This window comes from Chiloscyllium plagiosum, unplaced genomic scaffold (genome assembly GCF_037043375.1).
Source record: "Chiloscyllium plagiosum isolate Xiang-an unplaced genomic scaffold, Cpla_swu_hap1 HiC_scaffold_47, whole genome shotgun sequence".
Lineage (NCBI taxonomy): Eukaryota > Metazoa > Chordata > Chondrichthyes > Orectolobiformes > Hemiscylliidae > Chiloscyllium > Chiloscyllium plagiosum.
In genome coordinates, this window is record NW_028270185.1 from 26,188,345 (window position 1) to 26,260,433 (window position 72,089).

The following is a 72,089-nucleotide window of genomic DNA, read 5'->3' on the forward strand; positions in this document are numbered from 1 at the left end:
TATCTGTTGTTCATTATAATGATCACAATATCGTGAATTTATTTGCTTCAGGTCGCTGATTAAAGTGTGAATGTTATTAAGGTGAGGGGGAAAGTTTTAAAAGGGATCTGAGGGGCAACTCTTTTCACAACGCGTGTTTGGCATATTGAGATGAGCTGTGAGAGGAAAGGCAGCTGCTGATACAATTACAACATCTAAAAGACATTTGGACAGTTACAGAGCGATATGGGACAAACACAGGAAAATGGGACTAGTTTACTTTCAGAAACCTGGCCGGAATGCCAAGTTGTGCTGAATGGCCTGTTTCCGTGCTGTATCAGTCTAACTTTTTACAATTCAAACTTGACTGTGATCGGTAAAGGAAAGCAAAAACGGGTGTTCATTCTATTTTGTGTCCATGAAAAAGTGACATAAATTTTAAATAATTGTGTCACATGAAATAGTTCACTCTTATTGTGATTAGAAATACAATGAATGCGAATATTAAAGTGAAATATAATTGAATTAATTCAACTGTGTTTCCATGGTTAAAATAAAAATTGATATTCACAATGATTGAGAGTTTGTACACTGCAATATATTCACATCAATTGACGTACTGAGCTATTATTGCACATTTATACCCCTTACTGAACTGAACAATAATTACATATTACCCACATAGGTTAGCAACACATAGATTTTTGAAAATATATCAGTGCACTTCAAAAAAGGAGATATTTAATGTTGCTCTGTGACTGTGCAATGTGTAGACATGAACAGCAATCATTGCAGTGAAAAGTAATTACAGTTCTCTGAATGTATAAGGCTGAGATAGCTGTGATTATTCAAATGAACAAAAGCCAGTTTTCAAAGCGTGTCGGATGCAAAATCATTGGTTCCACTGTGGGATAGTTGACCTGAAAACAATAGCATTGTTACAATGGATTAAATGAAACAATGGATTAAATTAAAATATGGATCTGACTATACACGTTAGAAAGACAAACAAATTATTCTGTAATTATTATAAGGATAATGAATTCAGAATAAATGTTGTAATCTGAACAAATAAGTTGACTCAATATTTTAAAAGCACTTTGCTCTGATGTTGATGAGATATCATTAAGATCGGTAAACTGAAGACTAAAATATAACAGCTAGATTGATGGATTGAGGACAATAAATGAGCCATTCAGTAATTATTGAAAATAAATGACTTTTGCTCAAAATGCCGACAATACAGAAGTAATGTATTTCATTCAATTAGCTTACATGTAGAAACGTATTTAATTTAGTTAATTTTATCCTGATCGATGTTCAAACATTTGTGTCTGAATTAGGAAGAAAATAAGGAGATAATGAAAGTGAATATCAGAGTGACCACAAGATACAGTCCATGACATTTGATAGAAAAAGGAATTTGCATAATTTTGTAATTATTGAACGTTGATAAATAATTAACTCCTCAGGTACTGAAGCAGTCCAACAGCAAGAACTACAAAATCTGGACAATATCCAGGTTTGGGCTGACAAGGGGCAAGTAACATACATGCCACACAAATGCAGGCTGTGACCGTCACGTATAAGAAATGACCTAACCACCATCACTTGACATTCAATACTGTTACAATCACTGAACACCCACTATCAACACTATCCTGGGGATAATCATTGATCAGAAACTGAATTGGTCTCACCACATAAACACAGTGGCTACAAGAGTAATTCAACTCCTGGCTCCTGAAAGCCTGCCCAACAGCAATCAGGCACAAGTCAGGAGTGTGATGGAATACTCCCCACTTGCCTGGATGAGCGCAGCCCTAACAACACTCAAGGAACCCATGGCCACTTCCATCTCGAAGGACAAAGGCAACAGCTATATGGAAAGACAACACCTTCAAGTTCTCCTCCAAGGTATTAACCCACCCTGACTTGGGAATATATCGCCATTCCTTCACTGTCGGTGGGTGAATATCCTGGAAATCCCCACGCCAATGGCATCATGGGTCAACCCACAGCAGGTAGACTGCAGCAGTTCAAGAACACAGCTCACCACCAATTTCTCAAGGGTAACTAGGGATGGGCAATAAATGCTGGGCCCAGCCAGTGACAACCAAATCACATCAAATAAATATTAAAATAATGTCTGCAAGATCAAAACAGCTCCAACTCTGTCCTAGCTGCAATCTCTGCCTCTTCTTATGGACAAAGATAAAAGGTTACCCTGCTCAACTTTCTCATCAGAACAGTATTCACCCCAGCCTTCTCTTATACCAACCAGCAGCATTTCCATCACCAGCAGCAACTCCACTTAAAATATTTTGTCAGTAACTTTTCATTAATTGGTTACTTCAATTACAATGCAATCTCTACAAACAGACCAAGTACCTTTTAGGCAACTACAAATTTTCTAACAACTTTTCTTGATCTCTCTCTGCCATTCTTTTTGGTTATATGAGGTAGGGAGGGATGGGATCACCGCAGTGATGTAAGATATATGTAACACAGTGAGACAGGAAAGTTAGTATGGCTCACGTTGACTCTTAGACCCCACACAGTGGAACAATACATTCACTGCATAATAAACACACCATTTTAACCCGGCGTGACAGTAATAAAATGTGGATCGGTTGGACAGGCTGGATTTGTTTCAGCCGGAGTTTGTGAGAGTGAGGGGTGACATGACTGAAGTGTCTAAGATCCTGAATGGTTTGTTAAGGAGGACGTGGAAAGGATGTTTCCTCTTGTGGGTCATACGTGAACTCGAGAAAAGTGCTTTAAAATTAAATTCACCCTTTCAGGACAGAGATGAGGAGATTTATTTCCTCACAGGGGGCTGTGCAACTTTGGAACTCTCTGCCCCAGAAGGTGGGCTCAATGAATATTTTTAAGACACAGGTTGATAGATTCTTGTTAAGGGAAGATGGAACACAAATCACTAACAGATCAGGCCTGGCCTTATTGAATGATGGAGTGGACTTGAGGGGCTGAATGGTCACCTCCTGCTTCTTTCTCACATAACCCAGGACTAAGAGCTTTGTTGAAAATGCATTCACTGGATGTAGGAGCCACTGGCTATGGGCAGCATTTATTACCCAGAGGGCAGGTAAGAGTCAACCACATTGCTGTGGGTCAGGGATCACATGTAGACTAGATCAGGTAAGGATGACAGCTTCCTTCCCTAAAGGACATCAGTGACCGAGATGGGTTTTTCCTGACAATCGAGAATAATTTCATCAATAGACTCATAATTCTAGATTATTATTGAATTCAAACTCCTGAAACTGACTGACCATGTGGCTGTCAGTAAATCCAACACAAGTGAATGGAAACATTGCTCAGAGTCTGGTTCTGGAACATTCAACACAACCAGGAAATGGAAAGTGAATAATGAGCTGAAAACAAGGCCACTGCTCTGTTAGAGTCTAAACCATTCAATGTTCAGTTATTGACTATTATTGACTCACAGAATATTCTAACCAGCAGAATCACAGTAAAAGGGAAAAGTAAACAACATTCTTGGCAAAGACATAATGAACCAACTGCTTGTATAAAACAGCTCTGAACAAAGGGGCTGAATCCTCCACAAACTGACAAATCAGATTTGTAGATAGAGATTGGAAATCTTTAGAAAAAAACCCTTCCCTGCTGATGGTGTGTGCTAGAAACCATTCTCAGAGTGATCTGCCACTTATTTCCTTTGAAGAGAATCTGTTTCCCCTCACAAAAGGAGGTGTGTTGCTCACTTACAGACTGACTTACAGACAAAGGAAACCTGATCAGGGACTCGCAAGTTAATTAAGCTATTAGTGACAGTCCACTGCACACAATAAGAGCTCAGACCACAACAGATTCTAGTGAAACCAACAATGCAATGAAAATGGCGAATTGGTCTTTATGATCATGCAGCCTCTCTCAATCAAATAATCCCAGTCAACTTCAAAACATTTTAAAACTATTAATATCAATGAATATATATTTATTTCAATTCCTAATTTCCTCCAAAAAATGCATCTGATTATTCTCTTCAAAATATATTTTAAATGGTGAATTCCAAATCACAATTCATTTCCAATTATTCTTAGAGCAAAACAACTTGCAAACTAAAATAGTTTTCATGTCAATAATGACACTGGAAACTTTGTTATGTAGTTTAACCGTATGGCCAAATATTGTTTTGGTTCATTATTGCAGTGAAGCTAAAATTAATGTCTATTTATTTTCTCTGATATCCTTCCATTACTTTATTCCCTAATAACAATGCATGACGTAATGGGTGACAAGTATTAAAATAAAATCGAATTTTCAATGCAAGAACTGGTACAAATAATCACATATTATTCAGTTCATTCATTCTCATTGATTATCAGTGTTATTTTCATTGTATGATCATGTTAAATTCACTTAAATAATCACAGTACAATTTTCACCTCTATAGATAAGTAAAGTGAATGTCAAATTATTAATATTTCAAGTCAAACCAAATTTACATTTTGTTCTGTTTTATTCAAGGAATGATGGAATGTGTTACATTATTATGGGAAACAGGAACAAGTGAAGGTGGTGGCTCTCAGATGTGAGGCCTGAAAGCCAAAGGGCCAGGTCATAGTTACAGTGGGGGAGGTACCTAGTTACAGTGGGGGAGGTACCTTGTGCCCCGCTCTCCTCAGAAGGCAGTGAGGATGGTGACACTGGCAGGAACGGGTTAGATGACAAAGCGCCTACGTATGGACAGAGAGACGGCAATGGGTGGGATGACCCACCGCCCTATAAGGCCCAGAAGGCTGTGTCTATGGCATCGCTGGGCATCAAAGCTCAAACTTGGACAGACAGGAGGGGGCAACAAAGGGAACTGACAGAAACTAAACCTGAACCGTTCACCCACTGAACGACAGATGTTGGTGAATGAACACACAGCCTGATAGAGAAATGGTAATAATGGGCCTTATTGGGACAATATGGATGAATTAGTAGAGGTACACAGTCTTACCGAAGATGATGTATGGACCCTCCCTCGGGCCAAGATGCCCTGAAGTGTACAACAGAAACTGTCCCTGCAATGAGAGGATGGGGTGTGAGCCGGTTCCCCCCAGAGTACAGCTGACCAGTGGCTCCAGGCATTTACAGATATTATAGGGACACACTGGGGATGGGACAGGCTGAATGGGCTAAAATAACCTTGGTGACTCAGGGGCCCAAGGGTAATATCGAGGATTATACAGAGAGGAAGCCTGAGGTGTGTAAGGACTATGGGAGATTACCAAACCCCAACCTGTGATGATGAAATAGGTTTGATGTATTTAAAAGATGACATGGGACCCTATTTAACTATAATTATAAACATGGGACTCCCAGTGGGAGATAATTCTAACCACATTTTGAATTGGGCCATGAGAGCTGAGGCAAACTCAGAAACACAGGGGAATAGCTGCAGTACAGGGAGGGTAATCAGACCCACAATGTTACAAGGGAAGCAGGAAAGGGCACATAGACAAGGAACGTTGGCAGAGAGAGGGAGATAGGTGTTCATATTGTGAGTGGTCTGTGTTCACCTAAGTATATGCATAGCCCATGAATATTCATTGACGCGCTGTTGAGGGGCCAACACTGCATGATTCTAACACCGGAGCATCTTTGTCAGTTACCGATAAGCATTTACCCCTCACTCCCTCAATTACTAAAATGAGAGCAGTCGGAGAGGGAACCTAGGAAGCTGGATGAAGCAAACCTGCCCTGGTGTAGATCAGGAGTATGACAAAATGTATTCAGACATGGAGGTGTGAAACTCAAGAAAGGACCATTCTGGGAGTTGCTCCTATTTATTCTAAAATGGCAACTATTGACATCAACACCCGAATTTAAAAATGGGGATGCTCTGGCCAGGACTGGGACAGAAAGAAAAGGAGAGGCAACCTCTCTGGAGTAGCTACATTGCAGGGAGACTGGGACAGTCAAAGAATCTGGTGGGTTATAGCTCGGACCCTCTCAGCGGTGTGCGTAACTCAAACAGGAAAGTGGGTTGTTATCTATTGACCCTGTAGACATCGAGGGCCCTCTCACTCCCCACACAAACAGGATATCATCAAAGCTGGGGCTGAGGAGGCAGTAATTGTGAGAGTGACAGATTGACAGAAGCTGGAAATAGTCTGGGTCCATACCTGTGGACATTGAATGGCAGATGAAAGTGGTGTTTACTGACTGAGGAGAACAGGCCACCAGGATACTATTACCTCAGGGATCCTGCAATATTCCAGTATATCCCACCGATGTGTGTTTGATGGATTTAGTCATACTGATCTTACCAACACCTCATCACCTCAAACAGTGAGAAAGAACATATCCAGATATTATACAGAGTATTGAATCAGGTTAACCAGGCCAGGCTTAAAATTAATGCACAGCGAGTGCAACTGGGAAGGTAGGGAGAGACGTAACTAGGACATCATATTGGGGAGATCAAATCAGGAAGGGAGAGGGAACAGTCCCAGCGGGAACAAAAACTATGATTATAAAACTATCCACCCACACACCGTAAAGGGATCAGGCAAACTTTAGGATTGTTTAATTATTGTGGGAATTTTGTGAGGAATTATCCAGAAATAGAGAACCATCACGAGCCCTGGCAGAAGCGTGGACATTAACCAGGGGTGAGGGAGGCAAAATGCACACAGTCAGCATGCCTTTGGTATAGTTCATGACTGGGCTCGGTGAAGGTGTATCACCCTGCCTGGGGGCCACATTGAGCATGAAGGACAGGTCAGAGAGTTAGTGGAAGCAGCTAACTTTCTCAGTGAAGCAGCACTAATGAAGATTAGAGCTCACAGGAAAGTAGAAACCCCACTACCTACGGGGTAGTTGGTGAGCATGGGTGAGCATACTTACTGAAACAGTGCAGACATTTGAGGAGGATGCAGTGGCAGCAGCTACAGAAGCGAGAAAGGAAAGTTTAAAGACATTTCCAGAAACAGTCCTACAGCAGGAGAAACAGGAATGGGAAAGGGGTGGGACAGTAATAGGACATAGGATGATCCAGCAGTGCCACTGTATAAGACAAACATTATGAAAAATATATCATGGGCTGGCCCATATTGAGCAGGATAAAATGCAATATCGGATGATCAACTACAGGGGTGTTCTGGAACAAGAAGGTTTTGTCGAAGGGGTATAGTCTGTACACAGTGTGAGCCAGGGAAAACAATCAGGATAAAATGGAGGAAGCCACAGGGACCCAGGGGCCCACGGGAACAATTACAGATGGATTTTACGTACTCCCCATCCCAATCCCAGGGAAGGAAATCCTGCTGGGTCTTAATAAACAGGTTTACTCAGTGGGCGGGAGTATTCCCCTGCAGATTCTGACCAACGGACACACGTTCCAGGAAACTAAGTTTAGCAGCTCTGTGGCCTGTTTGGTACTGAGCAGAAATCCCATCTCCCATACCACCCCCAGAGCTCAGGGACAGGAGAAGGAATGAAGCAGACACTGAAAGCTAGTCTGACTAAGGCCCTGACAGAGACAGGCAGGGATGGGTTAGTGTACTCCCCACAATCCTAATGAAACTGACGTCAACCACAGCAAAGGGAACCGAGCAATCCCCCTTTGAATTAGTGACCGGATGGACTATGCAGCTGACAGAGGGTATGGTAGTGGGAGGGCAGGAGATGTACAATGGCAAGGATAGGGTGAAACAATTTGTGAAAGAACTGACAAAGCAACTGCATGAGCTGAGAGGGGAAGTTGCAGACGGACAGAGAATCAGAGACTCGGAAAGGGAGCTCACAAACATCCGAGCTGACATCCCGAACCCAGGAGATCGGGTCAGGGGGGCAATATTAGTGGAACGTATGAAAGAAACACATCAAAATGCTGGACTTGGCTGGGGGAGCCACAGAATTCCAGAGAGGGAACTCTTCCATCATGCATTAGTACGGAGCTCTGAAAAAACATTGGTTGTGGTGCTCAGCACAGAACTCAAGGCTCCTCTTTGATATTTCTCCCAGCAACAGTTGTACTGGGGTATGTTACCGGCTGGAGGTCTGTGACCAGTGCCTCTGTTCTACAAGGGTCAGAGCTGGGACATCTGTTGTTTGTAATACATATAAATGATTAGCCTGAAAATGTAAACAATTTAATTAGCAAGTTTGTAGATGGCACAAAGTGAAGAAGTTGTGAATCGTGAAGAATGTTGTCAAAGAAAACATCAAGGACGCGATCAGTTGGAAGGTTATGCGGAGAAATTGCAGATAGGTTTGAATTCAGAAAAGTGTGACGTGATGCGTTTTGGGCGGCTCATTGTAAGAGGAATGTATACACTAAAAGGAAGTGCCCTGAGCAGCATTGATATACAGAGGTACAAGTTCACAGCTCCCTGAATGTAGTGAAGGAGGTGGATGGCAGGCTTGCCTTCTTCTGTCAGGGGACTGAATATAAAACTGCCATTAGGCCACCTTTGAAGTACTGTGTGCTATTTTGAGAGGGTGGAAATGGGTTTACCAGGATGTTGCCTGGATTGGGAGAGGTTTGGAAAATCTTGGATTGTTGTCTTTGGAAAGTCAGTGGCTATGGAGTGATCGGAGAGGCACAGACAGAGTGAGTAATCTGAATCTTTTTCCAAGTGGAAATGACCAATTCCACAGGCCACAGATTTAAGGGGAGAGGGGGCAAGTTTAAAGGAAATGAAAACCGAAAGAACAGCAGATGTTGTAAACCAGAAAGAAAAACAGAAGTTTCTGGAAAAGCTCAGCAGTTCTAGCAGCATCTGTGAAGAGACATTAGTTAACATTTCTGAGGAAGGGGGACCGGACCTGAAACATTAACTGATTATTCTTCACAGATGCTGCATGACCTACTGAGCATTTTCAACAACATCTGTGCAAGTTAAAAGGGAGTTGTGTCAGACAAGTTTCTTATGCAGGAGGTGGTCAGTGACTAGAATGTACTTGCCTGACAGATGGTAAAAGCAGAAACAATCACAATGTTTAATAGGCATTTGGACAGACAGATAAGCAGGCCTGGGTTGGCAGGGATATGGATCATATACAGGCAGATGAAATCAGTTTGGAATAGCATCATGGTCAGCACAGACATGATGGGCCGATTATTCCGGTGCTGTACTGTTCTGTTTTCCAGGGGGGAGAATGTGTGGAGCGAGAGAGAATATTTTGAGTATAATATGTCTCTTCTTTAGAACACACAGTAAGTTGATGCATTTTGAGAGAAGCAATGTAGAAAGACAATATATATTTGAAAGGCACAGACATAGAGAGCAGGACAGCAGGAATGCAGGACAATGTGTACAAATCCTTGAAGGAGAGAGAACGTAAAGTGTTTTGAGTAAACGTATAGGATGCTGGGCTTCATTAATAGAGGGAATGATAACATACTCATGGAAAGGATGCTGACCGTTGACAAAGTTCTAGTTAGGTCACAATCAATCATTGCATCCAATTGTGGTCAACAGATTCCTGGTCAGGATGAGGAAGTTAAAATACCACAGAGGGGCCTGTTCCATACTTTGCTTCTCTTTCAGGATGCATTGGTGACTCAAGGGTTAAACATTATCCTGCCAAAGGTCTTACTGCCGTATTGTAAGAGTACAAGGCCTGTACTCTTCCAATACAGACTGAACACCTCAGTAGGGGTGAGGCAGACCGTATCTTCGAAATAGAACCTCTTGGAGCCACACATATGGATTCCACCATAACCCCAGACAGAGCAATTTGCCCTTTCCAGACAAAACTGAGAGCCCTGGGCACAACCCTGTTAAACTGCCTCCTGCTCCCATTGTCTCACTTCCCCTCCACATTAGCATAGGTAAGTGAATCCCCCATTTACTGAAAGAAGAATCCTTCTGCCTTAATCTCTTCCTGTCAACACATAATCATGGACAATACGATACTCAGTTTCTGTAATCCATCACACATTATCAGAGGACATTGGCATTCATCAAGCTTTGTAAATTCATAATTACCAGCTTTAAACTATGTAATGGCAATCGCCCATGTGACTGATATGCCTTTCTGGATTAGTGGTGCTGGAAGAGCACAGCAGTTCAGGCAGCATCCAAGGAGCTTCGAAATCGACGTTTCGGGCAAAAGCCCTTCATCAGGAATAAAGGCAGTGAGCCTGAAGCGTGAAGAGATCAGCGAGGGGAAGGCGGGGGTGGGGAGAGAGTCGCATAGAGTACAATGGGTGAGTGGGGGAGGAGATGAAGCTGATAGGTCAGGGAGGACAGGGTGGAGTGGATAGGTGGAAAAGAAGCTAGGCAGGTCGGACAAGTCCGGACAAGTCATGGGGACAGTGCTAAGCTGGAAGTTTGAAACTAGGATGAGGTGGGGGAAGAGGAAATGAGGAAGCTGTTGAAGTCCACATTGATGCTCTGGGGTTGAAGTGTTCCAAGGCGGAAGATGAGGCGTTCTTCCTCCAGGCGTCTGGTGGTGAGGGAGCGGCGGTGAAGGAGGCCCAGGACCTCCATGTCCTCGGCAGTGTGGGAGGGGGAGTTGAAATGTTGGGCCACGAGGCGGTGTGGTTGATTGGTGCGGGTGTCCCAGAGATGTTCCCTAAAGCGGTCTGCTAGGAGGCGCCCAGTCTCCCCAATGTAGAGGAGACCACATCGGGAGCAAAGTATACAATAAATGATATTAGAAAGATGTGCAAGTAAAACTTTGATGATGTGGAAGGCTCCTTTAGGGCCTTGGATAGAGGTGAGGGAAGAGGTGTGGGCGCAGGTTTTACAGTTCCTGCGGTGGCAGGGGAAAGTGCCAGGATGGGAGAGTGGGTTGTAGGGGGGCGTGGACCTGACCAGGTAGTCACGGAGGGAACGATCTTTGCGGAAGGCGGAAAGGGTTGGGGAGGGAAATATATCCCTGGTGGGGGGGTCTGTTTGGATGTGGCGGAAATGTCGGCGGATGATTTGGTTTATGCGAAGGTTGGTGCAGTGGAAGGTGAGCAACAGGGGCATTCTGTCCTTGTTATGGTTGGAGGCGTGGGGTCTGAGGGCGGAGGTGCGGGATGTTGACGAGATGCGTTGGGGGGCATCTTTAACCACGTGGGAGGGAAATTACGGTCTCTAAAGAAGGAGGCCATCTGGTGTGTTCTGTGGTGGAACTGGTCCTCCTGGGAGCAGATCCGGCGGAGGCAGAGGAATTGGGAATACGGGATGGCATTTTTGCAAGAGGTAGGGTGGGAAGAGGTGTCATCCAGGTAGCTGTGGGAGTCGGTGGGTTTGTTAAAAATGTCAGTGTCAAGTCGGTCGTCACTAATGGAGATGGAGAGGTCCAGGAAGGGGAGGGAGGTGTCAGAGATGGTCCAGGTAAATTTAAGGTCAGGGTGAAATGTGTTGGTGAAGTTGATGAATTGCTCAACCTCCTCGCAGGAGCACGAGGTGGCAGTCATCAATGTAGCGGAGGAAGAAGTGGGGAGTGGTGCCGGTGAAATTACGGAAGATCAACTGTTCTACGAAGCCAACAAAGAGACAGGCATAGCTGGGGTCCATACGTGTTCCCAGGACTACCCCTTTGGTCTGGAGGAAGTGAGAGGATTCGAAGGAGAAATTATTAAGGGTGAGGACCAGTTCGGCCAAATGAATGAGAGTGTCGGTGGAACGATACTATTGGGGACGTCGGGAGAGGAAAAAATGGAGGGCTCGGAGGCCCTGGTCATGCTGGATCGGGGTGTAGAGGGATTGGATATCCATGGTGAAGATGAGGCGTTGGGGGCCGGGGAAACTGAAGTCTTGGTGGAGGTGGAGGGCGTGGGTGGTGTCTCAAATGTATGTGGGGAGTTCCTGGACTAGGGGGGATAGGACAGTGTCGAGGTAGGTAGAGATGAGTTCAGTGGGGCAGGAGCATGCTGAGACAATCGGTCGGCCAGGGTGGTCAGGCTTGTGGATCTTGGGAAGGAGGTAGAACCGGGCAGAGCGGGGTTCCCGGACTATGAGGTTGGAAGCTGTGGGTGGGAGATCTCCTGAGGTTATGAGGTTCTTTATGGTCTGGGAGATGATGGTTTGGTGATGTGGTGGTGGGGTCATGGTCGGGGGGGCGGTAGGAAGAGGTGTTTGGCGTTTGGCTTCAGCGGTGTAGTGGTCAGTGCGCCAGATTACTACTGCGCCCCCTTTATCTCCTGACTTGATGGTGAGGTCAGGATTGGAGCAGAGGGATTGGAGGGCTGCGCGTTGTGAGGGTGAGAGGTTGGAGTGGGGGAGGGGGGTAGACAGGTTGAGGCGGTTAATGTCCTGGCGGCAGTTGGAAATGAAGAGGTCGAGGGCAGGTAATAGGCCAGCGCGGGTTGTTCAGGTGGATGCAGTGTGTTGGAGGTGGGCGAAGGGGTCCTCGGAAGGTGGGTGGGAGTCGTGATTGTGAAAGTAAACTTGGAGGAGGCGGAAGAAGTGTTCGACGTCACAGCGTGCATTAAAATCATTGACGTGTGGACGGAGGGGGATGAAGGTGAGGCCTTTGCTGAGAACTGATCGTTCGTCCTCAGTGAGGGGAAGGTCTGGAGGGATGGTAAAAACTCGGCAGGGCTGGGAGCTGGGATCTGGTGTGGGTGTGGAGCTGGGAGTGGGGCGGAGCCTGTAACTGGAGTGGGGGGAATGGATGTTGAGTCATGAGCAGGGTTCCACCCCCATTCCCCCACGCTGACGTCATCATCCTTGGAAAAATACTTCCATTGTCTACCTTTCTTATCCTCTGATCATCTTGTATGTCTCTATCAAATCCCTTTTAGTCTTATTCTTGCCAATGAGAAGAGTTTCAAGTCTCTCAGCCTTTCCTCACAAGACCTTCTCTCCAGACCAGGCAACGTACTGGTAAATCTCCTCTGCACCTTTTCCAATGTTTTGAGATCCTTCCGGAAATATGGGCACCAGAACTGAACACAATATTCCAAGTATGGCAGCACCAATGTTTAGGATAGTTGCAGTATGGTATTTCAACTTCGGAACTCAATTCCTCCACTAACACACCGTTTTCCTTCTTAACAGGACTATCAACCTGGGTGGCAACTTTCAGGGATCTATGTACATGGACTCAAAGATCCCTCTGCACACACACTACCAAGAATATTTCCATTGACCCAGTATTCAGCCTTCCTGTTATTCTTCTCAAAGTGCATCACTTCACATTTAGTTGCATTGAACTCTATTTGCCACTCCTCAGCCCAATTTTGCAGTTTATCCAAGTCCCCTTGCAACCTGTAACATTCTTCTACACTGACTTTAGTGTCGTCTGCAAATTTCCTAATCCATTCACCTATACTTACAGTAGTCTCAAAACAGATCCTGGTGGCACATGACTAGTAACTGGACTCCAGGCTGAATATTTTCCATCAACCACCACTCGCTGCCTTCTTTCAGAAAGCAAGTTTCTAATCCAAACTGCGTAATCACCCTCATTCTATGCCTCTGCAACAGCCTACCATGATGAACCTTGTTAAAGACTTTACTTTTGTCCATGTATACCACATCAAATGCCCTACCCTCATCTACAAGCTTGGTGACCTTCTCAAAAGACTCACTGAGGTTTGTGAGACATGACCTGCCCTTGACAAAACCAAGTTGACTATCTGAAATCAAATCGATGTTTGCCAGATGATTATAAATCTTATTTCTCATAATCCTTTCCTAAACCTTTGCTACAATAGAAGTAAGGCTCACTGGTCTATCATGACCTGGGTCATCTCTACTGCTCTTCTTGAACAACGGCACAACATTTACAATCTTCCAGTGCTCTGGTACCAAATCTGCAGACAATGACAACTCAAATATCCAAGCCAAAGGCTATGCTACCTTCTCCCTAGCTTCCCAGAGAATCCTTGGATAAATCCCATACAGCCCATGGGACTTGTCTATTTTCACTCCTTCCAGCATTGATAACACCTGTTCGTAACTAACCTTGATAATTTCTAGTCTAATATCTCATACCTCATTGTCCTCCTCTACAATATTCTCCTTTTCCTGAGTGAAAACCGATGAGAAATGTTCATTTACCATCTCTCCGATCTCCACAGGGTCAACACTCATCTTCCCATTCTGTCTGTGATTGGCCCTATTCCTACCATAATCATGTTTTTATTCCTCACATACCTATAGAAAGCTTTAGGGTTCTCCTTTATTCTATTTGTTAAAGACTGCTCGTGTCCTCTCTTTGCTCTTTTTAACTCTCTTTTTAAATCCTTCTTAGCTGATCTGTAATTCTCCATCGCCTCATCTGAACAAGCTTGCCTCAACAACACCTAAGCCTCCTTCTTCTTCGTAACAAGAGATGCAGTTTCCGCAGTAAACCAAGGTTCCCTTACCTTATCACTTCCTCCTGCCTGACAGGGACATACCTATCAAGGACACGCAATATCTGTTCCTTAAACCAGCTGCACATTTCCATTGTCTGCATCCCCTGCATTTTGCTACCCCATTCTGTGCATCTAATTCTTTCCTAATAGCACTATAATTGCCCTTGCCCCATCAATAACTCTTGACCTGTGGCATGTACTTTTTCCTTTCCATCGCTAAACTAAACTAAACTGAATTATGGTCACTCTCTCCAAAGTGCTCACCTACAACTAAATCAAACACCTAGTATGGTTCATTACCAAGGACCAGATCCAATATGACCTCCCCTCTTGTCGGTCCTTCATCATACTGTGTCAGGAAACCCTCCTGTACACATTGGACAAAAACTGATTCATCCGACGTATTTGAGTTATAGCATTTCCAGTCAATGTTGTGGGCGGCATGGTGGCACAGTGGTTAGCACTGCTGCCTCGCAGCGCCAGAGACCCGGGTTCAATTCCCGACTCAGGCGACTGACTGTGTGGAGTTTGCACGTTCTCCCCGTGTCTGCGTGGGTTTCCTCCGGGTGCTCCGGTTTCCTCCCACAGTCCAAAGATGTCCAGGTTAGGTGAATTGGCCATACTAAATTGCCCGTAGTGTTAGGTAAGGGGTAAATGTAGGGGTATGGGTGGGTTTCGCTTCGGCGGGTCGGTGTGGACTTGTTGGGCCGAAGGGCCTGTTTCCACACTGTAATCTAATCTAATCTAATCTAATCTAATCTAAAAGTTAAAGACCCCATAATGACCACCCTGTTACTTTCACTCCTATCCAGAATAATTTTGCTAATCCTCTCTTCCACCTCCCTGGAACTCTGCGGAGACCTATAAAAATAAAACTTCAAGCAGCGTGATCTCTCCTCTCCTGTTTCTAACCTCAGCCCACACTACCTCAGGAGACTAGTTCTCATCAAAAGTTCTCTCAGCCACCGTTATACTCTCCTCGACTAACATGACATGCATAGACCCATTGCAGAGCTTCAAACTCCATGAGGCAGCCATACTCTCTGACAGACAGACGCAGTCTGGAACCTCCTCTGTCCTTAAGACCTTATGCACTGCCTGCGCTCCTCCATTTTTCCTTTGCACGTTCCCTTTCCATCCCACTCCAGCTGCATCACTCCACGAATGGTGCTGTCAAGGGCAGAAGTCTGTGGAAAACCCTCCCTAACCTTCTCTATCCTCTTTTAAGATGTATTTTAAAATTATTCTCTTTAATCAAAGTTTTGATCATCCATGAAGCACCTTCGGAGATTTGCCATTGTGAAAGATTCCATACAAAGCAAGTAGTTGTTGTTATTGCTGTACATTAGGAGAAACAGGAATGATGCTTTCAAAATTCTAACAAGAAAGTCATTGACATGTGTAGTGTGCAGGCCACCAAATAATAACATCACATTGGGATGGGCAATAAACAAAGAAATAACTATTGCCTGTAAAAATGGTACAGCTATTACCATGGGTGATTTTAATCTACATGTAGATTGGTCGAACCGCTCAGTCAAAGTAGCCTTGAGTTTATTAAGTATATCCATGATAGTTTTCTTGAACAGTACGAAATGGAACTGACAAGAGAGCAATCTATCCAGGATCTGGCCCTGTGCAACGAGACAGGAATAATTAATGACTCAGAGTTAGGGATCCTCTTGAAAGAAGTGATCACTGTATGGTTGAATTTAGAATACATATGGAGAGTGTGAAGATAAAATCTAATACCTGGGTCCTGTGCTTCAACACAGGGAACTACAATAGAATGAGGGAGAACCTGGATAAAGTAGACTGGAAGCAAAGATTTTCTGGTGGGACAGTTGATGAGCAGTGAAAGATTTTCAAATGCACTTTACAAAGTGCTCAGCAAGGGTATATTCCAGTGAAAAGGAAGGACTGTAAGAAAAGACATACTCTGCGATGGGTATCTAAGGAAAGCGATCAAATTGAAAGAGAAGGCATGCAAAGTGGCCAAAACCAGCCTGACTCTAGAACTGGGAAAACTTTAAAGGTCAACAGAAAGCCACAGAAGAGCTATAAAGAAACGTAAGATAGAACATGAGAAAAATAAACTAGCACAGACTATAAAGACAGATAGCAAAATTTTATATTGAATGAGAAAAGAGTGGCTAAAGTAAATGTTGGTCCTTTGGAAAATGAGAAGAAACATTTAATTATGGGGTATCACAGTGGAGGAAACTAATATCTTGCCAATAATTAGCAAAGATAGGCGAGGATTTGGAAACTATCATTATTACGGAACAGCTAGTGTTGGACTGTTGGAGGTAATTGAGCTAATGACAGAAAAGTCTTCTGACCCTGATGGAATGCATCCCAGGGTACTAGTGGGCGGCACGGTGGCCCAGTGGTTAGCACTGCTGCCTCGCAGCGCCAGAGACCCGGGTTCAATTCCCGCCTCAGGCGACTGACTGTGTGGAGTTTGCACATTCTCCCCGTGTCTGTGTGGGTTTCCTCCGGGTGCTCCGGTTTCCTCCCACAGTCCAAAGATGTGCAGGTTAGGTGAATTGGCCATGTTAAATTGTCCGTAGTGTTAGGTAAGGGGTAAATGTAGGGGTATGGGTGGTTTGCGCTTCGGCGGGTCGGTGTGGACTTGTTGGGCCGAAGGGCCTGTTTCCACACTGTAAAGTAATCTAATCTAAAGGAGATGCCAGGAGAAATAGCAAATGCACTGGTAGTAGTTTTCCAAAATTCACTGGACTCTGTGGCAGTCCCAGCAGATTGGAAAGCAGCAAAAGTGATGCCATGTTTTTAAAAAGGAGGTGGACAAAAGTGGGGAATTATACACAAGTTAGCTTATTCTCTGTAGTGGGAAAGCTGCTTTGGTCTATTATCAAGGAAGAAATAGCAGGGAATCTCGATAGAAATTGTCCCATTGGACAGACAGAGCATGGGTTCATGTAGGGCAGGTCATGCTTCACAAATCTTTTGGAATTCTATGAAGACATTTCGAGCAAGGTGGACAACGGGGACCCAGTGGATGCGGTGTACCCGGATTTCCAAAAGGCCTTCAACAAGGTGCTGTGCAAGAGGCCGTTGCATAATATAAAGGTGCATGGCGTTAGGAGTAGAGTATTAGCATGGATAGAAGATTGGTTGACTAACAGGAAGCAAAGTGTGGGGATAAATGAGTACTATTCTGGCTGGCAATCAGTGACTAATAGTGTGCCTCAGGGTTGGGACTGTGATTATTTAGAATTGATACAGATGATTTGGAGTTGGCAACTACATGTAGGGTGTCAAAGTTTGCATATGACACTAAGATGAGTAGCAGAACAAAGTGTGTGGAGGACTGTGAAACTTTGCAGAGGAACATAAATTCATTGAGTGAGTGGGCAATGGTCTGACATTTGGAATAGAATGTTCATAAATGTAAAGTCCTACTGTTTGGTTGGAGTAACATTAAAAAAGAGATTATTACTTGAATTTTTAAGAATTGCAACATTTGCTATGCAGGGGCACCTGAGTAACCTTCTGCATGAAGGTTGGTCACCATTAACAACAATCAATTCAGAAAGCAAATGGAATTTTGGCCTTCATTGCAGAGGTTGTATTCCAGCTATATTGGGTGCTGGTGAGGCCACACCTGGAGTACTGCATGTCATTTCTGTCTCCTTGCTTGCTCAAGGATGTATCGGCACTAGAGAGGGTGCAGAAGAGGTTAACTAGGTTGATTCCGGAGTTGAGGGGGTTGGCTTAACAGAGACTGAGTAGATCGGGATTATATTCATTGGAAATCAGAAGAATGGGAAACATATAAAACAATGAATGGAATGGATAAAATAGAAGAAGAGAGAATGTTTCCACTGGCAGATGAAGCCAGGACAACAAGGGCATCACCTCAAGATTAGAGGCAGCAAATTTAGGACTGAATTGAGAAGGAACTTCTTGATGTCTATGGAATTCATTGCCCAGGGAAGTAGTTGATGCTAGTTCAGTCAACGTTTTTAAAGCTAAGGTAACTTTTTTTAAAGAAATAACTAATTAATTAAGAGATATGGTGAGAACATTGGTAAATGGTTCTGCGTCCATGATCTTAATGAATGGCAGGGTGGGACAGCCTTCTGCTGTTCCTAGTTCTTTTGTTGTTATATTTTGTTGTTGACTTGCAGGTGCTGGTGTTGGATAGGATGGACAAAATTAAAATTCACAGAACACCAGGTTATAGTCCAACAGGTTTATTTGGAAGAACTCACTTTGCAGCTTCTACATCAGGTGGTTGTGCGATTTTTAACTTTGTGTCTCACTCTTGTAACTGATAAACAGCAACAAAAGCCACGAAGCAGTGCGCATGCTCCAAGCAACAATGGGCCCCGGTGATTGATGTCAGCGGAAGACCAATGGAAAGGCAGGGGCAGAGCTGGAGGACCTGGCGGGGCAATTGGTCCTCCGACCAATCAGAGTAAATGAGGGACGGGACTAGACTATACCACGTGATTATCCTCACGGTGGGCGCGGATGTGCGGGACGTGTGGATGTAGAACTGTTGGTAAGGAAAGAAATAAACAGCAGGGAAATGGTGTTGGTATGAGCTGAGAGATTTTATAAATATTTGGTTCACATCGGAAAATACAAATTTGAAACTTACAGTCCCGTTTTTGCAGTAAACGGGAAAATAGCCTCATCGTGTGATTGCCGCCCCCTTTATTCGGGATAAAGATTCACTGGACACGAGCGCGGCCGCCAGCTTTGTCGGGGGCAAAGTTCAGAGGTATGTATGTGCAGCCCTCCCTGGTAGAGAGACATAGGGCAGGATTTACACAGAGCACATTCAATCCCAGAGAAATGGATGTTTTTTTTTTCTGGATTTGTTTCTTCATCCATTTAAATGATTTGGATGTGAATAGAGCCGGTACGGTTCGTAAGTTTGCAGATGACACCAAAATTGGAGGTATTGTGGACAGTGATAAAGGTTGTCTCGGAATACAATGGGATAATGATCAGATGGGCCAATGGGCTGCGGAGTGGCAGATAGGGTTTAATTTAGATAAATGTGAGGTGCTGCATTTTAGCAAAGTAAATCAGAGCAGGACTCACACTGAATTGTAAGGTCTTGGAGAGTCTTGCTGAACAAAGAGACCTTGTAGTGCATGTTCATAGTTCCCTGAAAGTAGAGTCACAGGTAGATAGAACAATGAAGAAATTGATTGGGATTCTTCCCTTCTTTGGTGAGAGCATTGAGTAAAGGAGCTGTACAGGACATTGGTTAGGCCACTTTTGGAATATTGTGTGCAATTTTGGTCTCCCTCTTATCAGAAAGAGGCACTGAAACATGGAAGGTTTGAGAATTGATTTTTTTTTTAAGGATGTTGCCAGGGTTCGAGGATTTGAGTTACAGGGAGAGGCATAATAGGCTGGGGCCATTTTCCCTGGAGTGTCATAGGCTGAGTGTGATGTTGAAGAGGTTTATAAAATCGTGAGGGGCATGGATAGCGTAAATAGACAAGGTGTTTACCCTGGGATGGTGGAGCCCTGAACTAGAGGATATAGGTTTAGGGTGAGAGGGGAAACTTCAAAAGGAGCCTAAAGGGCAACGAAAATTGTAACATTTAAAAGGCATTTGAATAGGAAGGGTTCAGAGGAATGTCGGTCAAGTGCTGGCAAATAGGAATAGTTTAGGTTAGAATATCTGGTTTGCAAAGATGGGTTGAAGAGTCTGTTTTTGTGCTAGACATCTCTGACTGTGGGATCATAAAAGTGAACACTGCTCTGATTCACCTCTGGGCTCCTTGATGTCCACTTGGTCGTTATCTAGCTTCCTCAGTCTCACATGTATTTTTGCCATGTTTAGATTTTACTACTACGTTCACAGACCTTTTTGTAAATGGATTGTCCACTGCTGCCCGACTCCTGACCGTATGCTGCTCCATTATCAGGTTATTTTTCCACAATATCGTTGACAGTCAAGAATTCTTTTTTCCAAAAGTGAGTGAATTTTTCTTCCATTTCTGACAGTCAAATTCTGCACCATTTTCATTCCCTTTCATTCCTATTGCACTCCCTGAAACATCATGTGTATTTGTCCTTCCACAGATACCAGTGATCATTGCCAAAGTCCTGTTGCCTGTGGAGAGGGTGATGTTTGACTTCCTTGTACAGCTGCAGTTTGAATGGTGAAGGCGCTCCCACAACGTGGTTGGGTAAGAGTCATTACAGATTATTCACTCAGCGATAGTGCAAAGTAGAAGATATCTGTACAAATCAACATGTTTTTAATTTCACAAAAATATTGAGAACTTTTGACATAAGGGCACAGCTCGAGAATATTATGTCCAGTGACCAAAACCATTGCCAAATAAGCAATTTTTCAGGAATGCCTTAAAGGAAGAAAGCAGATCTTAGAGGGTGGGAATTCCAGACCATGCTGCCTTGGAATCGATAGAAACAGTCACACAGCTGAACTCAAAAATAAACATATCATTGGGAGTCTAAACTAAAATGAGTTATTGAGATGTGAAAGGGTATCTGGTGCATGGAGATAGGAATGATTACAGCCAGGAATTAAGTCAAGGGTGTGAAAGTAAATTGTTGTTGCTTATAAATGGGAGCCTTTTGATGGATCAGCATGTTCTGGTACAAGTGAGCACTTGGGCGTTAGAGTTTTCAATATTCTGAAGACTATAGGGAGGGTGCTTGTGGGATTCTGGCCAGGGGTGGGTTTAGATAATGAAATCTAGAGTTAACAAAATGAATGAATGAGAGTTTCAGTAAATGAGTTGCGACTGTGGTGAGGTCAGGTGAGATCACTGAAGTCGAAATAGTGGTCATGGAGTGGGACTGGGCTATCACCCTCACCTCACCTCTGGAATTCAGCTGTTTGTCAGCTTGTGAATTGAGTCTGTAATAAGATCAGGAACTGAGTGGCCCTGGCAGAACCCAAACTGGGTATCACAGAAGGTTATTGCTGAGCAGCTGCGTTACAGCACTGTTGATGACACCTTCCATCAGTTCACTGCTGAGCGAGTGTCAACTGATGGAGGGAAATTAGCTGGGTTGGCTCTGTCCTGCGTTTTTGTGTTGAACATCCCTGGGAAATGTTCCACAATGTCAGTAGGTGCTAGTGATGGACTTGTTTTGGTGGGCAGCAATTTCTGGAGCACAGCCATCAGTATTATTGCCACAATGTTGGTAGGGCCGACAGCCTTTACACTACTTCTCCATTTCTTGATCTGATTTGAAATAAGTTTTCAACCAAGTTGATTCACATCTGTGATGTCAGGGACCAATATAGAAGGCTCATCCACTTGGCACTGCTGGCTGAAGATTGCTGCAAATGCTGTTGTCTTGTCTGTTGCATGGATGTGTGAGACCCCTCCATCAGTAAGGGTGGGGATATCTGTGATGCTTCCTGCAGTGAGTTGTTGAATTGCCCATCATCATTCCTGACTAGTTGCGGCAGAACTGCAGAGCTCAGATCTGATCCATTGGTTGTTGGATCACATAGTTCTATTTGGTGTTGCTTGCGCAGTTTGGCATGTAGGTTGGGTAGCTTCACCAGGTTGGCACCACATTTTTAGGTATGCCTGGTATTGCTCCTGGCATGCCCTGCGGAACTCTGCATTGAATCAGGGTTGATCCCCTGGCTTGAGGTTAATAGTTGAATGGGGGATATACCAGGCCATGAGATTTCAGATTGGGCTGGAGTACAGTTCTGCTGTTGTTGGCACACAGTGAGACAGAAGTTGCAGTGTCAAGAGGGCTGATTGTGTTGTTGTATTTTCCAGTGCATTGGTAGATGTAATGTGGTCCATCCAGTTTCATTCTTTTGTTGAGACTGTATTAATCACTGCACAATGAGTAATTTGATGGGCCACTGACAGGAATACAATTTTTCAAAAAAGGTTTTGTGATTTACACATGAAAGAAGTGAAACTACCATGGTATTTGAACAGATGAAAGACTCAAAAGACAATCAAGGTATTTTTCAATGGGATAATTTCAGTTACATCACACTAAATTTTTGCTATAAATTCTGTGCCTTAGAATTGTGCCCTCCACAATCACCTGATGAAGGAGCGGCGCTCCGAAAGCCAGTGTGCTTTCAATTAAACCTGTTGGACTATAACCTGATGTTGTGTGATTATTAACTGAGAATATTACAGCACTACTAACAGGGCTGCATGTAAACAGGATCAGTCCAGTTAATCAATACATTCGGAAGGATTTCCTCCAAGTTTGATGACGCAATATTCGTCAAAACCGTCAACTTCAACCTGCAATGTTGTTATTAACAAAAACTTCAGGTTGACACAAAGCTCCCCACCCCACTGCAATGTGGTAACTGGGCCCGGCCCACGAATTGGAACTGGGCCATTTGTGGACTGTGATCTCAAAGGAAGCGAGCAAACGCAATTCTGACAGATTAGTCCTCAAAGGTGAGTAGCAGGTTTGAGACAAGGCAGGTGGTATATCATCTTGCACTTAGCTTAATTGCATTTCTTATTTACAGTCATGTTTTGCAAAGTATAAAGAACTATGTGTCTTTTTTTCATGGTTGGGGAGTTTTATTCTAGTTGATCACAGTTGCTGCCTCTCACTCCCCAAGTCAAATCATAGGATCGATAACAAAACAATAAACTGCAGGTGCTGGAGATCTGAACCCCAGAAACAAAGTGCTGGAGAAACTCAGAAGTTCTGAGGGCATCGGTGAAGAGAAAAATAATGTCATATTTCAATTTTGGTGACTCTTCGTCTGAACGGACAAATAGTCATGAGACTTGGAACTTACAATGCTTTATTCCCCTCAGAGATGCTGCAGGACCTGTGGTTCTCCAGCATTGTGCTTTCTATATTGAACTTTATTTACAAACAGATCGGAAAAATACTGATCTCCAAAAGTGAAAGGTTCATTGCAAACATGAGCATAGTTTCCACACTTGAGTTACACAAACACGTCTCAGTTTAAAAACAAGATTTAACTCCAAAAAGTATTCCATCTCAAAATTAGCTAAGTTACACCAGTAATAAAGCTCATCCACCCAATGAGGCACTTCAGCACAACATCCTGCAGTGTTGCACACAGCCACCTTTAGCAAAGAATGATCACATGTCATAAAATTGAAAGCCAAGAGCATGTCTCTTTAAAGCAGCTGAAGTGAAACTCAATTTTTGGAAGGATTGGATTAAACCTGATTGAACATTTAAATCTCAGAGCATAATCTTTGCTTTTTTAAACAAAGTGTGTGGGAAACATCCCACATCTTGCTAAAGGTTCAGTTCAGTCTGATACCTAGAGCCAAAGGTCAAGCAAACATCACACTTTCCATTCACTTCTCCAAAGGGCTGACATCACATTTCTTCAGGATTTAAAGTATTTTATAAATTGTTTGTAAAATCATTTGTCACATCAAAGAACTGGACAATAAATGTCATTGTATGCAATAAGAGTGAAGCCTGTGACAGCAGATTTAGCTTTGGAGGGCAGTTTATGTGCTTTCTAAATTCTGGGAGCACTTTGGGAGACTGCTCCCAGATGGTGATAGTAAGCATATCTGAAATGCACTGTTTATATTTGGGAATCCATGGAAAATAATCTGTGGTTTCACTAATACTTGGCTTGTGTTGTTGGTGTACAGTAAACAATTCATAAAGTTACTTATGTATTGTTGTTGACTACCTGAATGGTATTCAAATCTGCCAGGTTGCCTTCAATAGTGTGAATGCATCTATTGTAAATATTTGGAATATTCCAGAACTGCCCAGTGCTTGGCAAATTCAGGGGGGACAAAAAAATCACTGAGTAATTTGAAATTATGAATCCAAGAGGATGTAACCACTGAAGTATACAATTCAAATAGTTAAATGGAGTGCACACATCTAAAATACCTGTTATCCATGGGAATGGATGGACTGACAGAATTGGGATCACATTCCTGGCTGCGGAGTGTGAAATGCGCTTTGATAAAGTCACCTGCATTTACCAAGAATAATTTGGCAAGCTCGGAAATTAAAAAAAAACAATACGAGCTTCATTACTGCTCCAGTCGGGTCCCAAGCTCTGTGGAAAAAAATAACAATGTTCAGGTTTATTGCATACACTCTGAAACACGTGTTCCTTCTACAGAACCTGCAAGTTTCCCCAATGAGCACAGTCCATCCACATGATTTTGCTAACTTTGGCCAACTCATTTCTTTCCGAGCCTCTATAACCTGAAGAGTGACCAGAAGCAATTACTCCACATATGTGGGAACATTACCGACGAGGATTTTTTCCTTCAGAATTGACTTCCATATATTCAGTGCCCAGAACAGATAAAAAGATTGTTACCTTTTATAGAGCAATGATTCAGTGGGAGAAAAACGCCAACATTTTCTTGCTTAATAATCACACTGCCTAAATTTTAAACATGAACACTTCTTAATAGTTCACTAGATCCTAACGAAATATTTTGTGCGAAACAAATCACATGATACATAGTTATTCAGATAATAAAACAAGTTTGTTCATTGAAGAACCCAGAGGAAAAGGTCATGAAACAATGTGAGTTTGATAAACCTCAATCATCGTTTCAAGTGCACTCTCTGCATAAATTCTCCTTTTCCTCCTCGAAGTATTCAACTTCTTGAATAATTGAGAGAATGAAGTCACAGTTGTACAACACAAAATCAGACCCTTCAGTCCAACTTGCCCATGCTGACCAGATATCCAAAATCAATCTAATCCCATTTGCCAGCATTTGTTCCATATCCATCTTAAACCCTTTCTACTGATTATCAGTTTATTTTACTTTTTCAGCACTTGAAATACTGACATTTTTTTCTCCCAACATTGGTTAAAGAAATCATAAGTTCATTCATCCAGGTTAGTTTTGTAAACTTTCACAAAGAAACAAGTGAGAACAACATATAGCTGAGTGCAAAACAAAATACTGCAGCTGCGCGATATCTGGGAACACTCTAAACGTGAGGCACTGATACTGCACAAGTTTGTCAGCACGGTTTCAATTACTGACAATAATTTAGTAATGTCTTAGCCTTCGCATCGTTAAGGTAAATGTGAGATATCTGAATTTCATGAATTGGTTCCTATTGCACTTTGAGAAGATTAAACCAAGAATATTTTTTGTTGATCAAAGGAGAAAGTGATGACCAAAGAAGCTGGACATCAGAGTCGAAAAGTGTCATGCTGGAAAAGCACAGCAAGTCAGGCAGCATCCGAGAAGCAGGAGAGTTGATGTTTCGGGCATAAGCCCTTTATCAGGAATCTTAGGCTTCAGAAAAATAACTGGCATAGACTGATGCCAATGCATTTGTAGAAGGGTCAGAACAAGTTACTATCAGATTAGAGATTAATTTCAGATTTGGTACCATTCAGTGCAACATTTCAGTATGATATTTACATATGTACCTAACTGGGAAGTTGTCTAAAATTATAAGCTCTAGAATGATTATACGATTAAACCTGGAAATAATGCTGGTGAACAAGAATCGCAAAGTGAAGTCCCATCAGTATCGCCTTGGGCAGTGTCAAGTAAGAATTTGAGAGCAGAGTTGCCACTTTGGTGTAACCTGCAGTCTGGCCAAATTGCAGCAAACATCTGTTCAATTTTATCGGCAAACTATTGAATGCAAAATCCTCCTTGCACAATAATGAGGCAGCATTTTGGGATATCATTTTTAAAATATATTATTTTCAAAGTTACTCACAATTAAGAGTGATCACTTGGTGCTGTCTGCATAACACAGTACGAAAAGGAATTAACAAAAAAAAAATTATAACCCAAATTCAGAGTCACTAATCCATTGATATTGCATGTGTCCAGCATTTATAAGTAATCAATTTTTAAAAATAAACACAGATACATTTAATAAATATACTGAAGTACAGTGAAGTTTCTTACTGAACAGTGACGGGATTGGACAGAGTCCGCATGGATTTAAGAGAGATGAATCATACTTAGCAAATCTACTGAAAGAACCTACAGAGTCGAATATTAAAGAAAGAAATTGCAGGACATTTAGAAAAGCTTATCATTAAACATGGTAGACTGGGTTTTGTGAAAGAGAAACTATATTTGACAAATTTACGACAGTTCATCGAGGAGATAACAATCAGGGCTGATAAAGGGCAATCCAATGATGTTCTGTATTTGGATTTTAAAAATGTAAATGATAAGGCGCTACATAAAAGGTAATTGAACAATTTAGGAGCTCATGATATCGGGGTAATGTATTAGCATGGACTGAGGATTGGTTAACCACACTGGCTGTTGCTGAGTCCTCACTTGGAGTACTGTATACAATGTTAGCTCCCATATTTAATAAAGGATAAAGTAACATCGGAGACCATTCAAAAAAGATTACTTAGCTGCTTTGAGGACAAAAGGGTTGACCTATCAAGAACAGATAAGCAGGGTTGATCTTATGGAAACAGGATTCTGAGGAGCTTGACAGAGTAGCTGTTGACTAGATCTTCTAGCACCAGTGAAGTCTCAAACCAGGGGACATTACATAAGGGAACATTCATTTGAGAAAAAGTAAATAATGTTTTCTCTCAGTGAATGGCTAGAATTTTCCCGCCCAAACAATTGTGAAAGTTAAATGTGGGAGGGAAATGGTTGGGTTACTCTTCGGAGGGTTGTTCTGGCTTGTTGGGCTGAAGGGCCTGTTTCCACATAGTAGGGAATCTGGGATTCTATCTCAAATTATTTTAAAAGAGGGCAGATAGATTTTTGAAATATTGAGCAGTTGAGTGCTATGTGGATCAAGCATAAAAGAGGTGTTGAGGTCTGGGTTGATCAAGCCATGATCTGATAGAATGGGGGAACAAGCTGAAGGCGATGAATGCCCTCCTCCTGCTCCAATTCCTTGAGGCTCCATTTCATGCTTTTTTGTCTCCAAAGAAGAGAGTGATACAATGTGCTAAAGATCTCAGATGTTGTGAAAAGGAGTGAAAAAGTGGTGTTATGTACTGGTTCAGATGGCACTGATTAAGACCATGCTGCTTCAGCAACTGTAGAAACAGCCACACAGGTGAAGTAATGCATTAACAAATGGTTGGGAGTCTCGAAGAAAATGGGTTGTCGAGGTCTCAAAGTGTGTGTGGTGCAGGGAGCTAGGGATGATCACAGCCAGGAATTAAATCAAGTGTGAGAATTTTAAATTGAGGGATATTGGCCAGGTGCTGGCAGGTGAGACTAGATTGGGTTGGGGTATCTGGTCGGCATGGACGGGTTGGACCGAAGGGTCTGTTTATTTGCTGTACATCTCTATGGCTGCATGCTGTTCATTTTAGTTAGGAGCCTTTTGATGAATCAACAAGCAGAGATTTAGACTTTCTTGAGATTACAGGGAGGTTGAACGTGGGAAGCTGGCCCTGAGTGAGTTTGGAAAATGAAAGTATGAGCTGAGACAAGGGTGGAATCAGCTAGAAATAGTGGTCTTGGCGTGGGACTGAGTTATCACACTCACCTCACCTCTGGGAATCAGCTGGTTGCCAGATTGTGAATCAGGGCGGTAACACAATCGAGAGCTGAGTGGCCCTGATGGAGCCTAAAATGAGTGTTGCTGAGCTGGCTGTTGCTGAACAGCTGCTGCTTGGTAGCCCTGTTGATGACATCTTCCATCACTTTACTGCTGATCGAGTGTGGACTGATCGAGGGAAATTGCCTGGGTTGGATTGCCTTGTGTTGAACATCCCTGGGCAATGTTCCACATTGTCAGTAGATGCCAGTGCTGGACCGGTACGTGGCTTGGTGAGTGGCAAGTTCTGGAGCACAAGCCATCAGTATTATTGCCAGAATGTTGGCAGGGCCCGTAGCCTTTGCACTACTTAACCATTTCTTGATGTTGTTCAAACTGAATCGATCTGGCTTAAAACTCACATCTATGATGTTAGAAACCACTGGAGAAGGCTGAGATGGAGCATCCCACTTTCCACTTCTGGCTGAAGATTGCTGCAAATGCTGTCATCTTATCTGGTGCATGAGTATGTGAGGCCCCTCCATCAGTAAGGGTGGGGATTTCTGTGATACTTCCTCCAGTGAGTTGTTTAATTGTCCATCACCGTTCACAACTGGGTGTGGCAAAACTGCAGAGCTCCGATCTGTTCCATTGGATGTAGGATCACTTAGCTGTGTTGCTTGCTGCTGATGCTGTTTGATATGCAGGGAGTTCTGTTTGATAGCTTCACCAGGTTTGTACTTCATTTTAAGGTATGTCTGGTGCTGCTCATGGCATGCCCTCCTTTCCTGTCCATTGTGATGGGTGAGAGCAGGATTTACAAACCCATGAGATTACAGATTGTGCTGGAGTACAGTTCTGCTGCTGTTGATGTCCCACAGTGCCTCAGAGATACCCAGTTTGAGATCCTACATCTCTTCGAAGTCTGTCCCATTTAGAACTGTGATAATGCCACTCAACACTGTGGAGGTTTTTCTCAACTTTGAGGCAAGATTTTGTCTCCGAAAGGAATGTGTGATGATCGCTCTTACTGATACTGTCATGGCCAGATGTATCTCCGCTGCTCAATTCATAACAATGAGATCAAGTATGTTTTACACTCTTGTTGGTTCCCTCACCACCTGCTGCAGACTCAGTTGAGCAGCTATGTCCTTTAGGACCTGGCCAGCTCAGTCAGTAATTCTGTTGCAGAACTGGTCTCGATTGTGGACCTTGAAATCCTGTACCCAGAGTACGTTTGACACCATTTTACTTCCTCAGTGCTTCCTCCAAATGTTATTCAACATGAAGGAGAACTGATCCATCAGCCAAGGGAGGACGGTACGTGGTCATCAGCAGGAGCCATGAGACTTCCTGGTCTCCGGAGCCAATGCTGTATACTCCCAGGGCAAATCCTCCCTGTCTGTACGCCACTGTGCCACCACCTCTGCCTGGTCTGTCCTGCTGGTGGGGCAGGACATATCCAGAGATTTCAGGAGAAAGTGAAGACTGCAGATGCTGGAGATCAGAGTCAAGAGTCTGGTGCAGGAAAAGCACAGCAGGTCAGGCTGATGAAGGGCTTAGGCTCGAAACGACGATTCTCCTGCTGCTCGGATACTGCCTGACTGTTTTGCTTTTCCAGCATCACACTCTCGATATATAGGGATGGTGATGGTGGTGTCTGGTCATTGTTTGTAAGGGATGATTCTGTGAGTATGAGTATGTCAGGCTCTTCCTTGATTGGTCTGTGAGACAGCTCTCCACATTTTGGCACCAAAAACCATATGTTTGTGAGTGGGACGTTGCACCATTGAGAGGGCTGATTCTGTGGTTGTAATTTCTGGTGCCTTGTTACTTGCCAACTGGTCCATCCAGTTTCATTCCTTTGTTGAGACTTTGGAGTGATTAATACAGTGAGTAGCTGGCTGGGCCGCTGTCAGGTTGGCAGGATTTGTCTCGCCATTGACAATGGTTTCATGGAGATCAGGAGATTCCTAATACTTTTTTTTCTTGAATTCAGATTCCACCATCTGCCAAGATGGGATTCGAACCAGGACTTCAGTCTTTTTTTTTAATATTCTGGATAAAAACTAAATACATCAGGTTTGTTCACCCTTTTTAAATATCACTAACCATGGTTTTGTTTCTTTGTGAAACACTGTCCACCATCCTGTCTCCTCCATCCTCCCCTCCAACAACGAGTGAGGAGCACATGGAGTTTCTCTGTCACGAAGACTGAGATAATCCGATCTGCTGCTTCCCTCCCTCCCACTAGCCCACTGAGCCAAACTGTCTCACATGGTGTTCCTGGTTTTTGTCCTAAACCTACATCTTTCTCCAGTCTCTTGTCAAGCCTTATCAGAGCTCACCTTGACCCTTTACCCTAATCTCGCTAAACTCACTTTCCAACTCTCTCTCCTCCGCTGCCGCCTCATCACTCCCCCTCGCCAATTCATAGATATTGTTCCTTGTTCTGTCTGTTGGTCTTTTCTAGTTATGTCCTTCTCTCCCATTCTGTGAAAAATTAATATTTGACCTCACCGTTGTTGGAAAATCCTGCTCCATCTCCACTCTCCCTTTCCTTTCTGAATTCTTTGCATTTGGTGTCCCTCAACGATCTATCCTTGGTCTCTCCTGTATCTCACGTACATAGTGCCAGGAGGTGATATCATCCAAAAACACTGTGTTAGGTTTGACATGTACACTAACGATGCCCAGCTCTCCCTCCCCATCATCCCTCTCCATTACTCCACTGTTACTCAGTTATCAAACTGCTTCTCACATTCCCACTACTCGATTAGCTGCAGTTTCCTCCAATGAAACATTGTCATGGTTAAACCCATTGCCTTACCTTTACCTTTCTGCTGAGCCCCTCCCTCCAACTGGGAACTCTCTGAGGCAGAACAACACTCTTCACAATATTGCTGTTATATCTGACCCCAAGGTGACCTTCTGATCAGACATCCACACAATCACAACACCAGGAATTCCAATCTCTTAAATGTTGCTTTTCTCCACCTCACCCCAGCTCCATTGCCACTGAAACCCCTTACCCGCGTCTGTGTCGCCTTAAACTTGAATCCAAAACAGATCCCTTGATTCCGTGACTCAGAATCTGGTTTCATACTCTCCTCTCAGTATTTATTCTCAGACACATCCTCTCTGTATTTATCCTGTCAAACCCCTTAAGAATCCCATCTGTCTCAATGAGATCACCTCTCTTTCTCCAAAATCCAGTGAGTAGAGTCCCAACCTTTTCAGCCTTTATTTAAAAGATAATCCCTCCAAACCAGGGATCATCTCATTGAATCTTCCCTGAAATGCCTCCAATAAAGTGACACATTTCCTTATCTAAAGGACCAAAACTGCTCTCATTACTGCAGATATGGTGGTCTTACCAGTACTTCCACATGTTACTCTCAGGTATTTACTCCAAACTCTCATACTGAAAACCTTTGAAACAAAACATTCCATTCCCCTTCCTGATTCCCTGTTGTAACTGTGTGGTAGCTTTCTGTGTTTCTTGAACAATTACGCCTGGACCCTTTGTTGTGCAGCTTTTTACAGTTTCCACCATTTAGATAGTACTTTGTTCTTTTATTATCTCCTCCAAAATGAGCAACTTCCCGTTTTCCCACGTTACACTCCGTCTGACAACTTGTTGCCCCCTTCTCCTGAGCATCTCTCTCTTTTCATAATCCTCTTAGACCTTTACAGTTAAGCCTTTTCTAGGAGATATCCCCCCTTCCCATTCTTCCAAACATTTACTGGGAGCACTAAACAGTGGGAAGCAGACAGAGTTGCTATCTTTTTAGGGATACGCTTTGGAGTGATTGACAGGATCTTCCTACCCATTGGTCAGGATGGAGACAACTTGCCCATCGTTAGGCATTAGTCTTTCACACCCATGTCTTATTGATGAGGCAGAGCGGCGGCACGGAATGAAAGAAAAGAAAGTAATTCTTGTTCCCCATATCTCACTGACGCTTGGATCATTTTCTCCAAAGTGTCAAAGAACTGCTTTGTTCAGTCACATGAGATCTCCAGTTGGAATCTCCTAGAAACCCTCAGATTTCCCCCTGAGTTGACTGCTGATGTCCTCAAGGGTAATATGTACAGTAATCCTGCGCCAGGAGGAGGGGATGGTGTGAGTTTCTAACTTGAACTGATAGTGACAGATTTTATAAACTTGTATTACAGGTTGACATTCAGATGGTAATCTCAGTAAATATTCTGCTAAACTCTGAATTACTCAGTCTTTCAGGATCTGGATATTCGCATTGTGTGTGTGAATATTGTGTTTCAGATCAATCCCATTTGCTGCTTAAGAATTCTCCTTTGAATCATCGCATTCTCTCAAAAGGTCTCCCCAAACCTTCAAAGTGTCATGTAATCCTTTTATGATGACCTGATGAGTGTAAGGTTTATTATTCGAATGTGTAATTTTTGTATAAGGATGTCTCAGAGAGGGAGCAGAATATTCTTAAAGGGGAGAATAATCATTTTGAGGAGAGGCTGTTTTTCAATGGTATCAATGACATAGGAATAAAAGATTTCACATTATTGGATCATTTGAATCTCTTGTGGGGTAGAATTGACCTTCATCAGAAGGATGGATTGTACCTGCACTGGAAAGGAAGAGATGCTAGTGCTATTCATGAGGCATTAAACCAGTGAAGGAATGTGGGGAAACCGAAAGAGAAAGTGAGGAAAGAGCTAAGTCTGAGGCTGGTACAGTTCAGATGTCAAACAGTCAAGGCAGGCAAAGGCATGGCAGAGAACGAGATAGGACTGAGCAGTTACACTGCATTTATTTCAATGCAGGAGGCCCGATAGGTCAGGCAGATGAGCTCAGGGCATAGTTTTGAACATGGCACTGGGATATAATAGCAATTACAGAGGCATGACTTAATGGTGGATAGGACTAGCAGCTTAATGTTCCAGTGTATAGATGCTATAGCAAAGATAGAAAGGGGGCAACAGAGCAGGGGGAGTGGTATTTTTGATTAGGGATAACATTACAGCTGGGCTTCAAGAGGGTATTCCTGGGAGTACATCGAGGCAAGTTACACAGGTGGAACTGAGAAATAAGAAAGGGATGATCTCCTTACTGGGATTGTACTATTGACCCCTCCTCACCCCTTCCCCAATAGTCAGCAGGGAATTGAGAAGCAAATTTACGAAGACATCACTTATCTGTAAGAATAGTATGGTTGTATACAAGACTTGACCTTTTTTTTTCATTCACAGGATGAGGGTGTCACTGGCTGGGCCCAAAGGGCAGTAAAGAGTCAGCCACATTGCCGTGGGTCTGGAGTCGCATGTAGGTCAGACCTGGTAAGGATGGCAGATTCCTTCCCTGAAGGATATTAGTGAATCTGATGGGGGTTTTTTTCGCAACAATCGACAATGGATTCATAGTCTTTCATCGATTCCTAATTCCAAATTTTTATCGAATTCACATTCCACCATCTGCCGTGGTAGGATTCACACCCAGGGCCCCAGAACGTTATCTGGGTATCTGGATTATCCGATTAGCGAAAATATCACTAGGCCATTTGGCAGTGTGAGTGACTGAGGTATCCGTAGGACAGCACATCAGCACCAAAATTCCCATGGTCTCTGCGGAACATAGAAAGGGCTGGGGAGGGAAATGTATTCCTGGTGGTGGGGTCTGACTGTAGGTAGCGGATAAGTCGCTTTATCTGGTGATATGTGGGGTGGCAAGTGAGGACCGGTGGATTATATTCTTCTTGTGGTTGGAGGGCTGATGTAAAGGCGAAGGTGCAGGAAGTGGAGGATATGCATTGAAGGGCATTGTTGATCACGTGGAAGGGAGATGTGGTGCTTGAAGTAGGAAACTTTTCTGCGATGCCCTGGAGTGGAATTGCTTCTCTTGGGAGCAGATATGGCAGAAGCAGAGGAATTGAGAGTACAGGATCACGTTTTTACTGAATATACTCGAGGGTAATCAGGAGAGCAAAAAGGGGACATGACATATCTCTAGGAAATAGTTTAAGGAGAATCCAAAGAGATTTTTCAAATACATTAAGGATAAAATAATAACCAGGCAGAGAATAGGACACCTTAAAGATCAACAAGGCCATCTATGGAACAACAGGAGGTGGGAGATATACTATGCTATTCTGTTCTAGAGAGTTTGGAGAAATAAATAGTGATAACTTGAAAAGTGTCCATATTACAGAGGAGGTGGTACTGGATGTCTTAAATCGTAGCAAGGTGTATCCCACAAACTTGTGGAAAGCTAGGAAAGTGATAGCAGTGCCCCTCCCTGAGATATTTATATCATCGTTTATGACAGGTGAGGTGTTGGAAGATGTGTGCCATTATTTAAAAAAGTAGTAAGGAAAGGCCAGGGAGCAAGAGAACAGTCATCCTGACGTCTGTGGCAGGCAAGTTGTTGGAAGGGATTCTGAGGGATAGGATTTACATGTATTTGCATGTAAAGACGAGGAATGATTAGTGAAGTCAACGTGGCTTTGTGTGTGGGAAATTCTCTCTCTCTAACTTGATTGAGCTTTTTTGAAGGCAGACTGTGGACGTTGTCTATATGGACACTGAGCAGACTGGTTAGCAAGGTTAGATAACATTGAATGTTGGGAGAACCAGACATTTGGATACAAAACTGGCTTGAAGGGAGGGTGGTGATGGAGGGTTGATTTGTGGACTGGAGGCCTGTGAGCAGCAGTGTGCTGCAGGAATGGATATGGGTCCTTAAATAAATGACTTGGATGTGAATATGAGGTATGGTCAGTAGGTTTACAGAAGACACCAAAATTGGAGGTGTAGTGGACAGTGAAGAAGGTTAGTTCAGAATACAACAGGATCTTGATCAGATGGGCCAATGGAGCAAGGAATGGCAGATGGAATTCAATTTAGATAAATGTGAGCTGTTGTATTTTGGAAATGCAAATCAGGGCAGGACGTATGCACTTAATGGTAAAATCCTGGGGAGTGTTGCTGAACAAAGAAACCATGATGTGCAGTTTCATTGTTCCTTGAAAGTGGTGTTGCAGGTAGGAAGGCTAGTGAAGGTGGCGTTTGGTACACTTACATTTTTTGGTCAATGCATTGAATACAGAAGCTGGGACGTCATATTGTGGCTGGACAGGACATTGATTAAGCCATTCAGGAATTCTGTTTTAAGTTCAAAATTCCCTGTTTTGGGAAGGGTGTTGTGAATCTTGAAAGAGTTCAGACAAGATTTACAACAATTTTGCCAGGGTTGGAGGATTTGAGCTAAAGGGAGAGGCTGAATAGGGTGGGATTAATTTCCCTGGAGAGTCAAAGACTGAGAGGTGATTTTACGGAGATTTATAAAATCACGAGGGGCATGGATATGGTGAACAGCCAGAGTCTTTTCCCCCCAGGTTAGATGGGTCCAAAACAAGAGCACATGGGCTTAAGTTGAGAGGGCAAAAAATTAAAAGGGGTCGAAGGGGCCACGTGTTCAAGCTGAGCTGTGTGGAATGAGCTGCCAGATGAAGTAGTGGAGGCTGATAGAATTACAGCATTTAAAAGGCATCCGATTGGGTACATGAATAGGAAGGGTTTCGAATGATACGGACCAATAGCTGGCAAACGGGACTCCCATTAGTTTAGGATTCCTAGTTGGCATGGACCAATTGGACCAAAGGTCTGTTTCTGTGCTGTACATCTGACACTAATAAATGAAAATAAGATGTGTTCCTCTTTTGTGGAGAGCTAGCAGAAGCACAGATAATTGTCCTTGGAGCTGAGAATGTGAAGCAATGATTTCGACCAGGTGCAGATTTGTTTCCAAGGTATTTAATTTGCAGAGAGAGAGAGGAATTGTTAACAACGTCACAACTTTAGTAACTATTTTCAAGTAATTGGCAACTAATGCAGGGTGAATATGTGAACATTATTTAATTCAGTAAATTCTGAGCAGCTGGAACAGTCTGGCAGCTGGACACAGATTCAGCAGTTATTCATAAACAGATTTGGAACTTTACTTTTTAAGCAAAGGTTTGAGGGCTATGGGCAAATGGGAGGGGAGTTGGGACAGATTTGCAGCATCTCCTGAGGGAGAGAGTATAGCCCCAATGGGCTGAATAGCCCCCAGCCCCATGCTCTGTGATACTGCCCCATTCACTGTGAATGATGAAGCTCATCCCAGGGCAGAGAGGGAGGATACCACCACTCACCTCACAATGGGCCTCAGGTGATTGATGTCAGCGCAGGCCAATAGGAGGCAGAGGGTTGGACTTGTACACGAGGCAGTACCAGTTTATCTTCCAACCAATCGGAGTGAACGAGAGTATCCTTAAGGCGGGAATTAAAGAAAGGCACATGTAGCAGAGATTTGAGAAACTGGAGGAGATTAGAGATAGGGAGCGTTCTGTGGCTGGAGAGGAATTATATAAATAAGGAAGAGTTGTGAGGCTGGATGAGGGGACAGTGATCGGGAGAGTTGTGAGGATCGAGGAATTTGGAGACAGTGATAATTAGAGTCCTAATGTTATACAGCAAGGAAACAGGCCCTGTGGTCTAACCAGTCCATGCCAACCATAATTCCAAACTGAACTAATTGTACCTGCCTCCGTTTAGTCCACATCCATCAAATGTTTCCTATTTATGCACTTATCTGAATGTCTTTTAAATATTGTAATTGTATTGACAACTATCACTTCCTCTGGAAGTTCATTCCACACGTGTATTTTTTTTTAAAAAAACCCTAATGTCTTTTCTCAAATCTTTCTCATCTCTTCTCAAAATGAATGCACCCGAATTTTGAATTCCCCTCTCTCCCGGCCATTCACCTTTATCTACACTCTTCACGATTGCATAAACCTTTTAATAAGGTCACCCCTCAACCTCCTAAACTCTAGTGAAAAAAGTCCCACCCTTTCCTGATAACACAATCCCTCCATTCCCATTAACATTCCAGTAAATCTCTTCTGAACCTGCTCCGATTTAATGATATCCTTCCTATAACAGCACAACCAGAACTGGGTTTAGAATTTCAGAAGAGGCCTCTCCAACATCCTGTACAACCTCAACATAACATCCCAATTCCTATACTCAAAGGTGTGAACAATGAAGGTAAGTGTGCTTGAACACCTTCTTAACCACCCTGTCTACATGTAACACGAACTTCAAAGACATGAAGCCCTCGGTCTCTTTGTTCCATATCACTACTTAACGCCTTACTTGTATTGAGTGTAAGTCCTGCCTTCGTTTGTTTTATCAAGATGTAATATTTTGCATTTATTCCAATCCAAAACTACTTTGAGTATAAAGGCAGTAGGAGTATAATTAAGAGGGAAATCAGGAGGCAAAAAAGGGGACGCGAGATAGCTTTGGAAGATAGGGTTAAGGATAATCCAAATGGCTTTTATAAATACATGAAGAACAAAAGGCTAACTAGGGAGAAAATAGAGACCCTCAAAGATCAGCAAGGCAGCCATTATGTGGAGCTGCAGGTGATGGGCGAGATAGGAAACAAGTATTTTGCATCAGGTTTTACTGTGAAGAAGTACATGGGAGATATAGAATATGGGGATATAAATGGTGACATCTTGAAAAAAAGTCCATATTACAGAGGAGGAGGAGGTGTTGGATGAGTGGCTAAGGAGCTGGTGCAGGGGAAAAGTATTCACATTTTTGGATCATTGTGATCAACTCTGGAGTAGAGTTGACCTGCGTAAGAAGGATGGATTGTACCTGAATTGGAAGGTGTCTAATATCGAGGCAGGGAGATTTGTTAATGCTACTCTGGAGGCAGTAAACCAGCGAGGAGTAGGTGTGATCGCAAATAGATAGTGAGAAAAGAGGTATCTCTGAGGCTGGTACAGTTCAGAAGGCAAATAGTCATTGCAGACAAGGGCAAGGCACAGAACAAGGTGGGATTTAGCAGTTACACTGCACTTATTTCAATGCAAGAGGCCTGACAGGGAAGGCAAATGAGCTCAGGGTATGGTTTTGAACATGGCACTGGGATATCATGGGTGTTATAGAAAGGACTGGCAGCTTAATGTTTCCGGGTATAGATGCTATAGGAAGAATAGAAAGGAGGACAAGAGGAGGGGGAGTGGCATTTTTGATTAGGGACAGCATTATGGTTGTGCTTAGGGAGGACATTCCTGGGAGTACGTCCAGTGAAGTTATTTGGGTGGAACTGGGAAATAAGGAATGGATGATCTCCTTATTGGGGTTGTCTGCGTGGGTTTCATCTGGGTGCTCTGGTTTCCTCCCACAGTGCAAAGATATGCTGGGTAGGTTCGATTATCCTGGCTGAATTGCCACAGTGTTCAGGGATGTGCAGGTTGGGTGAATTATCCAGGCTGAATTGCCCATAGTGTTCAGGGATGTGCAGGTTGGGTGGATTATCCAGGCTGAATTGCCCACAGTTTTCAGGGATGTGCAGGGTGGCCCTGGGAAATGCAACTTTGCGGGGGGAGGTTAGGCGGCTCTGAGGGTCAGTGTCGATGTGATGAGATGAATGGTCTTATTCCACACTGTCGGGATTCTCTGATAATTCTACTAGTTTTAAAATAGTTACAGAAAATAATAGACCAGATCTAAAAGTTAAGGTTCTAAATTAGACAAAGGGCAATTTTGACAGCACAAGGCAAGCACTTTCAAAATTTGTTTGCGGGAGGTTATTCCCAGGGAAAGGGATGGCTGGAAAGTGGGAACATATGAACATAAGGAATAAGAGCAGGAGTAAGCCATCTGGCCCCTCAAGCCTGCTCTGCCATCCACAAGATCAGGGCTGATCTTTTCATGGCCTCAGCTCCACATTCCTGCTCTCTCACCATAACCCTTAATTCTTTTCCTGTTCACAAATCTACATTTTGCCTTCAAGGCGTTCAAGTTGATAACATCAAGTGCTGCACTCGGCAGGGAATTCCACAGATTCACAACCCTTTACCTGAAGAAGCTCCGCCTGAACTCAGTCCTAAATCTGCTCCCCTTATTTTGAGGTTATGCTCTAGTTTCACCCGTCCCCAGTGGAAATAACCTCCCTGCTTCTATCTTATCTACTTCCTTCAAAGTTTTATTTTTTCCTCTCCAACCTCCCATTCTTCTAAATTACAATGACTACAGAACCAGTTTTCTCAATCTCTCCACATACGCCAACCCACTCAACTCCCAACCCAAGCTAGTGAACCTCCTGTGCCAGTACATCCTTGCTAATGTAAGGGGACCAAACCTGTACACAGTACTCCAGGTGTGGCCTCACCAGCACCCTGTACAGCTGCAGCATAACCATCCCTCTAGCAATGAAGGACAATATTCCCTTCACTGTCTTAATTACCTGCTGCACCTGCAAACCAACTTCCTGTGATTCATGCACAAGGACACCCAGCTCCCTCTGCACAGCAGCATGCTGCAAGTTTTCACCATTTCGTCATCAGTTTGCTGTTAGTCCAACCAAAATGGATATCCTCACATTTCCCAACATTGTCCTCCATCCACCAGATCTTTACCCACTCACTTAACCGATTTGTATCCCTGTGTAGACTGACAGTGGCCTCTGCAGACATTGCTCTCCCTTATCTTTGTATCAAATGTGAACTCTGACACCGTACACTTGGTCCTCAACTCCAAAATACATGTGTAAATTATAAACAGTTGTAGTGCCAACACTAATCCAAACACCTATTTATCCCCATTCTTTATTTTTTGTTGGTTAACCGATCCTGTATCAATGATATTTACCCACAATGCCATGCATCTTTACCTTATTCAGCAGCCTTTTGTGTGGCAACTTATCGAATACCTACTGGAAATCCAGATACACCACATCCACCGAGTCCGCCTTGTCCAACGCGCTCGTCGTATCTTCAAATAATTTCAGTAAATGCGTTATACATGACCTGCCTTTCATGAATCCATGCTGTGTCTGCTCAATGAGACAATTTCTACCCAGATATCTCACCACTACTTCCTTGAGAGATTCAAGCATTTTCTCCACTAAAGAAGTTACGCTAACGGGTCCTTTTTGAAAAATAATGGCACCACATTGGCAGCTTCCATTCTGTCAAAACCAGCCCAGAATCCAACAAATTTTAGTGAATTATCATGAGTTGTATTAGCTATTCCACCACCCCTCCCCCGCCCCCGCCATTTCTTTTTTTTTCCCTGGGATGCATTCCATCAGGGCCAGGAGATCCATCTACCTTTAGGCTGTTATCTTTCCCAACATAAACTCTTTACTGAGAATGATTGCTTCTCTGTCCTCATCTGCCATTGCCTCCATAGGCCTGCGACGATGAGAGTACATAGACAGTATGTTCCTGTTAAAGCCAAGGCTAGTAGGTGTAGAGAATGCTGCCTGTCGAGAGAAGTTGAAGGCCTGGTCAAGAAAATGAAGGAGGGATATGGCAGATACAGACAGCTGGGTTTGTGTGACTCCCTAGAGGAGTGTAGGGACAGTTGGAGTATACTCGAGGTAAACCACGAGGGCAAAAATGGGACATGAGATAGCTTTTAGGAATAAGGTTTAAGGAGAATCCAAAGTGATTGTACAAATACACTAAGGACAAACGAGTAACCAGACAGAGAATAGGTACCCGCAAAAATCATCAAGGCTGTCTGTGGAACCGCAGGAGGTGGGAGAGATTCTATATGAGATTCTTTTACTGAAAGAGGATGTGGCAGCTAGAGTGTTTGGAGAAATAAATAGTGATAACGTGATAAGTGTCCATATTACAGAGGAGGGGGTACTGGATGTCTTAAACGGTAGCAAGGTGGATAAATCCCTGGGACCGGCTCAGGTGTAACCCAGAACTTTGTGGGAATCTAGGGAAGTATTTGCTGGACCCCTCGCTGAAATATTTGTCATTGATAGTCACAGGTGAGGTGCTGGAAGATGGGCGCAATTATTTGAGAAAGATGGGAAGGAAAGGCCAGGGAACAATAGACCAGTGAGTCTAAAATCAGTGGCAGAGAAGTTGTTGGATGTGATTCTCAGGGACATGATTTACATGTAATTGGAAAGGCAAGAAGTGATGAGGGAGAGGCAGCATGGCTTTGTATATGGAAGTCACTAACTTGGACTCCAGGAAGACACAAGGTTCTAGCAAGTTTGCGACTGTAGAATACAGGGAGGACTAGCTATTTAGATACAGAATTGTCTAGAAGGTCATAGAGATGTATAACATGGAAACAGACCCTTCAGTCCGTACCGTCCATGCCAACAACTTACCCAACCCAACAACTGTGTGAGAAATATGCTGTCAGGGTGGGTGCTGGGTCCACTGCTTTTTGTCATTTATATCAATGATTTCTATGTGAATATATGAGGTATGGTTAGTAGGTTTACACTAGACACCAAAATTGGAGGTGTAATGGACAGTGAAGAAGTTTACCTCAGTACATTGGGACTTCAATCAAATGGGCTAAGGGGTGGCAGATGGGTTTAATTTAGATAAATATGAGGTTCTGCATTTTGGAAAAGCAAATCAGAGCAGGGCTTGTACACTTAATGAGGAGGTCTTGGGGTGTGTTGCTGAACAAAGAGACCTTGGAATGCAGGTTCACACTGCCTTGAAAGTGGAATCTTAGGTAGGCTAGTGAAGAAGGTGTTTTGTATTGAGTATAGGAGTTGCGACATTATTTTGGGGCTGTACAGGGCATTGATTCAGCTACTTCTCGAATTATGCTTTCAGTCCTGGTCTCCCCGCTACAGGAATGATGTTGTGAAACATGAAAGGATTCAGAAAAGATGCACAAAGATGTTGCCAGGGTTGAGAGTTTGAATATAGGGAGAGGCTGAATTGGCTGGGGCTGTTTTCCCTGGGGCATCGCATGCTGAGAGGTGACCTCAGTGGTTGATACACTCGTGAGGGACATGGTGAGGGTGAACAGCCAGGGTATTTTTCCCACGTTAGGTGGGTCCAAAACCAGAGAGCACAGGCTTACGTTGTGAGGGAAAAGATTTAAAAGGGATGTGAGGGGCAATGTTTTCAAGCTGAACATGGTATATGTACGGAATGAGCTGCCAGAGAAAGTGTGGAGGCTGGTACAATTGCAACATTTAAAAGGCATCTGATTGGATATGTGATCAGGCAAGTTTGAGAAGGATATGAGCCAAGTCCTGGCAAATGGGATGAGATTAATTTAGGATATCTGGTGGGCATGGACAAGTTGGATCAAGGGGTCAGTTTCTGTGCTGTACATTTCTATGACATTAATAAATTAAAATTAAGATCGGTTTCTCTTTTATGGAGAGTTAGCAGAAGGTCAGAAAATTCTCCTTGGAGCTGAGAAGGTTAAGCAGTGATTTCAACGAGGAGCAGAATTGTTTCCAGGAAATTTAATTTACAGAGAGACAGGATGAGAAATTATTAACATTGTCACAATTTTTATGAACTACTTTCAGGTAACTGGCAAATAATGCAGGGTAAAAACGTGAAGATTATTTTACTCAGTAAGTTCTGAGCATCTGGAACAGTTTGATCGACAGCTGGATGCAGATTCAGTAGTTATTGTCAAAACAAATTTGCAATTTTCCTTTTTAAAGGAAAGATTTGGGGGGCTATGTCCAAATGGAAGGTGAGTTGGGACTGACTGGCACCATCTCCAGAGGGAGAGTGTACAGCCCCATTGGGCTGAATAGCCCCCAGCCCCTGTTCTCTGAGATACTGTCCCATTCACTGTGAATGATGAAGCTCATCACAGGGCAGAGCCATAGACATGTACAGCATGAAAACACACTCTTTGGTTAAACTGGTCTATGCCGAACAGATATCCCAACCTAATCTAGTCCCATTTGCCAACACTTGGCACATATCCCTTTACTCCCTTACTATTCATATACCCATCCAGATGCCAAATAGTATAATTGTACCAACCTCCTCCACTTCCCGAGAGAAGATTCCATCCACGCACCAACTCCACTGTTAAAGAAATTGCCCCTCAGATCCATTTTAAGTCTTTCCCTTCTCATCTTAAACCTATGCCCTCTCGCTCTGGACTCCTCCACCCCAGGGAAGAGACCTTGTCTATTTATCCTATCCATGCCCCTCATGATTTAATAAACCTTAGAGGTCACCCCTCAGCCTCTGATACACCTGGGAGGATCCCACCACTTCTGTCACAATGGAGCCTGGCTGATTGACACAGCTTCAGACGATTAGGACAGTTGGCGTGATCCTCCAGCCAATAGAAGTGAATGAGGGGTGGGTCCAGCGGGCCAACACCTGACCATGAGCTTTGCAGGCGCAGTGTCACTGTGAGGGGGGAGGGGTCTCAGTGAGTGTAAAGGGACTAGGAGAGAGATGGAGTTAGTGTGGACTGGGAGGGTTGATAAACACGATTTCAGTCTGCTAGACCTGAAAAAAATACTCGGGGTAAATTAAAACCAAAAGAACTGCAGATGCTGTAAATCACGCACAACAACCAGAAGTTACTGGAAAAGCTCTGCAAATCTGACAGCATCTGTGAAGAGAAATCAGTTTGCATTTGGATCCGGTGACTCTTCCTCAGGTACTGATATTACTGAGAAAAAAACTATTGGTTTATATGCAGAAGGTAGGGATTAAGGAGTAAATGATAGGTGGGGTTAGAGTCCAAAGAGAGAGAGAGAGAGAGAGGAGCAGTTGGACAAAGGAGTGGATGTCAACCTGGCTGGGGGAGGGTAAATAGCTGTTTATGGGGACTGTTAGTGGTTACCCATAGGTAGTGTGTAATAGCAGGCTAGGTAATAACAAGGCCTGGTATGTGAGGTAGGGGGCAAAGAAAGTAGAACGTGGGAGAGTTCAGGACCTAAAATTATTGAATTCGATGTTGAAGTCAGAGGACTGCAGGGTCCCCGAGTGGGAGATGAAGTGTTGTTCTTCCAGCTTGCTTTAAAGTGTGGCGCTGGGAAAGCACAGCAATTCAGGCAGCATCCAAGGAACAGGAGAATCGACATATTTGGCATATATGCACTTAATCAGAAATGTGGGAGTGGGGGAAGCGGGCTGAGAGATAAATAGGGAGGGGTGTGTGGAGTTGGGGGGGAAGGGAGCTAGGAAGAGACTAGGTAGATGTAGATGGGGTAGTGGTGAGAGAGTGGAATGGATAATTGGGAAGGAAGATGGACAGGTGGGACAGTTCAAGAGGCCAGTGCCGAGTTGGAGGGTTGAATCTGTGATAAGATGGGGGAGAGGAAATGAGGAAACCTTGATGCCATGTGGCTGAAAGGTCCCAAGGTGGAAGATGAGGTGTTCTTCCACCAGGCGTCGGGTGGCTCGGATTTTAGATTAGATTAGATTACATTACAGTGTGGAAACAGGCCCTTCGGCCCAACAAGTCCACACCGACCCGCCGAAGCGAACCCACCCATACCCCTACATTTACCCCTTACCTAACACTACGGGCAATTTAGTATGGCCAATTCACCTGACCCTGCACATCTTTGGACTGTGGGAGGAAACCGGAGCACCCGGAGGAAACCCACGCAGACACGGGGAGAACGTGCAAACTCCACACAGTCAGTCGCCTGAGGCGGGAATTGAACCCGGGTCTCAGGCGCTGCGAGGCAACAGTGCTAACCACTGTGCCACCGTGCCGCCCACCCGCATTTGGGGGTGGCTGACACCCAGGAATTGCATGTCCTTGGCAGCGTGGTGGCGGAGGGGGGTAGCTGAAGTGGTTGGCCACAGGGCGGTGGGCTTGGTTGGTGCATGTTCCCTGAAATATTCCAAAAGTTGGCATCCTGACTCCCCACTGTGGAGGAGACCACATCGAGAGCAAAGGACACAAAAGGTGAGGTGTTTGGATGTGCAGGAAAATCTCTGCTGGATATGAGAGGATCCTGTGGTGCCTTGGATGGAGGTGAGGGAGGAGGTGTGGGCACAGGTGGCAAGTGAAGATGCTGGGAGTGGAGAATACTTTGGTGGGGAGCATGGATCTAATGAGGAAGTGACAGAGGGAATGGTCTCTGGAATGCTGAAAGGGGTGGGGAGGGAAATATATCTCTGGTGGTGAGGTCTGATTGTAGGTGGTGGAAATGGCAGACGATGATGCATTGTATGTGGGTGGAAGGTGAGGACTAGGGGGATTCCATCCTTTTTGCAGTTGGAGGTGTGGGTGCCAAGGGCAGTTGTGTGGAAAGTGGAGGAGATACACGGGAGGGGAAATTGCAGTCCTTGAAATCGGAGGCCATTTCGTATGTTCTGAAGTGTTCTGCCAGCTTGCATCAAGCTTCACTGGAACACTGCAGTAAGCATGAGACAGAGATGTTGGCCTGGGAACAGCCTTGTGTGTTAAAGTGGGGGGCAAGTGGATGCTCCGGGTCTTTTTTGCAACAGAACGTAGATCATCAGCCGCCATTTCCACCACCGTTACTGAGATGCTACCAGGTTCCTGTCTCCTCCATTAACAGCTTTCCGCCCTCCCAGCCGGATCGTTATCCACTCTTTTGTCTTTCCAAATGTTCCAGTCTCTCTTTGGGCTCTGTCCCCACCTATTATTTACTCTTTCACCCCTATCTCCTGTAGTCCAAAGATGTGCAGGTTAGGAGAATTGGCCCAGCTAAATTTCCCGTCTTGTTCAGGGATGTGCATTAGTCCAGGGAAATGGTGAGTAATAGGGTAGGGGTATGGGTCTGGGTGGGTGTGGAATTGTTGGGCCGAAGGGCCTGTTTCCTATGGGGATCCTAATTTTCCCAGCTGCCGTCGGTTCTGAGGAAGGGTCACTGGACTCGTGATGACCCTTGGTGTGTGCAGGAGGAGGAAACGGGAAAGGGGAGAGTGGCAGCAGAAACTGGATGAAATGTATCAGTGTAGACTGGACTCTGTGCAGGTCGTTAATCTGAATTAGAAACTCTTGGTCGCACATTTGCAGCAAAGTGGAAGATGGCTTGGGCCTCAGGCAGTGAGAGGTGCTGGGTTATGGCTGCCATCTTTATCTGGGGCCAAGGTACAGCAAGGAGCATGCACGTGTCCTCTTCCTGGGTGGTGGCGGTGTGATTTGAAGAGGAGCATCCAACGCATACCATAAGAAGTGTTTGCCTTCACTATTCATCTTGCACTGACTATGAGCTTTGTTTTGTGAATTCATTTTGTGGATATTAATTGAGACTGGGATCTCAAAAGTAAGTTTCTACAGTCCACAGAGTCATCACGATCTGAATATCATTGGCATTTAACTGTGAAAGGAGAAAGGTTTGTCTGTTCTGTCTGTGGGAAAATATTTTCAATATTTTTGTCAAGCAAAAAGCAGAAAGATGTTCAAGTTCATGTTTGGATCACCCTTTGGGTATGTGTTTAATTCTTGGCCCTGTAGCTGTGGAAGGAGGTAATGGCCTGAGAGAGAGCACAGATTTATCCAAATTACACCTCGTCTCTTTGCAGGAACTGTCAGATTTAGTCTCAATCATCCACTTTACGATGTTAACCTGTAAACTCCCTACTTCCAATTCCCTGCAAATTTCTCACTGAAATTCCTTTCGGACTCAAATTCCAGCACCATTTCAGATGGAATGTTCCAGATTCTGACAACTGTCTGTTCATTCAGAAACTGCTGAAGTCCATTTTGACTCTGGGGTTACAAAGGGCTGAACTGAGAGATGAGATGCTGTTCCTGAGCTCCCATTGAGATGCATTGGAACAGTACAGGAGGCTGAGGGCAGTGTAGGTAAGAGCAGACAATGACAATGACAGGGCTGCACTGTGAGGGCTGCTTGAATCAATGGGGGTGTTTTGGAGTTGGGTGTGAACTGAGTGAGGTGAGACAGGGAGAAGGTGAAGCTGAAACTCCGTTTTACTTCAGGCCTTTCAGAAATTGACAGTCCCAATGGGAATAGTCAATTTCTCAGTGATACCTGCAGAGTATTTAAGTTTTTAAAAGTACAACATATCAGCTTAAGTAAAGATTTTTTTAAATTATAATGAGCATGTTTGAAGTGAAGGAAGGTTGCTCACTCATTTAAATTCTCTTAATGGGAGTAACTCGATGAATGTAGTGAGATGTTGTTACAGGAGCCTTCAGACCTGTGGTGTGCTCCTCTTGCACAATGTGGGACATAAGGGATGCTTCCAGTGTCCGTGACGACTGTGTGCAGGCAGTGTGCCCATCTGTAGCTACTGAGAAACTGTTTTTCAGACCTGGAGCTGAGAGTGGACTCACTGTGGAGGAGTGAGAGAATGTTATGGACAGCACGGTTAGTGAGTTAGTCACACTGCAGGTGAGGGTTACACAGGCAGAAAGGGAATGGGTGACCATCAGATCAAGTAAAAGGCTCAGGGGGGAGTGCAGGACTCCCCAGCGGTTATTCCCTTCTCATACAGATCCATTGTGCACCGCTTGGGATTCTATAAGGGGGGAACAGGTGGGGTGGCCTCTCAGGGGAAATCAGCAATAGCCAGATTCATGACAACACAGATAGCTCCGCTGCACAGAACGGGAGGAGGGAGAATGGCAGAGCTATAGCGACAGGGGATCCACTAGTCAGGGTCCGAGACAGGCGCGTCTGTGACCACAGACATGAATCTGGGACAGTAGAATTGAACCCAGGTCCATTTATTGATAAGTGCACAGACCAATAAAGGGCAGCGTCCCAAATGCAACCTTCAGCACTTGATCACCCTGAAGCTCTACTTTCCAGGGACTGTGCACTTGTTCTGAGCCCTTCAGAGGGATTGAAGGGGATGTGGAGAAAACAGGAACAGGGTTGTGTTGCAGATCTATAAAATAACTGTCTCCCTCCTGTCTCGGTCTCCCCCCTCTGTCTCCCACCTTCCATCGTACCACCTCCCCACTGCAGGGAAAAGACCTTATGTATTTACCCTATCCATGCCCCTACTGATTTTATAAACCTCTATAAGGTCACCCATCAGCCTCTGACGCTCCAGGGGAAACAGTGTATTCAGCCTCTACCTGTAGCTCAAATCCTCCAACCCTGGCAACATTCTTGTAATTCTTTTCTGAACCCTTTCAAGTTTCACAATGTTGTTTTGATAGGAAGGAGACCAGAATTGCACACACTATTCCAAGAGTGACCTAACCAATGTCCTGTACAGCTGCAATATGACATCCCAACTCCTATACTCAATATTCTGACCAATAAAGGAAAGCATACTAAACACCTTCTTCACTGTCCTATCTACCTGCGATTGCTTTCAAGGAGCTATGAATCTGCACTCCAAGGTCTCTTTGTTCAGGAGCACTCCCAAGGACCTTACCATTAAGTGTAAACATCCTGCTAATATTTGCTTTTCCAAAATGCAGCACCACACATTTATCTAAATTAAATTCCATCTGCCAGTCCTCAGCACATTCAACCATCTGATCAAGATCCCGTTATAATGTGAGGTAATCCTCTTTACTGTCCACTACACCTCCAATTTTGGTGTCCTCTTACTAACAATACTTCCTATATTCACATCCACTGATTTGGCCAGTGTGTGCAGGATGGTTCTTGTCAGAGGGTCGGTGTGGGGAAAATAAATAAGAGATTCCAGATTGGGGAAAAAAATCAGTTTGGGTCTGACCAGGTAGGAAACCCTGGGAGGTGGAGGAGGATTCACCAACACCCAAGAGGCTCTGAGTCAGAGTAATACACTTGATTAGATTAGATTTCCTACAGTGAGGAAACAGGCCCTTCAGCCCACACTGACCGTCGGAAGAGTAACCCACCCAGACCCATTCCCATGGCCGATTCACCTGACCTGCGCATCTTTTGATTGTGGGAGGAAACTGGAGCACACAGACGAAACTCACACAGACACTGGGAGAATGTGCAAACTCCACACAGGCAGTCACCCAAGGCTGGAATCGAACCTGGGACCCTAGTGCTGTGAGGCAGCAGTGCCATCATGCCACCCTTTTTTTTGGTTCTTAGCCTGCAGGCAGGAGCTAGGAAGCTGAATTCAAGGAGAGGAGAGAGAGTGTGAGAACTGGGTGTGGAGGAAAGGAGTGAGGAGATTGGTTTGGTTTCAGTTAACAAGAGAGAGAAATTGTGAGACTGAGATTTAAAGCTTTGGGGTAACAAGGAAACTACAATTTAATACTATCATTGTCTTATAAAGATCCATCCGGTATTAACGGTAGTATCTTGTTTTCTCTGTATGGTACTGAAATGGTGGATTTGCGGATGAGAAATTCAAATTGAACTTCCTGTTCAGTTTTGATAGTTACTTGATCCGTTCCGATCTGAATATCATTGGCCTTTTCATGTGGAAGGAAAGGTGTGTATTCTGTCCGTGTGCAAATATTTCAAATATCACTGTGACTGGAAAAACTACTGAGACACAGCCAAGTCCATGTTAGCGTGGTGACTGTGGAGAGAGATTTCATTTGTTTTTAAAAGTCTGAAAAACATGGCACATTTCCCAGGAACAATTAAGTTACAGATTTGTTTTGTATGAGGACAAGGTTTTAATTAACCATGCAACCAGAAAGAGACCAGGATACCTGTACCATGGAACAAATGATGAAAACAGGGTTGTTGTAAGGGAGTTAATTATCGATCATGGATTGTAATCCATTGGCGTTGTCACATCGGTTCCAGCGCCGTGGGGAAATATTGGAAATGTGATGAATGTAATGTAGGTTTCAGTTATTAAACTGTAAAAAGTGCAGAAGAAATTTACAAAGATTTTTGCCAGGGCTCTGAGTTATAGGAAGAGGTTGGACAAGCAAGGATTTGTTTTGTTTAGAGCAGAGGAAACGGAGGGGGGGGGCTCTTTTCTAGAAGTGTATAAGACCATGAGAGGCATGGGTAAGGTGAACGCACTCAGTCTTTTGCCCAGGGAATCAAGGACTGGAGGGCATCAGTTTAAGGTTAGAGGAGAAAGAATGAAAGGGAACCTGAGGGGCAACAGTTTTACACAGAGGTGGTATGTATATGGACTGAGCTGCCAGTGGAAGTGGTTGAGGTGGGCACATTAACAAAATGTAAAATACATTTGGACAAACACATGGATAGCAAAGGGTCAGAAGCAGATGGGCCAAGTGCAGAGAATTCGGGTTCGCGTGGATGGACATTTTGGACGGCATGAGCCAGTTTGGGCCAAAGGGCCAGCCTCTGCTATAGGATACTCTGACTCCAAGTATATTTACTATTTCTCCTGCGGTCTCTGGTAGCACCCTAGGATGGATTTCATCTGAGCAAGGAGACTTGTCTACCTTTACTCCATTAGCTTTCCCAGCTTTAACGCTTTTGTGATGATGGTTGTTTTTTGGTCCTCACCTTCCTCAGTCTCCTTATCAATTACTGGCATGTTCTTCGTACCCTCCACTGTGAAGACTGACTGCTGTGTACTCATATTCCTGAACTCTGCTGGATAGGAATAACTCGGCACAGAACTCTGAGAAGTCTTCTTTGAGTCTTTATTGATGAAACATGGCAGTTACCTGGATAGTGTACATGCAGAACACCTCCAGGCAGCATCAGGTAACCCCCCCCCCCCCCCCCCCCCCCTGTCTGGTGTGCCACTCCCATTCTTATACCTTTGTGGTTTGTGGTTTTGAATGGAGGCTGTCGCTCAATATTATCTCCAAGGCAGCGGCAGTTAAAAAGTCGCGTTCAGCTCAACACTTTGTGGTTAAATCACATATCCCTCCCCCACACCCCTGCGGCTCAGTCACGTATCTGACAGGCACTTCAGTTTCAGTGAGGCTGTCTGTCAGGATTCTGATGTGGAAGAACTGGTGTTGGAGCGAGGCGGGCAAAGTTTAAAAACCACACATCACCAAGTTGTACTTCCAAATAAACCTGTTGGACTATAAGTTTTTGCAGTGTGCTGTGATTTTTAACTTGATCAGGATTATCTCTATGGTAACAGTTAAGTGCTTCAACAATTACAGAGGCCATATGTTCCCCACACAATAGGTTCCCCTCTAGCAGGGTAAACTGCTATTCTGGCCCTGGGGATAGCTACTCAATCCCATCTAGCTTTCTGTTGATCTTTAAAGTTTTTCTAATCTCCTAGTTTCTCCTTGGTCTTTGCCAATTTGTATGCTTTCTATTTCAATTTGGTAGACTCCCTTATTTCCTTAGCCACCCATGGCAGATTACTCCTTTTCCTACAGTCCTCCCTTTTCACTGATATATACTTTTGCTGAGCAGTATGAAAAATTCTTTGATATTCCTCCACTGTCTGTCAACTGTCCCACCCTAAAGTCTTTGCTTCCAGTCTACATTAGCCAACTCCTGCCTCATCCTATTGTAGGTCTCCTTTATTTAAGCACAGGATCTTGGGATTGGATTTAATCTTCCCGCTTTCCTTCTGTATTCTAAATTCAACCATACTTAACACAAGTCTTTTATCAGATTACGAGGTGAGGCGATGTTACCTGGGTGTTTTGGTTTTCATTGTCAGAGACCTTGGCTTTGTAATAAAGTACAGGATAGATATTCACAACAGAGTATTCTGGATGGTGTGAATGTACTACACAGTCTAAAACCATACATCACTCTCCCCTCAGTTTTCATGATTTGGAGATGCCGGTGTTGGACTGGGGTGTACAAAATGTTAAAAATCACACAACGCCAGGTATAGTCCAACAGGTTTAATTGGAAGCACACTCGCTTTCATAGTATCGCTCCTTCATCCTGATCCAATTAAACCTGTTGGAATATAACCTGTTGTTGAGTGATTTTTAACTCACCTCAGTTTAAAATTGCAAAATCATTATCTCCCACATACTTCCTCACTATCTAAGTTTGGAACGCTAATCCACCTGACTATCCTGTTTTTTCCAAAAATCTCATTTGGTGAAGGTGGTGAGTGTTGGATTCAGCTTTCCAGTTATTACCATAAGAAGATAAGCCCTGGGCACAGGAGTGGCAATGTAGCCCTTCGAAGCAGCTCCACCATTTAATACGGTGATGATTGAGCTCACCTCGGTCTCAGCTGGATTTTTCTGCCCGCTCTCTCTCACCCTTCAACTCATTACAAATTCAAAATCTGTATCTCTTCAGTAAATTTGCTCATTGTCCTGGCATCCACCGCATTTTGAATAGGGCATTCCACAGATTCACAGCACATTGAGATAAGTACATTCTTCATCATAAGAATAGAATAGAGTCCCTACAGTGCAGAAACAGGGTACTCGTCCATGGAGTCCATACCAACCCGATAATGAGCATCCCATTCAGACTCACCCATTCCCTGTATTTCCCATGCTTAATGGCTTAACCTGCACAGGCATGGACACTGTGGGAATTTAGCATAGCCAATCCACTTAACCTGCACATCTTTGGACTGTGGGATGAAACTGGAGCACCCAGAGAAAACTCTCACAGACACGGGGAGAATGTGTAAACTCCACACAGTCGCCTAAGGCTGGAATCAAATCCAGGTCCCTGACGCTGTGAGTCAGCAATGCTAACCATTGAGCCACCTCTGCTTAAAATCATCTCCTCCTATTAACCACCCCACGCCCCAGTTGGCTGAAAATCTATATTCCTTACATCAGAAAATCAGGTTGTGGAAGCAGATGTCTCAGTAAAATTCAATGACAGTCCATATGTTCTGTGTGTCTGAATGGGGATCCTATACACAACACCCTCCAGTCCACACTTTTCATTTTCTTTCCAGAGACATGGCTCCAATGGCTTCATGGGGACTACAACTCCCACAATCCCTGAGGCAGGGACCACACGTGTGCGGGGAAACTGCGGGTTTTGGAGCATGTGCTTTGGGTAAGTATACTTTGCAGAAAGTATTTCACACTGTGATTGGCTGGAGGAGGAATGCATCTGCTTATAGTATTGATCAGTTGGGGAAGGGGGTCAAAGTGTCACTACATCCATGGAGGACCACTCTCCATCCCCAATTCATTGTAATAGTGGGAATCAACTAATGGGAAACGAAAAAGGATCTGACCCATTCTCCCATACTGAAGGTTCCTCTTCTGTCCAGGATCTGCCACCTCCCTTTCTGTTTCCTTTTGTTTCATTCTGCTGTTACATTATTGACTTGCAGCAACTGAAGGGAAAGGAAGTGAATCCAGAAAGGGTGCAGAGTCTAACCAGGGACGGGAAGTGGTGGCATGGATCTGTTTATCAGTAACTCCATGAGAATGGGGAGGGTGTACATTAGGGGATAGTAGAGTCAGAATGGAGGGAGAGAGTAAGTGGGCTGGAGGGTTACAGTATTGGGGGAAGAAAGGGGAAAAAGATATTCCAGAGAAACGAGAATTGTCTGCTCTGAATTTCTAATCTGTACATATTCCTTTATACAGGGTGCTAGATGGTGAAGATTTGCAGACTGAAACCTCAACATCATGTGCCGATCGTGATTAAGTTAACCAGCATTTGAAGAACCAAAGATGGAGAATCACTCGGCCAAAATCCTGCAACACTCTCCCTCCCAGCATTGTCGGTCTATCTGCACCAAATGACTGTGAATGGTACAAGACAGCAGCCTACGACCATCTTCTCAAGGGGAACGAGAGATGGGGAATAAATGCTGGCTGAGCCAGTGATGCCCATATCCTGGAAACGGTTTCTATCTCTAGTTGCTGAAACCCAATTGATGTTACTGCAGGATGAAGAGGGAGGCTGAGTGCATCCTCCAGGAAGAGCACCATCACATTACCCCTGCCTACACCCACACAGTAACACCGCAACACCACTGGAACAAAAGGCAGTGAAGCCAAAGGAGGACTTAGATATAGTTCTTTGAGGTAAAGTCATCAAAGGGGATTGGAACACAGCAGGAACAGGAGACTGAGCTGGATGGTCAGCTGTTTCCCATTGAATGGTGGAGCAGGATTGAAAGGCTGAATCGTCTCCTCCTGCTGCTATCTCCCAGGTATGTATATAGCCATGGAGCCCGGGTCGGAAGGAGTAGGCAGGGATTCTCCAGGAGATTGCACTTGCACATCAGTTTTCAGTGAGGGGTGGTTTGATGGATTTTATTTAACATTTAGGTCTTTCACACAAGGTTTGTGACTTTGTTTTGCTTTAAATGTAAATGTTTATTCCACAATAAATAAATCTAAAAGAAAAGACACGGAATATCTAAATATAAAAGTTTTAAAATTTCAAATGCCCTTTAGAACAAAATCGTGTCTACTCCCGTATACCATCACTACCCAGTTACTCACACTCCAGGGAAACATTCCCTCCTTTTCTGAACCTTTGTTTTGCTTTAACCGCTTTTCAGTTCGCGTTCTCTGTGCTGTGAAGCATTCTTTTTTCTTCTACACAGAAGTGTTATCACATACGGCAGAGCAACCTTCCCACCATCAACATCATCATTCCACGGTTTTGGTTTTTGTTAATATATAATCACCGGCAGTAAACCATTTGTAAACCAATTGAATATTTCCAAACAAAGCCCATTACGGGCCAAGCAAACCATTACAAGTGACAGAATGGGACGGGACTGTATCAAAGTAGAGTTGTGGGGATAGGGTAGCGGTGGAGATAAAGCACTGTATCCCCTGCAGTGCCCACCTCCATCTAAAGGCATCGAGAGCATTGATACACACCACATGCTCCTTCTCCAAGGACACCCTGCTGTGTAGCCTTTATCCTCAATCATAGAATAGAATCCCGACAGTGCGGAAGGAGAGCATTGGCCCATCAAACCCCACCGACCATATGAAGAACATCACGCCCAGAGCACTCCATCCCTGTAACACTGAATTTCCCATGGCTGATTCACGTTGTCTGCACATTCCTGGATCCTGTGGACAATTTAGCACAACCGATCCACCTGAACTGCACATCTTTGGACTGTGGGAGGAAACCAGAGCACCGGGAGGGGACCCACACTATCCTGGGGAGAATATGGGCACTCCATACAGGCCGTTGATCAAGGCTGGACTCCAACCTTGTACCTGATGCTGTGAAGCAGCAGTGCTACAGTCACAATTTAAATCAAAACAGATGATACCTGCTCATTGTCACATTGCTATTTGTGGAGACTTATGCCCAGAGAGACGTCCCGAGGTTCAGAAAGTGGCAATATAAATTCAGTCAACTCCAGCCCAGTTAGTGTGATTAACAGCCACACATCAATACTCCAACAGTGTCATCATGTACAAGGCCCAGTCCTGACTCTGATGAACAGTAACTGCAGACTCAGAGTCCTGCAGTGATGTGTGAACTCTACCCCAAACGGAGCAGGGGGATGACCACTTTCCTGTGTGCACTTACTGGTCTCTCAGTCCTGTTGAAGATGCAGCAAATCCCTTGTCGCACAGAGAGGGAAAGAGCTCCTACCTACTGTAGCCTTGCTGTGGTCTCAGCAGACCGGATGAATCACTGAATCCCTTCTCACACATTGAGCGTTTGAATGGCCTCTCCCCTGTGTGGCCTCACTGGGGTCTCGGGGGGCAGGATGAATCACTGAATCTCTTCTCACACACTGAACATCTGAATGGCCTCTCCCCTGTGTAGTCTTACTGAGGTCTCGGAAGGAAGGATGCATCACTAAATCCCTTCTCGCACATTGAGCATCTGAATGGCCTCTCCCATGTGTGGCTCAGTGGTTTCTCGGGGGAGGGATGAATCACTCAATCCCTTCTCACACACTGAGCATCTGAATGGCCTCTTCCCCCTGTGTGGGCTCACTGGGGTCTCAGCAGCTGCGGCATTTGAGTGTGTCTCATCCCACACTGGGAGCAAGTGAATGACCTTTTCCCCAGAGTGAGTTCTCTGGTGTTTCAGCTGGTTAGAGGACTGAATGAACCCTTTCCCACACACTGAACAGGTGAATGGCCTCTCCCCAGTGGGAATGCACTGATTTCTTTGCAGATGAGAGATTTGAATGAATCCTTTCTCACACATGGAGCAGGTGAAGGGTCTCAATCCTCTGTGCCCTCTCTGGTGCCTCAGCAGATTGCAAGATCGAGTAAACCCTTTCCCATACTTGAGGCAGGTGAGCGGCCTCTCCGCAGTGTGACTGTGTTGGTGAGTGTCCCACTGGGAGGGGTAGGTGAATTCCTTCCCTCCTTCCCCACATTTACACAGCCTCACGCTGGTCCTGTAATGATGGTGTCTTCCCAGATCACATGACCAGTTAAATCCTCAACCATGCGCAAACATGGGAATGGTTTCTCTGGGCTGGGAATGCTGCTTTCCCTTCCATATTACCCATAATGATCAGGACCTGTGTGATTGGGTGGCTCTCATATCGCTTTCAACTGTGAATTTCCCATCTGTGAATCCTTTGGCTGTAAAACAAGTTTATCTCTGTCCTTATTGCAATAATATTGCAGGTGGAATTGAGAACAGTTTGTAATTTACTCTATTATTCATTTCTGATCAGGATCTGATTTCTCTGCTCTCAAGGTTGACATCAGTCTGTCTCACACATTGTTTCTATCCCTTTAAATGAGAACAGCAGTGAGGGACAGTGTTCCTTTAAACAGCCAGTCTCTGCACATGCTCCAATGGCTCAAATGAGCAACTTAAAGCTGTAGCTATGCTTTCGTGTCTCCAAGGGAATGGGGAGAAGCTGGAAAAGAGGCTGGATCACTGAGAGGAAGTGAATTTCCCAGGCTTTGGAGAAGCAAAGACAAAACTGCAGGACAGAGTCTGAGTGGGACTAAGTTTTTTTTTTATTAATCGCAACTTTTGTTTTTTTTTTTTGTCCCTTTGACTCCTAGCTCATCCCACAACGCCCAGCTCCAGCTTTCCTTTCAGTTCTCTGAACGTGGAAAACTTGAACAATGCAATGATCTCAGTTATGTGTCCTTCTGTCATCATGATGCTGAAAGTAAGTTAGCAACATTTTAAACAACTTTGTGCACTTAACCAGCAGAACTGACACCTCCTCCATTACTTACACTTCTTGACCCATGATACCAGCTTCTATGACAGTTATAATTCTTTGACCACTTGGTTAAAGCCAGGTAAGTCAGTTCTAACAACTATTAATAGATTGTATCGAAAGAGGATGCCCCTCAACAGACATTAATTTCCCAAATGTGTTTTTTTTTCTTTGAAAACACTTGACATGTCTGGCAACCTGGCAATACAGCATACAGTAAATTGACAGTCTCAGTAGCCACTTCCAATCCATGAAGCAGCCAGTAACATACACCAGTGAATTGATTTCTAACAGCAGCATTGCCCTGTCAAGAGAGATTGAGGAGAATGAAGCTGTCTTCTTGAGCGTATCTAAACATGAAACACGTGAAATGAATAAAATTTTTAAAGAGCTCAATAGGATCGATACGGGAAGGATGTGCTCCCTGGTTGGTGTGTCTGGAATGAAATAAACACTAACTGTGGTATCTTTAACCAGCGTCCCCTTCAGCTACATCAATGTTGTGTATTTCTGAGCTCATCCAGTTTCACTCTCTTGAGCATTCCCATTGTTCAATTCCCACCTTGAGCAACTGTCTGTGTGGTGTTTGCACATTCTCCCCATGTCTGCGTAGGTTTTCTCCCACTGTCCAAAAATGTGCAGGTTAGGTGAATTGCCCATGCTAAGTTGCCCGAAGTGTTAGGTGTCGGGGAATGGGTCTGGGTGGGTTGCTCTTCGGAGGGTCAGTGTGGACTTGTTGGGCCGAAGGGCCTGTTTCCACACTGTAGGGAATCTAATGTTCACTTCATTATACCTGGCTCCATTAGCAGTGGATTCCTAATCTCAACCTTTTGCAGAATGAAAATGGTTTGTCGAAATGTCACATGTGCATCGTTGCCAATTACCTTGCATCGGTGCCTCACCGTTCTTGATTCTTTCACAAATGTGAACAGTTGGATTATGATTCCTTTTTAGCAGCTTCCCTTCCATCCGGGCTGCAGGTTATGTTTACAGTCAGGAGGAGTCCATGGACAGTGTACATATTCACTGTGACAGGTTCTAGCCTCTATGCAGTTCCCTGAATGGTCAGCTTCCCAACATTCAGTGACGTATCAATTAGATTAGATTACATTACAGTGTGGAAACAGGTCCTTCGGCCCAACAAGTCCACACCTACCCGCTGAAGCGCAACACACCCATACCCCTTACCTAACACAATGGGCAATTTAGCATAGCCAATTCACCTGACCTGCACATCTTTGGACTGTGGGAGGAAACCGGAGCACCCGGAGGAAACCCACGCTGACACGGGGAGAATGTACAAACTCCACACAGTCAGTCGCCTTAGGCGGGAATTGAACCCGGGTCTCCGGCGCTGTGAGGCAACAGTGCTAACCAGTATCAGTTCCATGTTCCTGATCCTGAGCTGTGCACGGTGGAAGCCACAGGGATGTTGAAGGGTCTTCACTTGGTTAAAACTAATCTGTAGAACCAGAATGCACAGCGTGAGAGAGGCGGGTTACTGTCTGAACAATAGTTAGAGGAGAATATGAGAGTCCACTTGGCCCATCAAGTCCACTCTGCCATTTATCAAAGTCATCGCTCACCCAATTGTGGCCTTCCCTTCATTTTCCTGGCAGGATTTGCTTCTTCTCTGTCCATTTGTCTGTGCCTGGTTATCCAGCGAGATGAAGTGTGCGGGTACAAGCAGTGGACTTGATACCTTCCAGAACTATTGGACCCTTAGGACACAGGGTGTCTAACTGACATGGAGAAACACATTCTGATTAAATTAGACAGCTTCCCATGTCCCATTCCGTTGTTTTGGACTTTGTTGCTGATTTTAGTTTATTTTAAATTTTGATTTATTTTAAATTGATTGGATTAAAAATTAAGTGTAGAAAACAGCGAAGAAGAAGCCCCTTCAGGTCGCTATACAGAGGCTGTAAGCTCTCCCACTGACTGTATAAAAAGCCAATGGACTGTTCTCAGCCCCTGCCCAGTGCTCTCTCCTTTCACATTGGTGAGGGTGCTGACTGGGTGACTGGCTGACTGGTTCATCCCTGATGAACATGAGTGAATCCTTTGGTAATTAATCAACAATCTGATAGGTTTTATGGTCACTATTCCTTACTGACAAACCCGCCAATTACTACATTAATTCCCCCTGATTTCACAAGCTGCCTTTCAGTTTATTCTTTATCTCAAACATTGAAAAAAAAATGTCAATTCTAAAGTGTTTTATAAAATGGGGACATGCAGTTAAGAGACAGATCAAACATCACCCCAAGATTAATATAAAATGAATAGTTCTAGCTTTTAGAACATTTAGAGTGAGGAGAAACTACTTATTCTGTGTGGTCTGAGCTTCACATTAACATGTGCCTTTTTGAAACTAAACCAATGTCACATGGACAAGAAACTGTGGATATGGCGGGGGGACTGTGGGAATGCTTTCAATTACCCATCCAATCTGTAAACACATTGGTACACTCAGATCAGGGAGAAACGTTCACCTGGTCGAAGTGAGGGAAAGCATTCATAAAGTCCTCTCACCTCCTGGCTCAGCAGTGTCTTCACTCTGTTCTGCTGCTCTGTGTGTGACAAGGAATTCATTCAGACCTCCAACCTGCTGACACACCAGTGATCCCACACTGGGGAGAGACTGTTCCCCTGCTCTGTGTGTGACAAGGAATTCATTCAGACATCCCACCTGCTGACACACCAATGAGAGCACACTGAGGAGGGACTGTTCCCCTGATCTGAATGGGACGAGGAGCTCATTCCGAAACCCCACCTACTGACACACCAGTGAAGAAATGCACTGTCATTCAGGTGAATTAATTACCAGCGAGTTCCCACGGAATGACAATGATTGGATTTTTGAGTTTGTTTGTTCACAGGATCATCACATCCCTTTCTGGGGCAGCATTTATCAACCATTCAAACTATCCAGAGGATATTGAATAATCAACCACATTGTCATGCCTCAGTATTCACATGTCGGCCTGACCAGGTGAAGATGGCAGCTTCCCTTCATGAAAGGGTATGAGTGAACCAAATGGGAATTCAAACCAATTGACAGGATACCATGAGGCGAACCTTTTTTAAACTCCAGAATTATATTACATGCGAATTTCACTATTTGCAAACTACTGTCAGTTGGAGTTCCTTAACCACACAATTTTACCGGGGCAGCAAAGTTTTATTTCAGGCAAAGTTGCATTATTGTTTAAGCAACTTATACTATTAATAAGGTATAACAGTATACCTGCTTCATTATGTTTAAATATTGTGTGCGTGTTTTTACACTGATTATGGAGCACATGATTACCTGGACCAGTTGATCAAATGGCACACTCCTGGTCTCGATAGGTGCAGGTTAATAAAGGTTTTGTTACTATGTATGGTGAGCATGCAGTTTTGTTGATCAGCTCTTATACCAGTAGTTAACTATCCAGATTCTATGTCACATAGCCATGAGACAAGAGGGTTCAAATAATTGATTGACACAGTAACAAACCGGCCTGAGAAGCAGAAGATTGGAGAGAAATAGATTGGAGAACAGGAGGCTGACCTACAACCATAACAAGACTGCCCCATTATTCGCCAACAGCCAGTTTGTCTTCTGTATCAGTGAACCAATTCCAACTGTCACAATGGGATACTTGCTTCCTATATCATTCATTTCTTCATTAGTTAAACTCGATAAATTCTTTGGAAATTGCGATAAATTGCCAACTGCATCTCGTCAGTAATTTTAATCATGAACCACCTAAAATCAACAAACTCCATATCCCGAAAAATAGTTTGAGGTTGTGGATCAACCACACATTAGGAAGGATGGCAGGGTACCTGAGAGGTCGCAGATCACCCACACAATGGGAAGGATAGCAGGGCCCCTGAGAGTGGCAGATCACCCACACATTGGGAAGGATGGCAGGGTCCCTGAGAGGGGCAGATCACCCACACAATGGGAAGGATGGCAGGGTCCCTGAGAAGGGGACAGATCACCAACACATTGGGAAGGATGGCAGAGTCCCTGAGAGGGGGCAGACCACCCACACAATTGGAAGGATGGCAGGGTCTCTGAGAGGGGGACAGATCACCCTGACATTGGGACGGGTGGCAGGGTCCAATCACCCACACAATGGGAAGGATGGCAGAGTCCCTGAGAGGGTGGAGATCACCCAACCTTTGGGAAAGATGGCAGTGTACCTGAGAGGGGGCAGCTTACCCACACATTGGGAATGATGGCAGGGTCCATGAGAGGGACAGATCAACCACACATTGGGAAGGATGGCAGTATCTCTGAGAGGGGCAGATCAGCCACACATTGGTAAGGTTGGCAGGTTCCCTGAGAGGGGGCAGATCACCCACATATTGAAAATGATGGCAATGCCCCTGAGCAGGAGAGACCACCCATACTATGGGAAAGATGGCAGTGTCCCTGAGAGGGGGCAATTAACTAATTCATTGGGAAGGATGGCAGGCTCCCTGAGTGAGGGCAGATCACCCACACAATTGGAAGGATGCCTGTGTCCCTGAGAGGGGGCAGGTCACCCAAACATCTGGAAGGATGGCAGTTTACCTGAGAGGGGCAGCTCACCCACACAATGGGAAGGATGGCAGTTTACCTGAGAGGGGACAGATCACCCAAACATTTGGAAGGATGGCAGTTTACCTGAGAGGGGACAGATCACCCAAACATTTGGAAGGATGACAGTTTACCTGAGAGGGACAGATCACCCACACAATGGGAAGGATGGCAGGGACCCTGAGAAGGGGACAGATCACCCACACATTTGGAAGGATGGCAGTTTACCTGAGAGGGGCAGATCACCCACACATTGGGAAGGATGGCAGGGTCCCTGAGAGGGGCAGATCACCCACACAATTGGAAGGATGGCAGGGTCCCTGAGAAGGAGACAGATCACCCACACATTGGGTCGGATGGCAGGGTCCCTGTGGGGGGGGGGGGGGGGGGGGAGCAGATCACACACTAAGTGGGATGGATGGCAGGGTCCATGAGAGGGACAAATCAACCACACACTGGGAAGGATGGCAGTGTCCCTGAGAAGGGCAGATCACACACACTTTGTGAAGGATGGCAGGGTCCCTGAAAGGGGGAAGATCAACCACACAATGGGAAGAATGGCAGGGTCACTGAGAGGGGGACAGATCACCCATACGTTTGGAAGGATGGCAAGTCCCTGAGAGATGGCAGATCACCCACACAATGGGCAGGATGGCAGGGTCACTGAGAGGGGAGAGATCACCCACACATTGGGAAGAATAGCAGGGTCCCGGAGATATGGCAGATCACCCACACATTGGGAAGGATGGCAGGGTCTCTGAGAGGGGGCAGATCACCCACACATTGGGAAGGATGGCAGGATCTCTGAGAGGGGGCAGATCACCCACACATTGGGAAGGATGGCAGGGTCCCTGAGAGAGGGCAGATCACCCAAACAATGAGAAGGATGGTAGCGTCACTAAGAGGTGGACAGATCACCCATACATTGGAATGGATGACAGGGTCTCTGCGAGGGGGCAGATCACCCTCACAATGGGAAGGATAGCAGGGTCACTGAGAGAGGGACAGATCACCCACATATTGGGAAGGATGGCAGTGTGCCTGAGAGCGACATATCACCCACACATTGAGGGGATGGCAGGGCCACTGAGAGTGACATAAAACCCACACATTGAGAAGGATGGCAGGGTCCCTGAGAGGGGGCAGATCACCAACATATTTGGAATGCTGGCAGGGTCCCTGCGAGAGGGCAGATCACCCACACATTGGGAAGGATGGCAGGGTCACTGAGAGAGGGCAGATCACCCACACAATGGGAAGGATGGCAGTGTCCCTGAGAGGGGGCAGATCACCCACACAATGGGAAGGATGGCAAGGTCCATGAGAGGGAGCAGATCACCCACATTGGGAAGGTTGGCCGTGTCCCTGAGGGGGACCGATCACCCACACATTGGGAAGAATGGCAGGGCCCCTGAGAGGGACCGATCACCCACACATTGGGAAGAATGGCAGGGCACCTGAGAGGGGGCAGATCCCTCACAAATTGGGAAGGATGACAGTGTCCCTGAGAGGAACAGATCAACCACATTGGCGAATTGTAGAGTTGAAGGGAGTTTTGACAGAGTTTATGGGCTTATGATCTGTGTAGATAATGTAGATGAAAACAGATTATTCCTATCAACTGAAGGAAATGGACGATGAGATACAAACGTTAAGATTTTGGACTGATTGACAGGGTGGATTTGATGAAGTGGTTACGCGGAAGGGATCCTATACCCATTGTATCTTAATGATAGGTAGTGGAGCTGAGCATGGTGAAGCGCTGTATTTAATCTCCAGTTTCCGTCAAAACATGGGTTTGAATTATCCCAGTACCAGAACCACAAGTGACGTACCTCACGTAGTCACATCGATGGGCCTGAGTAATTTCCAGTTTGTGATTGTTCCTTTTCCTCTTTGTGTTTGCAGACCCCTCAAACTCTCTGACACTCTCGGTGATGAAAGCAGAAAATTGGTGACAGACTCTGAAGACAGTGAGAGCTCCAACTGTTCACCGCCGTTCAGATCCCCGCTAACCTTCCTGCTTTAGAGAAATCGGCATGCATGGTTGGTGGCAGGCTGTGTGGCTCAAATGGACAGCAGCGGGCTGCAAGATAAAGGTTGGTAGTTTGAGACCATCCAGGTATGGAGCTTTGGTTGTTCCAGATCAGACTATGGGAATACCACCCTACATCCATTCAAACCGGAAAATCCATGGCAAGGTTGAATTGCAGCCCAAACCATTGATGATTCTGTCTTCCCTGACCCCACACGGAGTACGATAAGGACAAACACTGCTCTCTCCAGACCCCCCGCTGTCAACAAAAGGTGGCCACTGCAGCTCCCTGCACAGCCCTGGGACACAGCTTACAGAAACTCCCCCCTTATGAACGGCGTTTCCCGTGTGAAAATTTTACATTTAATACGGTTACAGCTGCAATCCAACCCCTGTCCCCAAGACAGCTTCTAAGCTGCAGGATTTTGTGATGAGAACAGTGTTATGACTTTGAAGGTGTGCCCTCCAGCTTTAAATGAGAGTAAATGCTGTACAGAACTGACAGCTGACAAATAACTGTGATGACCAGCTAGCAGTGTCAGCGTGCACTGGAAAATTGGAAAGGTGTAACATTTGGCTGTGAAACAAGTCTGAGTTGGTTTCTAATTAGGAAACAATTCCTATTTTACCAATCAGTTTAAATTATGTCTCAGAATACTAAAATCCAATCGCGCTTCAATTTAGTGTTTAGCAACACTGCAGAACAGAGGACTTTCATAATGTTGCCTCCACTGACCATTCTCCATGAAACATGCCCAGGTCCTCAGCTGAGGAATTTTGCGGGGAACCTTAGCTCCTTGGCTTTGAACCGGGCCGTCTGCCCAAAGAAAGTAAATGTTGTACTGATTTTAGTGGAAGGATCAGAGCACGGTAACTCAACTCTGAAATAGAATGGTCATCAATGTTGTACACATCTGTGCATATTCAGAACCAGGTTGAAGAAAACCATAACAATGTTTCACCTAGTAATGAAGCAGGATTGCATTATTTTTCACCACTCGAGCATGTATGAGCGAGAAAATTCAAAGTCACGTTTGCTGATATGAACAGCAAGTTAGAAAGCTCTGCTCATGTCAGTCTGAAAGGCTGCCATCGGGAATAAGGCTATTCGTGCCGGATTTTGACGCGGGGCGTTTATGTGTATGAGGTAACTCCAACACCCACTACACGACAGAAAGCATCCCCGCAAGTAGCTGGTCTTCAGAGTCGTCCAGTGCTAAAATTTACAGCCGTTCAACGCTTCATCTTTATGTTTCCAGAAGCTGGTTGTTCTCCAGTGTAACTGGCATCATTGAAAAATTAAGAAAATCACGTGAAATTGCTCACAAAGTATAATTGTCAGGGGCGCACAGTTTGGAATGTAGGGCGAGTCTGAAAATGCTGGGACAACTTTCCTTTCATCGTCAGGCATGACCTTAAGGAAGGATTGTCAACGGAATACTTAAGGTTTTGCTTTCGGCAATATACGGTGAGTTGAAAACTGGAGAGCATAGGTTTAAGGTGAAATAGGTAAAATAGAAAAAAGATTTGAGGCACCTTTCCCACACAGAAGGCTGTGCGTATATGGAATCAGCTACCAGATGAAGTGGAGGAGGCTAGTACACTCAGAAGATTTCAAAGGCAATTGGATGAATTTCTGGATAGGAAGGGTTTAGTGGGATAGGGGCTAAATGCTGAGAAATTGTTTAAAATACACTTTCAGAGATTTCGAAGCATGAATGCTGTTTTGGGAACAGTCCGAGGGCAACCAGCCATAAACGACTCCCAGATCCTTCAGCAGAGCAATTCCATATTATGCTCCCAACTTTTATTGGAATCTTAGTGCACCGTCACCTCCCGAAAAACTCCGAAATGAGGGTAAACAAAGAACCGAATATGAAGGGGCCATGAAAAGTGAATATTCCCAAACACAGTCTCGTTTAGATTAGTTAGCCCATCCGATCAACAATGCGGCAGTGCCTGCTGCCCACGTCTCCAGGATAGAAGTGAAGGAAATGAGAGAAATGTAAGACCATATGACATCCCAATTAACCGGAATTATTTACCCTTTCGCCAGAACACCAAATAACGAGAAGTAAAGTCACTGCAGGATTTTGTTTCACACCAGCAACGAAATCTCAATCTCCGTTCGGTTTCAGCAAAAACAGTGAACAACACAACTTGGCCGGAATATGAAGCAGGAGTGGAACCGCATGAGGCCCGGGCTTTTCGTGTGGGAGGCGAATGTGATCACTACAGCACGGACACTGGCGGGTTGGAGAGGGTGCACTCTCCCACATCAGAGATACATTTCCAATAAGCAAAGTAAGCTTGTCGTGTTGGAATTTAAATACTGAACATCAACACGCTGCAGTAAAACCGGCAAAGCACACAAATGGTGGGCTTCAAACACACGCCTCATCAGAGATTCGAGCCACAATGCAGCGCCTTCGACCACTCGGCCACAAGACCAGCCGCCGCAGTCGCACATTTTCTTACACTTTCAATGATGCGCCTGCAAAACAACAGAAGCAAAGTCACAGGGAAAGAGTTCCCCCATCCCTGTCCTGCTCGCACTGCTGCTGGGACCTGCCCAGCTACAATATCAATTTTGCAGTAGGTAATGATAACCCTTCAATCCACACAAAAACCAATGGGAAGCTGATCCTACCTTCTGAGACTCGTTTGAGCCACAAATGTGATGTCTGTATGAGAGAATGAATATTCGATTATGATTCAACAAAGAAACCATGAGTTGAACATTACTGGAATTGCGATTCTTGCCTGGTAAATGATTTCGCACATTGCTGCAAGATAAAGGTTGGTGTACACGGAATATGAAACATACCGGACAACAGGGAAAATGCACAAAGCTGAGCAGGCCGTGTTCCACATCATACCGTGCAGCATAGTTACGGGTACGACATCTGTTTTGCAGATTTAACGTCCCAAAGAATATTCTCGACCTGAAAAGTGGAGGTAGCATTACAATCCGAGAAGGACAGATCACAGAAATGCAGTTTCTGTTCACGTCAATCAAAAAGGCAGTTTCTGAACATAGTAACAGAAGTCACAAGGTAATTACTTCACCCCACCCCCACTCCGGAAGAGGTGCTAACTGCCCTTGAGTGCTTTGTGTTCTCGATGTGAAGAGCTTTCACGCCTGAGTCACCTTCACGTCTCTGGTTGCTGAGTGAATCACAAAGAAGGAATTTCACCAGAGCTGCAACTGCCTCACTTCTCCACTCGCCCTCCCCGTTTACATTTTCCTGCTCGTCAGTGATTTAAAGAAAACCAAATGGATGCGATGTCATTCTGTAGCCTCTCTGTCGATTCCTCTGTTTCAGTTCCAACATGACTTAGATCTCGGGGCAGACCTTAATACTAGCGACGCTATGAAAGCACAAGTCCAAAGGTTCCTCTGAGAGTGTAATTTCTTTCATTGCTGTTGCTGATTGAATGAGCCACTAACGTGCGAACTGCTCCAAAACATGATTCAGGACCTCTGGTGCCAATTCTCGCACGTTGAATAACGACTGACAGCTTCCAAATGAGGTCTTTCAGAGACGACTTTGGGGTACATTTGACAGACAGACAAGTTCAGGAATCCGTGGTGCGCTGTGACACCAGCACATCAGCTTCTTCCCTGTCTTTGAACCGGGCCGCCTGCGCAAGGAATGCAAATGTGGTACTGCTTTTCGTGGAAGGATCAGAAGGCGGTAACTACACTCTCAAACAGAATGGCATATGATCAGAACCTGGTTGGAGAACAACTTTACAATACTTTGCACAGCAATTAAATGGAATTGCATTAGATTTCACTACGAGAGCAGATTTGTTCCGGCAAATTCGAAGGCAGGTTTGCAGATGGGAAAGCATGCAAGAAAGCTCCGTACTTGCCCATGTGAAAGGCTGCAGTTGAAGAACAAAGCAGTTTCTGCCCAGTTTCGAACTGGGGACCTTTCATGTGTTAGGCGAACGTGATGACCACTACACTACAGAAACAAGCCTCAGCCGCCCGTCCTGCGGCTCAGTGGCATCCAGCACTGAAAGTTGAAGCCATTCTACGTTTCACCTTTCTGTTTCCAACAGCTCGTTGTTGTCCAGCGTAACTGACATCTTGAAAACGTAAAAAAAAGACACGTGAAATTGATGACAAAATATAGACAAGGATGTCGTCAATGTTTGGACCGGAGGGCGAGGTGGAATAGGCTGGGACGACTTTCCCTGCAGCGTAACGGCTGCGACATGATCTTATGGATGGGTTGTACACTGAGTATTTACGTGTTTTACAAAGTTGGTGTGAGTTGAAAACTCGAGAGCAGAGGTTTAAGGTGAGTGGGCTGAAATTGACAAAGGACCTGAGGCACATTTCCCACACAGAAGGTTGTGCGTGTTTGGAATGAGCTACCAGAGGAAGTGGGGGAGGCTATTACACTCAGAAAATTGCAAAAGTAATCGGATGAGTTCCTGGATAGGATGCGTTTAGAGGGATAGGGGCCAAATGCTGGGGAACGGGACTTGTTTAATTTTGGCTATGTAGTGAGCATGGACGAGATACCCCGCAGTATCTGTTTACACGTGGTGTACCCCAATAACGTTGTGTTGCTTACACCAGCTTTAAAGGATTACTTTTTAGCGGAGTTTGCCGTCGCAGTCTGTGGCACAATCATTTAGTCTGTTCGACTGCTCACGGGAAAGGTAGTATTGTGAAACACTGCAGAAACGAACGACTTCCTTACTTTTGCTCCGACTGACCATACTCTGTGAAATTTTCCCAGATCCTCAGTTGAGGATTTTTGATGCTGGAAGTTACCTCAGAAACCCTGTTAATTCGTAATGTATTGAGCGAATCGCAAAACAGAAAGCATTTAACACGGAACATAAACAGAACTGGCAAATCTAATGCATTTTCAGACACAGAGAAGCATGAATGCTAAATGTGAGACAGTCCGAGGGCATGAGTCATAAAGTAATCTCACAACTAACAACAGGGCAATTCCAAACTACTCTTTCAAACATACTGCAGCCTTAGTGCACCACCACTTCCCAGACAATGCTGAAAAGAGAGAAAGAATGAACATAATAAGAATGCGCCATAAAAAGTGAATTTCACCAATCACAGTCTCGATTAGATTACCTTTCCCTTCCGATGTCTCCAGGACGGAAATTAAGGAAATGGGAGAAATTCAATAACATATCACATCGAAATTCATTGGAACGATTTTTTCATTGGCCAGAAAACCAAATAACGACGAGCCGAGTCACCGCAGGACTTTGTTTCACAACAGCGATGAAATAACAGTCTCCATTCGGTTCCAGTAAAAAACTCAACTTGCCTGGAACATAAAGAAACAGGAGAGCTGCTTACGGTTTTCCGTGCGGGAGGCGAGCATAACCATGACAGCACAGTCACTTTGAGAAGACCTGCACTCTCCCACACCACAGTTAACTCTCCAGGAATCGTATCCAATTTGTTAAAACCTCAACTTGCCTGGAACGTAAAGCAGCTTGAGCCCGCGATTTACCGTGTGGGAGGCGAACACGATCATGACAAGATGGACACTGACCCCCGTCTTCCCAAAGCAAATTCCCAGTCCTGCTCTTTATTTGAACACGCCGCAGCCACAGAAATTGCTGTGGGGTGACTCGAGCCTAAGCTTCTTTTGTAATTGAGTTCTGAAGCAGGCGCCTCCGGCTCCTTGGCTCCCCTTCATAGGGCTGATTCGGTTCGAATAGTGATATTTCCTGTGTCTGATCCGCAGGACATCCTGCAGGATTTTCAGACAGCGCCATCCTCCCTGTGACATGTACGTGCTGGATAACCTTCTGTTGTGTCATGTGTCCCGGCTGTGCCAATATCACCGTTGTTTAACTCCCTACATCCTGTTTGTTGAACTGTGATTCCAGTCAGAATCACAAATGTGTAACAAAACACCTTAGCTGTGCTGGCTCCCTACAGAGATAAATGCGCTTCTCTTTTCGTAGCATTCTCTTGCCTTCTCCCTGTAACTCTACACATTTTTACTTTCAAGATGAACATTGAATTAGTTTTTCAACAACTCGATTGAAACTGCGTCTTTGTCAATGTCAGACCCTAACCACCCCCGATGTGAAAACATTTCTCATCATGTACATTTTTCTTCTTTTATTAATGTCTTTAAAACTCTGTCGAATCGTTCTCGATCCTTTCAGGCGTAGGGAGCATCCCCCTTCCTTATTTCATCTGTCTAACGCACTCATGTCTTGGAAAGGTTTAACAAGACCAGCTTTTGGCCTTCTGCTCTCCAAGGAGACCTGTCCCAACTTTCCAAATGACCTTTAGTGTTGACATTCCTCATATACCACACCATTATCATCAACCTGTTCAGCGCTGTTTTCAATCATTTCACGTCCCCACTTCCTAAAGTTTCACACCCAGAACTGTGCGAATATCCAGATGGTGGATTTACTCAGAGTGGGACTCTGTGGGTGAACATCCTCTAACACTTGTTTCACTTTCACCACATGTGGTACTGTGCCATGCTCACTACAATGACTCTTCTGACCCAAAACTCAAAGGAATTTCAAAGTGTGCAACTTAATGATTTACGTCCTTTTATCAAGCAGTTGATAGGACGACCGGGCAAATGTGAAATCAAACAACCAAGGCTCGATGGCGATTTGAAGTAAGACATTCTCCCATGCCAGTATTAACACAAGCTACTAAGCGAAGATCGTGCGCTAGACACTCTTACATTGCCAACACCAAACCAGCTGAGATTCGGTCAGGTCCAACTACATCCTAATTTGTCCTCAGATTTCTAAGCATCAAAGTGTTTTCAGAATGTCGCCTTCTCATTCCATCTCCTTGTTCACGGGACAGTGCTATTTATCCCTTCCGTTTGCACTAAGTTGTCTCCATTGGCAGAGTATTCAGCTATTTCCCTCCACCGGGGAGGCAAGCGCGGACACACTCGAAACCTCGCTCTCATTGGCACAGCCAGTTCCCTCAAGTGCTGAGAATCAGCAAGTTTGATTGGGAGCTTCCTGCAAATATCATTTATCTGAGAAGCGATAAAGATGTTGAGCTTATAGGTAAGACACAAGTGTACTCCGGACTCTCTACCCTCAGGTAAATTCATGTGAGGGCATTTTTGTGCAGCCCGTTTGCTGTTCAAAATCCATCTTCACACAGCAATCCTGCAGAAAGGCTTTTGGAACACTAACATCGGCTTCTTTGCTGCAATCGGGCAGCAGTGAACATCTGAGCCCCAACTTTCCCAGATAAAGACAATCCAAGTGAAAGTCTCACTCACTGAGAGCTATCCCCACGCCCCTGACCTGCGGGTTGCAGACAGTTTAACGCAGAAGATAGGGTGAACACTGAGACTTGTTTCACCATCAGCCACTCTGTCCCAGAGACAGGAAGAGGGACAGCATCAAAGTGTACCGTCACTCACGCGCCGACAGAAGCTGTTCAGCCCATCGAGTCCATAGAGACTCTCTGCCGCTTGTATATCCCTGTGGTTATTTATGTCCTAATAATGCGGAGCTGTCCCTGTATCGCAATTCTGACTCCAACAAATTGATCGAATTGTAATTCACACGTTTTCATTTCACAGGAAGAACACTGCTGTGTGAAACGGCGTGGGGAATAACTGCAGGGCGTCATGCGCATAGAGCACTCTACAACTGATGTATCTCACCTTCATCAGTTTATTCCCAGCTCTGGCAAGAGATTTTGCGAATCAGATCAGAGCACACCGTCAGAGAACAGGTAAAGAGCTTCCAGAACTTCACAAGTGTATTTCCTCACTTGTGTAAATTTCCGTGTGTATCAGTATGAAATATTCATTTCAGATACATTGAATGAAAGGAAGCGGAAAGTGAAACAACAGGTAATGCGTAGAATGGAGGTCTATTATAGAGAAGAACTGAAGGGGGCAGTACACACACTGAAACATGGAATTGTCAACGAGTAAAGGATGTTTTCAATCCATTAATTTCATGGTCATGAGCCCAATACGCTCCCACTGGGCCGCTCTGCCAGGAACCAGAGTTTGATTCCAGCCTTGGGTGGCTGTGTGGAGTTTTGCATGTTGTCTGCTTGGGTACCCTTCGGGTGCTCTGATTTCAAAGATGTTCAAGTTAGGTGGATTGGCCATGCTGAATTGCCCATAATGTCCAGGCTAGGTGGGTTACCATATCCCCACACACACACATACACACACAGCAGAACACTCCTGCAGGTTTAGGCAATGCTCAATCTAATGCAACATCCTGGTGGATCTTCCTTGCCCCCACTCCAGTACAATCACATCCTTCCTATAATGCGGTGACCAGAACTGCACACAGTATTCCAGCTGTGGTCTCACCAAAATCCTGTAAAGCTCCAACACGACACCTCCCTGCTCATGTATTCAGTGGCTTTGATCCTTCTTAATTCCCTTACCTGCCTATCCTGCTGCCTTCACGGATGGCTGGACACACAAACCAGGATCTGTCTAATCTTCTGTGCTTGCCAAGGTCCTCCTATTTAACGTGTACTCCCTTGCCATGTTAGTCCTCCGGAAATGCATGTCACAGAAATTTGGGCATTCAGTAGCACAGAATGGAGAAAAAAAATGACTGGCATCAAGAGCTGGCATCTTTTAAGCATTGTAACTGTGCCCACATACATTCCATCACAAACCACTCTGGGGAAAAAAGAGTTGCTCCTCAATCTTTAAATTTTTTTCCTCTGACCTTACAAACATGGCCCTGAGTCTGAACTCCCCCACACGAGGGAAAAGACCCTTGTCATTCACCTTATCAATCACTGTCATGATTTTATAAACCTCAACAAGGTCACCCCTCAATTTCCTATGCTGCAGTGAAAAACACGTACAGTACTGATGTGGATCCTTCAGAGAGGGGACAGAAAATGTTTACCAGGACGTTGCCTGGAATGGGGGATTTTACCTGTGAAGAAAGATTTGATAGACTGGGTTTGTTTCCACTAGAATGCAGGAGGTTGAGGGGTTTGTAAAATTGTGAATGGGCATGGATAGGGTGGAAAGTATGAGGCCTTTTCTCAGGGTGGAAGGGTCAGTTACTCGGGGACACAGGTTCAAGGTG

At 44.6% G+C, this 72,089-nt stretch overlaps 1 long non-coding RNA gene across 11 annotated transcripts; it reads left to right on the forward strand.

The window, feature by feature from the left end:
• The first annotated feature begins 18,759 nt into the window (after positions 1-18,759).
• On the forward strand, positions 18,760-55,915 carry LOC148136020 (uncharacterized). 11 transcript variants are annotated; one of them, XR_015754734.1, is made up of 9 exons: positions 18,804-19,019; positions 20,100-20,233; positions 20,342-20,448; positions 29,709-29,791; positions 32,939-33,025; positions 36,671-36,775; positions 49,869-50,063; positions 52,213-52,316; positions 52,859-53,627. It is a non-coding gene; the product is annotated as an uncharacterized LOC148136020 (long non-coding RNA). The 11 variants fall into 11 exon arrangements; XR_015754731.1 differs by lacking the exon at positions 49,869-50,063; XR_015754730.1 differs by lacking the exons at positions 18,804-19,019; positions 36,671-36,775; positions 49,869-50,063 and adding an exon at positions 18,760-18,797.
• Positions 55,916-72,089: the final 16,174 nt, after the last annotated feature.